Below are 72,089 nucleotides of genomic sequence, written 5' to 3'. Positions count from 1 at the left end.
AGAATATCTTAAAAGCTCCCGGCTTTGCCCCTGTAGTCCCTCTAGCTAACTCCTCTCTCCTACTAATTTTCTTCCCTGTGCTCATTTCACCATTTACAGCTCAAATGCTGTTTTTCTTCAATGTTACAACTGATTGTTTCCTCACTGCTTTTTGGACTAAATACTGCAGTATTCCAAAACGTCAGTATTAACATTTTATTACAGTGTACACATGGATGTTCTTCATGTTGCAGTCATCACTTTTGGGTTATCTGCTTGCAGTAGCCCTCAGTCAGCCTGATTAACAACGTCTTGGGTCCTGCATTGGTTGCTGTCCCTTCTTCCATGACATCCGGTCATCAGGGGTATAAAACATGCAGCCAGCGCCATTACCTCAGTCTTTCTTGCTGCAGGGTGCCTGAAGCAGAAGCAATTCACAAGTGCCAGTCGGCCGACTCCTGAAATTTTCATTTTCGAGTTTCAGAACCAAAGTCTTCAACTAAAGCTAAGTACCCTGTTGGGGAAACTTTTTCTTGCTCCTTATCGATGTCAGTAAAAGTTAATAATTGCATTACTTGTGGGAAGCAAATACCTCATAAGGATTTTCATTCGTACTGTATTCCTTGCCTGTGCCATGACCACGACATACCTTGCTGTCAGTTTTATGCTTTATTTAATCAGCTCACTATCTGTCGTCTGTATATTTTCGCCTCAAAATATTTCAGTTCTCAGTTTAATTATCCAGAAATGTCGTTGGTTAGCCATCCAACTACCTGGATTCTGAAAAAACACAAGGATAAAGACAGAGACAGGCCACTGAGGTCAAAAACTGCTGACGATGCTTCTCCTAAGCCAGTCGCCAGTTCGCCGGTACTCAGTGAGGTGCTTTCGCAGCCCCTGATACCCGCTACTTATGATTTGCAGGCCTCTACTGAGACCCATTCGGAGTCCGGAATGCCGCAATATGCTTCAACCATGGAACCTGCGGATGTCCCTACCTTGGATGGGTCCAGAGCCGCTGTGCAGGCACCGGCTTCTGAGGGTGTATTCAGGTCTACAGACTTGCATATTAAACCAATGCCTCCTTCTTTTAGGCCTAAATCTCGAACCATGCCTAAAAGACCAACGCTGAGGCCACATGCTCAGGCCTTTATGCCTAAAAAACAAATGATAAGAATGGCTGAAGATCTTATAACTTTAATCAGGGGAAGCCAGCCTCCCCTTCTAAGAGACCTAGTACTGAAGTTGTTTATGAATCTTCTGACCAGGATTCTGATTTTTCTGATTCTTCTAATGATCTGGATTTGCCCTTACCTGCTTATGAGTATTCTGATGCAGAGGGCTCTATCCCCTCTGCTTCCCTTCCAGAGGATTTTTCTTTTGGTGAAACCTTACATACTCTAAGTAAGCATTTCCACTGGGAAAGCCAGGATTTTTCTGATTCAAAAAAGAAGTTTAGGTATTCCTTACTCCTGCCTCAACATAGGCCTTTAGCTATTCCTCCAGTAATAGACATTGTTGATTATGCTTTTTTGGAATCTAGTTTGTCCCCTGATTCCTTGCCTACTGATCCCAGAAAACTTGACAGATATTACTGGGTTCCTGATTCACACAAGTTCCTTTTTAAAAATGCTACTGCGGATCCAGACTATTTCTCAGGGACCCAAGGGCATTAAGGCTTCTACTGCTAAAAATCCTACCCCTTCTGATAGAGACTCCAGGGTGCTGGATAGATCGGGTAAGAAGGTTTAAACTTCTACAACTTTGGCCATTAGGGCTTTAAAATGCCAGTTTCATATGTTAAAGTACCAACAACATGTTATTGGATTGCTTAAACAGAAAATGATGTTGATTCCTGACTGTGCGGAAAATAAAGAGTTACAGCATTTAATGCATTCTGCTGAGCAAGTTGGAAAACATACTTTGCAATGTGGATTTGATTCTTTAGAGGCCTCTTGCAGGGCTGCTGTTACTGGTTCTGTGCTCAGAAGGCATGCTTGGCTTAAGAAGCAATCTTTACCTGATCATGTTAAAGCTAAATTGTTGGACGCTCTCTTAAATCAGGACTGCCTGTTCATTAACAAGGCTGAGGAAGTTCTGAAAAAGATGGAAGATAAAACTAAATCTATGCAATCTATTAAAGATTTCTTACAAGTTCAGCCTCCTAGATTTAGTAGGCACTGGCCCTCTAAGAATTGGTCCTTTCCAGCCTCTTCAAAGTCTTCTCAAGCCAATCCCAGACATAGCAGAAACCCCAGGTTTCAGTCCCAGGGGACACACAAGACTAAGCAGTAGGAGGTTTCCACACCCAAATCAGGGAGTAATAAGACTCCCCCCTATGGAGAATAGTCTCAATGACTTGCTTTTAAAACTTCCAAGCACTTCCCAACTGAATGCTCTTTTAGGTGGAAAGATTGGTCTGCAGGCCAAAAACTGTGAACTCATTACCCAAGACAAATGGGTTTTAAATATAGTATCCCAAGGATACAGATTTCACTTCCACACCTTACCAACACCAAGTGGGTGGCCAGATCTACCCCCAAATCAGAGGCCCAAAATCAAGTACTGTCTCTCTTAAGCATGGGGGCTATTCAGTTGGTACCAGAAGAGGAAAAGGGACAAGGGTTCTATTTGAGAAAAGGCAATACATGGCATCCTATCCTGGACCTTTCTACTCTAAATACATTTCTGGTGATTCCAAAATTCAAGATGCTGACTATTTCACCAGCTGCTTCCTATGCTAGGCAAAGATGCATGGTTGGCAACACTAGACTTAAAAGAAGCATGCCTGTACATACCAATCAGGGAGTCTTGCAGAAAATACCTATGCTTCAAAGCAGGCTACATGCAGTTCTCTGCACTGCCCTTTGGCTTATCTACTACGCCCAGAGTATTCACAAAGTGCCTAGCTCCAGTCATTGCATTTTTCAGGCAAAAAAATATTCAAATATACCCATATCTGGACGATTGTCTAATTTGGGCAGAAAGCCAGGACATACATTTGAATCATCCGGTCTTTGTTCAAAGGTACTGACTTGTCTGGGGTACACCATAAATGAAAATAAATCACAACTGGTACCCTGTCAACAAATTATATTCCTGGGAGCAAGCTTGAATACAACTTCCCAGATGGCTTTCCTTACACCAGAGAACGGATTAATTTGACAACCTACTTCAAACAAGTGGCCACAAAAACCCAGTTATCTGCAAGGCAAATGCTGCAAGCCTTGGGGTTCATGGCCTCCTGCATTCTTCTAATTCCATATGCAAGGCTGCATATGAGGAAACTGCAATGGTATCTTAAAAGCCTATGGTGTCACTGTCAACATTCACAGGATCTAGAGGCAATGATTCCTATCATACCTTGCCTACGCCTAGAGTTCCTTTGGTGGGCGGAGGCCTGCCACCAAAACAGGGGACTACCATTCACTCTACCCCCTGCCACCCAAACATTAACAACAGACGCATCAGACTATGCATGGGAGGCACATCTGTCAGGGATGTTTATTCAGGGCAAATGGAACCCAAGTCAAATGCACCTGCATATCAATCAAAAAGAAATGTTAGCTTTACAGAATGCTCTGACAGCCTTCAAGGACCACATTCTTCCAGGACAATTAATGGTAAAGACGGACAACACCACTGTTATGTGGTACATAAACAAGCAGCGGGGTACACATTCTTACCCCCTCTGCAGACTAGCCATGGCATTGTGGAACACAGCCCTGAGTTATCAGGTACATTTACAAGCTCAATTCCTGCCAGGAAAATAAATACACTGGCAGACAAACTAAGCAGAAACCTCATGGACCCACATGAGTGGAAACTGGAACCAAGAATTTTCAACATGTTGACAAGAAAATGGGGGAGCCCAGATATAGACCTGTTTGACTCCCCACAAAACTATCAGTTGGACAAATTCTGCACAAGGACTCCCCACAAGCAAGCTTGGAAAGTGGATGCTCTGTCCTTCAGCTGGAAAAACCTATCAGTTTATGCCTTTCCTCCTCTGCCTCTGCTCTCCAAAGTACTACTAAAGATCAAACAAGACAAACCAAGGACAATTTTGATTGCACCAGACTGGCCACACCAACACTGGTACCACCTCTTGTGTAGTGTGTCACTGTGGTCCCCATGGCACCTGCCCCAGACTCCTACTCTATTGTCTCAGCAGGAGAGCAAAATTCTGCATCCTTAACTTCAAACACTGAATCTAGCAGCCTGGCTAATTACATAATTTCTCCTTTACCATCCCTCAGTAAACCAGTGATGGATATCATTTTAGAGGCAAGGAGGCTTAGTACCAGAAAGTCTTACACTGATTCTGTGCATGGAGCCAGTCTCAAGGGATGAGCACAACAGTGCCCAATTTACCTCAGATCTTACAATACTTAACTGAGATGCTTCATAATGGCCTGTCTTTCTCCTCCATCAAGATTCATGCCTCAGCCATCTCAGCTCATTATAACACAGAACCACCCCCTCTTCTCTCATCCACTGCTTAAGCAGTTCCTCAGGGGGGCCAAAAATCTATGACCACCCAGGAGAGCTCTAACTCCAGCCTGGGACCTCAACTTTGTATTGAAAAAGCTCACCCTTCCTCCTTTAGAGCCAGCTGCCACTGCGGACTTAAAATTCCTTTCTTGGAAAACAGCTTTCCTTTTAGCAATCACTTCAGCAAGAAGAGTATCTGAATTACAGGCCCTCATGGCAATGGAGCCTTTCGTCATCTTTCATGTGGACAGGGTGTCCCTCAGGACCAATCCCTCCTTCATGCCCAAGGTGATATCCAGTGTGGCCCTTAATCAGTCCAGACATTTGCCAACCTTCTTTCATAACCCACAGAACAAAGGGGAACAGATTCTTCACTCCTTAGACGTACTAGATTCTACTTGGACAGAAATAAACCCCAAAGGAAATCTGATCAACTGCTGGTGACATTTGCTAGAGGGGCAGAGGGGAAGGCTATTTCAAAGCAAACCATTTCCAAATGGATAGGCCATTGCATTCTTTTTTGCACCATGGAAAACCTATCCCACAGGGGATCAGACCCCACTCTACCAGGGCTGCATCTACCTCTACAGCCTTTCTCAGAGGTGTCCCTACGAGGAACATCCTAGAAGCTGCTACTTGGAGTTCTGTACATACTTTCACCAAGCATTACCATCTGCCAATTTTCTCTAAATCCAGAGCTGGTTTTGCCACTGCAGTCTTGCAGGGCCTTTTAGCTGGTCCTAATTCTATTTAAATCCCTCCTCCCATCCTTAGCTTTGGGAATCAACCCAAAAAGTGATGACTGCAACAATGAAACATGAAGAACATAGTACAGTTGTGTACACTTACCATAAATGCAGATAATCAAGTGTATTCACTGTTGCAGTCCTGGTTACCCTCCCTCCAGCCCCCACCTTCTTTTTCTTTTTTGGATATACCTCTACTCTACTTTACTATCTTCAAAAGCTTTTTGGTGTATTTGCTTTTTTGCTGGAGGTATAACCTTGTATATTTATAGATTTAATTGCTTCTCATTAAGGGGGCACCAGACATCTGAGGCAAGAAAAACTGATGTAATGGCGCTGGCTGCATGTTTGATACCCCTGATGACCGGATGTCATGGAAGAAGGGACAGCAACCAATGCAGGACCCAAGACGTTGTTAATCAGGCTGACTGAGGGCTACTGCAAGCAGATAACCCAAAAGTGATGACTGCAACAGTGAATACACTCGAACATCTACATTTATGGTAAGTGTACATAACTGTAGTTTTTAAGTTATGTCTGATCACTGCCTGTTTCAGTTTTTTCACTAAGTTATCTGGATCCCTGTAGTTTACTTTTCTAATTTGTAGCTATAATGAAAGAATATTATCTAGTCATTGTTTTCACATATAATTTATATGGTATAATTTTGATTCTTACTGATGTAATTTCTGTATTTTATTATCTGTCATGTTTTTTTCTGGAGGTTTTCTCCCCTGGTCTCCTCTAAAAATGGGCTTCCAGCCCAGTCGGACACTACCCGGTAAACAAATGTAAATAAATAATAAACAATAGATAGAATGTGATAGGAATGAAAGAGTGTGAAAGAAAAAGAGAGTGTTAGAAAGAGGAGTGTAAATGACAAAAGCAGAAAAATAAAGTACAGGTGATGTCAGTGTGATCACCATGATAGTCCCAATCAGAGCTTTATGTTATGTTCCAGAGTAGGTGGCTGTCCAGAAAAGGCAACGGAGTACCTGGCTGGCCTCCTAAGTCTTTCAAGAAAAAGAGTAAAATGCATTGTGTAACATGTAGATACACATGTGCAGAATGCATTGTGTAACGTAGATACACGTGCAGAATGCATTGTATAACATGTAGATACACATGTACAGAAGAAAAAAGTAGAAAAAGTTAAAATGGAAAATTTATATCAGCAAAATTTATAGGCAAAGGAACATGAATCCACAGGTGGACAGTTAGTTAATGTATGACACAGTTTTCTAAGATGACATCCACCAACCATCTATAACCCCCTTTTCCCATTTTTGCCATGGGGTTGGGGTATCAGTGACAGTCATCTAGAGCCATAGTTAACATCACTGGGTGCTAGCATGGGGCTATACAAATTAAATGCCAGTATAGGGCACGCCAAAGTTGAACTGAAGACAGTTAAAAGTTCAGCAGCTGTTCTGCTGTCAGTTATAGGTTCATAGGGTTATAGGTGTTTACTAGGCTAGCATCCACAAGGGACTTTTAAGCCTAATCATGTATCCTAAATCTCTGACAAGTTCTGATACCCTTCATAAGTGTAAGCAGGGGTTTTGGTGATGAAACATTTACAAGCAGGGGTCTTGTAACTGAACCATTTACAGGTTGCCTGTGTCCATTAGAGACATAGCCATCAAATCAGGGATGCATTTCCTGTTTCCCATCCAATTGTCTAAGTTGCACTTGAATTGGGTTAGGGAGGAACTCTGCTTTACATGGATGGGGATCCTGTTCCATAGATGGGTAGTCTCTGGGATAAATACCAATCTCTCCAGCAGGCCCTATTTATATAACCAGCAAGGTTTAAGTTTTTAGAACCTGTAATTCTGGTGCTGTTTGTTTTATGGATATGCAGGCGGTCCATAAGAGCGAGGTCTGACAATGCCCTGTATGTCAGGCATAGATCTCCCCTCAAAAGCCTGTAGGAGACAGAATACAGGGATAGGACCTTGAGGCGGTCTGCATAGGACATATTACTTACACCCTGTATTCTTTGTGTGAGGAACCTCTGTGGACATTCCAATTGTTGGCTATTCCTGGTTAGGTATATACCAAAGGGGCATTGTACTCAATGATAGGTCTGATGAATGCTGAATACAGTGGAACAATGATTTCCTGGGACTTTAATGTCATATCTTTGTTTATAAGTTGCACAACATACAATGATTTCCTCAGTACTGTAGACACGTGATGGTCAAAGGCTAGATTACTATATATGTGTGTCCCTAAGTCCCTGACTACTGGGTCAACTCCAAGGGGTGTGCTGTCAAAATGATAGTCACCAGGGGTGGATGACTTTCCAAAGGATATTATTATGTATTTCTTGGCATTTAGTTTAGGTCCATGGCTCTGACACCAGTTATTTGTCTGTATCAGCCCCTCCTGGAGAACATTTGTGTCAGTGTGAGATTTAATGACAGCTCCTAACTTGCAATCATCTACAAATTAGCCAGAGACCATTGACATTAGTCTTGACTTCAGAAAAGTAAATGCCAAAAAGGAGCAGTCTAAGGACTGATCCCTGAGGGGACTCCACTTGTGACTGGCCTCTTTGTAGAGGTGGACTCCCCAGTTCTAACTTCCTGTGTCCTGTCTGTGAGCCAGTTGGCAATTCACTGGGTGACATACGAGTTTGTACCTAACCTCTTGAGTTTGGTAACAATGCCCAAGTGGGGTAATGTGTTAAATGCTTTGGCCAGGTAAAAGTAGGCAGTGTGAACCATTTTTCCTCTCATCCATTGCTTTGATTACCTTCTCAAAGAAGTCCACCAGATTGAGTAGGTGTGATCTGCCCTTGACAAAACCAAACTGCGTTGGGTCCAGTGTCAGGAGATTTACTATTTCTCTATTGATCATTTCCATGATAATTCCATGGCTTTACATATAGGACTAGTATCTGTAGATAGCCCACCTTTGTGCAGAGGGATAACTGTTGCTGTCCTCCATTCATGAGAAATGAAGATTGTTTGGAGGCTACAGTTAAATAGTAATTCCAGAGGCCCTGATAGGTCATGTTTCATGCTATTTAGAAGGCATCCTGGGATATTGTCTAGGCCCATTGATGTAGTGTTCATGGTCTTAGAGAGTGTATTAAGGACCTGCTCCCTAGTGATAGTGGGGGGAGTTATATTTGATAATATTTCCTGAGGAAAGGTTGATGGGGAGAGAAGGGTAAAGTTGGAGGTGAGTTTATCAGCCAGGAGGTTTGCTACATCCTTTGGCTCAGTATAGGTGGCTCCATTTTCAATGAGCTCTGCACACAATTGTGTATTGCCTTTGAAGTTGGGAACATAGTTTGAAGACTGGTAGAGATGGGTGAAGGCTGTCAGCCTAGTCAGATAGAATTGTGCAGATAATTCTATCATTTGTAAATATGAATGTTGAACTTAAAACAATGTGGCAACATTGCCATCTGCTATAAAGAAAGCTAAGTTAAGCATTTCTTGTTGGTCCTTTGAAATTAAAATTATTTCATCACTGCCTTTGATGTTTTACAAGTTGGCTCCAGTCCGGCTAGATGAATGCTTCCTGCCTATTGTTTTAAGGCTAAAGTTAATGACCAGAATTTACATGTGGAATGTCTTTTATTGTAAAAAGTGTAAAAGAATACAAATGCAGTTTCTGTCAGCCTTGGAACACCAGGAAGGTATAAAAGATGATGTAATGTTTAGCAGAACTGGAGTTTCAATTTAAACAGTGAGAACCAGAGATTACTAAGCATTTTTGTCTGACTATCCAACTCAGCACTCTGCCTGTTGTCTTGTGTAAGTTATCTTAGGCTTGTGTTTTCTTTTAGAGAGGTAGAAATTAGAAGGTTTTAGACTGTGTTTTTCTGTAATGTCAGAACTGTACTACTGATTTATTTTAAGTATTTCTGTGTGATCTCTGAACTCTCTTGACTAGCACTGACTGTGTAGTAGGATGTATTGTCTTGTGGTTTTAATTATTTATTATTAAATATTGTAAAACCTTTTACCTGTGGCTATACTAGGACAAAGGGTTACTATACAGAGAGTGAACCCCTGAGGGAAGGCTAGAAGGTGAGAGAGTACAGCAGTTGGTAGTGCCTAGAGCTTACTGTCCGGTGCTTCTAGCCATAGCCCATGATATTCCCTTTGTAGGTCATATGGGCATAAAACATAAAAAGAGGCATATTATGCAGGACTTCTATTGTCCTGGAATTTCCAGAGAAGTCCATGCTACAGACATTTTCAGATCAGCTTAAGAGGGAGTGGGACAAATATTTGCCCCATCTGTTGTTTTCTTACAGAGAGGTTCCCCAGGAATCCACAGGTTTTTCTCCCTTTGAGTTGCTGTATGGGCATAGGGTGAGGGGACCTCAAGATTTAATTAGAGATGAGTGGGAAGGTGAGTGTGAGTCTCACAAGGAGTCTGTTGTGGCATTTTATTTATTTATTTATTTACATTTGTTGACCGGGAATGTCCGACTGGACGCAGGTCCATTTTCAGCGGAAGCCCGGGAAGAAGAGCTCCACAAATTAAAATATTAAAGACAGTTACAGATGAAGAATCCTAGCAATTAAAATATTACAAACATAGTTACAGATGAAGAACATAGTACATTCAGTAGATAACCAACATCTGTTCTATCCACAAAGTCATAGCAGATTTTACCAATTGTTACAATAAGAAGTTACTGTCATATAATAAGTAGATAGGCATGGAAGTATCAGAGCTTGCTGTAATCAAAGGTAGTTTGTGGGGTGGAAGACAGGTAGAGGGTAGATGGAGTGGGAGAAGTTAGAGGGGAGATTTACAAGGGCACAGCCAGCATGTTTTTAGGGGCACTTTAAGTAAAGCTTTGAAGGGGGTGCATGATTCTAGAGAGGTTATTGTGGGGGGGGGGGTGTTCCATAGTCATAGCAGATATTACCAATTGTTACAATAAGAAGTTACTGCCATATAATAAGTAGATAGGCATGGAAGTATCAGAGCTTGCTGTAATCAAAGGTAGTTTGTGGGGTGGAAGAGAGGTAGAGGGTAGATGGAGTGGGAGAAGTTAGAGGGGAGAGTCACAAGGGCATAGCCAGCATGTTTTTAGGGGCGCTTTAAGTAAAGCTTTGAAGTGGGTGCATGATGGTAGAGAGGTTATTGTACGTCAGGACAAGGCTCTGGGAACTCATGGGCTTGGCCCAGGAGAACCTGGCAGAAGCCCAACAACAGAAAAAGGTGTGGTATGACAGGTATGCTCGAGCTAGAGAGTATGCTGTAGGGCAACAGGTAATGGTTCTCATTCCTGTCAGACAAAACAAGCTGCAAGCAGCTTGTGAGGGACCCTGCAAGGGTGGTAAGAAAGGTAAGTGATGTCAACTACATGGTGGAACTGCTAGGCAGAAGGCAGGGGCACAAATTGTACCATGTTAACATGATAAAACCTTGCCATGATAGGGAGGCCCTTGTGCTGAGCATTTGCAGTGGATTTTAGGAAGAGTCTGAGGGAGATCTGGGGACTGATCTCCTCAGTGAGGCTCGGGCAGACACCTCAGTTGAAGGGGTAGTAATGTCCCATCAGCTATCTCTTACCCAGGTTCCAGAAATCTGAGCAGTGTTGCATGAATTTTGGGACATGTTCACTGTGAAACCAGGGTGTACCCACCTAGTGCAACACCAAGTGGATACATGACCCAAAGGCCTATTAAGCAGGTGCCTGAGAGAGTCAGACAGATGATGAGAGAGGAGGTACAGGAGATGTTGGAACTAGCCTTCTCAACAACTGAAAACTGGATGCACCAAAGCCACCTCTCTTTCAATGCAAATAAATCAAATATTCTACTATTCCCTCCCACAAAGACCCTCTCCTACGATAAAAATAAATTCAAAGTCTATAGTCAAACCAACTCACCTATAGAAGTGGTCCCCTCTGCCAAACTACTTGACATTACTGTAGATGAACACCTCAAGTTTGATATTTATATTCAACAAAATATTAAGAAAACCCACAAAAAGCTAGGTATGCTGTATAGGAATAATCGCTTTCTCTCCAACTATAACAGGCAAACTCTGGCCTTGACTTATCTTCTTCCTTCCTTATTATATGGAACCCCTCTCCTAACCAACCTGTCCTCCTCTATCACCTCTAAACTAGACAACTGCTACAACAAAATCTCTAAACGTGCCTCTAAATCTAAAAATATCACCCATCACTGTCTAACCCTACAATCCCTGAATTGTTTGAACTCCCAAACTACCTAGACTATCTCCAACTCACTACTGCATATAGACTCATATTTCACCCAACAAAATGTCCAACTCTAACTAACATCCTTCCCCCCTTATACACCCAACAGAGCTCTCAGATCTGAAAATCAGAACTTAATTACTATCCATAAACCTAAACATCCTGCTGGCCAACTTCTCCTATCCTTCTCACTAGGCAAAAAATTGAACTCCCTTCCCTCCACACTAAGAACCATACAAAACTCAGAAAACCTCAAAACCCAACTATTCAAATACATGTCCACTAAATGGAAATATACCTGCCTTCACCCAACCTAATCCAAGGGGGTTCTCGCTCTGGTTCCCAAGCTCTACAACTCTCATAGTTATCTTCCTATGAGCCTGTCTAAGCTCTCAAAAATTTCTATAACTTCTCTCTAAGCTATGAACAACTCCTACATCTACTCTCACACAGTTCAACCTTGTAAATAGCATTCTACTGTTGATCTGTGTATGTAAAGCATATTTACATTTTCTTAAAAGGTTTGTATGTAAACTGTTTCCACACCTAACACATATCTGTTTTCTCTCAAATTAAACTGTATGATCACTACCTTCAAGCTTAATGAATTTGTTAACTATGCATGATACTGAATCCATTTATGAATAACTATTGTACATAATATTTTATTTAATATTAACTATCAGTTGTATCTAAATTGTATAATGCATCTTGGAGCTTTTCTCCACGGGCCTCCACTGAAAATGGGTCAATTTGGCCCATTGGACTTCCCCAGTAATCAGACTGCAAATAAATAAATAAATAAATAAATAAATAAATAAATAAGGGTGATTCAAGAGTCCAACAGTCCCTGGGCCTCCCCAGTGGTGCTGGTGCCAAAGAAGGATGGCAGCACCAGGTTCTGTGTGGACTACAGAAAATTAAATAGTCATACAGAATCGGATGTTTACCCCATGCCTAGGACTGATGAGGCCCTACAGCAGCTGGGTGGGGCTAAGTATCTTACAACCACTGATCTTACCAAGGGCTACCAGCAGGTGCCCTTGACTCCCAGTGTTAGAGAGAAGTCAGCCTTTGTGACTCCTTTTGGCTTCTATGAGTTCTCAAAGATGAACTTTGGGATGAAAAATGCCCCAGTGACTTTCCAGAGGCTGGTAGATCATATTCTAGCAGGAGAATTTGCCCTTGCTTACCTGGATGATATTGCCATCTACAGCCATTCCTGGCAAGAGCACCTTCAGCATGTCAGTGAGGTGCTGCACTGACTACAGAGGGCAGGGTTGACCAGTAAGCCGAACAAATGTCAGGTGGGTATGGCGGAGGTCTCCTACCTTGGACATAGAGTGGGGAATGGTAAGACAAGGCCAGAACCTGCCAAAGTGGAAGCCATTCAGCCATGGCCTGCACCTTATAGGTTCATAGGTTCATACTAGGCTATCTGCCCTAGGGCATTTATAAGCCTAGCCAGAGTTGTGTGGCTTTCACCACCCCTTAGGTTGAAGAATACTATACCCATTAGTTTTCTGTGCCTCTGTCCAGCAGTGATACAGAGATGATCCCCGGGGTAAACCTACGATCTCCCATCCACTGGTCAAGATTCCTCTTGAACAGAGCCAGCGAGGTGCTCTGTCTCACATGGACTGGGATTCTGTTCCACAGCATAGGGAGTCTCTGGGTGATGAATTTATCCCTCCAGCATGTCCTATTTATATCTGTGTTGAGGTTTAAGTCTCTTGCTCTTGTGGCTCTGGTGGATTTGGATTTTTTGAGGTGGAGCATGTCCATTAATTCCGGGTTGGACATGGCCTTGTATGTCAGGCACAGGTCACCTCTGAGCAGACGGTATGCGACTGAATAGAGCTGGAGTTTCTTCAGTCGGGCAGCATATGGCATATTTTTGAGCCCCTTTATCCTTTTGGTGAGGAACTTTTGGGGTCTTTCCAATTGCTGCAGGTGTCGGGTAAGATACATTCCGAATGGGGCATTGTAATCAATCATTGGTCTGATAAGTGAAGAGTACAGGGGAACAATGACCTCCCTTGATCTGGATGTGAATCCCTTCATAATCAGGTGGGCAATGTAGAAGGTCCTCCTAACCACTTTGGCAATGTGAGTGTCAAAAGAAAGGTTACTGTCAACTTGGGTCCCCAGGTCCCTGATAACCTCTTCTGTGCTTAATGGATTGCCACCTATGTGGTAACTTGGGGTTACCTTGTTTTTACCAAAGGGTATGACTATACATTTTTGGCGTTTAGCTTAAGGCCATGGCTCTGGCACCAGTTATCCATTTCTATGAGACCTCTCTGAAGGATATCTGTGTCTGATGGATTTTCAACTATGGCGCCCAGTTTGCAGTCATCTGCAAACTTTGTCAGCCACAATCCTCCTATGTTTGCCTGCACTTCTGAAAAGTAGATGTCGAACAAGAGGGGGCCCAGGACTGAGCCCTGTGGGACACCGCTTGTGGCCAGCTTGGAGTCTGACATGGCACCAGCAACTCTAACCCTGTGGGTTCTGTCCTTGAGCCAGTTTGCAACCCATCTTGTGACATATGGGTTTACATTTAAGCTGGTGAGCTTTTCTATGATACCCGAGTGGGGTATTGTGTTGAAAGCTTTTGCAAGGTCAAGGTAGGCTGTGTGAACTGCCTTACCCTCATCAATGGCCTTGGTGACTGTTTCAAAAAAAGTCGACCAAGTTCAAGAGGCATGATCTGCCCTTGACAAAGCCGGATTGGGTAGGATCCAATGTCTGTAGGTCCCCTATGTCTTTATTTATGAGTTCCATTATGATCCTCTCCATAGCTTTGCAGACCAGGCTTGTTAAGCTTATGGGGTGGTAATTACCAGGGTCCATAGAAGCACCGCCTTTGTGGAGTGGGACCACAGTTGCCGTCGCCACTCTTTGGGCACGTATCCTGTGGTAAGGCTAAGATTAAACAGCAGCCTTATGTGTGGGTTTAGTTCCTCATTGAGTTCGTAGCACACAGCCGGGACACCATCCGGTCCCATTGATGCTGTGTTTTAGCTTTAGAGAGAGCAGCTTTCACCTGGGCATTTGAGATGATTGGGAGGCTACACTCTGCTGGGATAGATATTTCTCCTTTTGGGAATTTTCACTGAACCTGTCTGCCAGTATGTTTGCAATGTCTGTGGGTTCAGTGATTTTCGTATCATTTTGGACTAATTCTGAGCATATCTGGGAGTTTCCACCCAGATTTCTAACATAGCTAAAGAAGGCCTTATGATTGTCTTTTGAGTCCTTGGCGATTTTTCTCTCAAAGTTGGCCTTGGATGATTTTATGAGTGATCGTAGTTTTTTACTAGTATTGATCAGAGATGTCTTCCCTTTTAGGGATTTTGCTCTATCTTGTAGTAGCTTTCTCCTCTTGTTGTAAAGTTTGTTTATGGCTGGGGTCCACTAGATTGGGCGCTTGCCTTTGGTGGAAAGGGTCTTGATTTTATTTGGGATTGCTTGATCCATGCAATCCTGGAGGTGCTCGTAGAAAGCATTTGTAAGGGATTCAGCAGCGTGGGTTGTGGTTTCCAATGGCTCAGGGGCCTTGAAGGATACCACACCAGTCTTAAGGAGTGTGAAGTTGGCTTTTGAGAAGTTCTTCACTGTGGTCTTTTTTGTTGGGGGTGGGATGTGGATCTCCAGTGAGATTAGTTTATGGTCTGATCTCACCAATGAGGAATATACTTCCGGTGTGGAGCATTTTGTCCCCATGTTTGTGATGATCAGGTCTAGTATATTTTCACCTCTTGTGGGAATGGTGACAAGTTGTTCCATAGCATTTGAGTTTATGAACTCCAGGAAACTTTGGGCTAGGGTATTGGGGCTTGAGTAATGTTCCCAGTCTATGTTTGGGTAGTTGAAGTCACCCAATATGATGGTGTTTGGAGAGACATTTATACTCTCCAGTGTCTTCAGGAAGGCTGTGTGGGGTTCCTGAGTTTGAGAGGGTGGCCTGTAACATGCTACAAATTGTAGAGCAGTTTTGCCTATGGTTAATTGCACCTGAATGGTCTCTGATGCTTCGTGAGTTGCCACCAGCCTGGAGGTGTGGGTATCCTTGATGAATATGGATACACCCTCTCCTTTTGTGGTACGGTCCGGGTTTTGGGGCCAGAAAGCATGATATGAGGTAAAACCTGATAGTGCCGGGGTGCTCTCAGGAGCCTTGAACCAGGTTTCAGTCACAGCACAGACATCGATGTTCTCCATACTGAGGAGGGCTTCGAGGGCGTGCATCTTGAGATTTAGACTTCTGGCATTGAGCAGCATTACCCTTAGTTTTTTTCCATTATTGTTTTCTAGGGCGGTGGGTTTAGAATTTGAGCCTTGTCGAAAAAGGCACTATGGGGTGGCAAGAGCCTTTGCCAATATCCGGAAACCCAGGGTGACAGGTGCAAGCCGTCCCTTGGACAGCGTGGCTTGTCAAGCATGTCATTCCAGGCAGACAGACATTGGATCCCCTTAGAATGACACCAGAAATTAAGCCAATTATTAAAACTGATCATTTTGTCTCTGTATTGTGGCATCATTCTTGGTGAAGGTAGGATACTGCTCAGGGTCAGGGTCATACCAGCCTGGGCTACATAATCTGAGAGCTCCTTTATGTCTCTTTTCATGTAGTCCAGGGAGGTACGTCTCAGGTCATTCACACCAGCATGGACAATGACTGAGTCATACTTGTACTTGCTGTGGAGTGACCTGAGTGCTTGTGTTATGTGGCGGATTCTAGCACCCGACAGGCAGCTTACTGTGACCCTCTCCTTGTTCAGTCTGGTGAGTGGGACGTCAGTGTGTCTGACTATGGAGTCACCTCTGCTGTTTTGGTAGATTTTTGATCAGTGCCTCCGAGTATGTCTTTGTGTGTTTATGTGTTTGATTTGTAGTTGTGATAGTTCTACGTGAGACTGGGTTTATGGTGTGTGTGGTTACCTTCTCCTCCTGTCTGGTTTTGCCAGTCCTGCGTTGAGAGAGCTCAGCCTCCAGTTTGGCTATATGGTTGCATCTCTCGCATGTATTTGTGTTTTGTGGGAGGAGGAGAGGGTTGTCTGTGTACATGAGGCAATTGTAACATTGCCTCAATATTCCCAGATTCACCAGCTGAGCAGGAGAGGACGCTAGCAACTGACCCTTTGACATGCTAGAAGAAATGAAAAAGTTTGCTGTGTAACTGAGTCAGAAAGGACCTATAGGGAAGTGGGTACTCAAGGGGGTTTTAAGCTAGTGAAGTACTTTGTATAATATAGAAGTGCTTTACCTGACTAAAAAATGCTTTAGGAACAAGTGCTGAGCTTTACTGATAGAGAATAGACTGTTTAGATTACAAGTAGAGCAGTTCTAAGGGAAAAAATGAAGACCAGACTTTACGGAGCCAGAAATAGTTTAACCTTGTTTAACCGGCGCTGCCCGATGGTGCTCTAGTGGCAACTCCGCGCTAAATGCAGAAAAGGCAATAAGTCAGTAGTGCAGGCTAGCACACTTTAGTGGGCAGCCAAACAATTAAATTAAACAGCAAACAAACACTTTTCGACTTGAATTAGTCTAATTTCGACTAAAATGTACCTTTAAGTGCAGATAATAAAAATGCAGTAAATAACTATGAAAACAGTTAAAGCTTGCTCTAGGTAAGCAGTAGAAAGTAAAACAAATATAAAAAACAGCAGGATACTTAATCAGGAAAGCAGTCGCTTTTTTTCAGTTCTCTGTAGCCAGGAAGACTCAACAGGACCACGTGGAGCTGTGTCTGAGCAATATGGCTTCAAAAAAATGCCAGAGGCAGATTTTAACCAGGGAACTTCAAAAGAGCTAGAAATGGTCCAGAATGACCAATTAATACTACTAAATAGCAGGTGAGGGCATTTTTAGGGACAGCAGGGTACTACAGAAAGTTTGTCCCCAGTTATAGTACCATAGTTGCTCCCCTCACAGACCTAACAAGGAAGAACAGACCAGATAAGGTAGTGTAGACCCCAGCATGTGAGCAGGCATTCCAGAAGCTTAAAGAAGCTTTGGGAGGACCCCCTGTATTAGCCTTTCCAGATTACAGCAAATAATTTGTTGTGCAGGTGGATGCTTAGAACCATGGGGTGGGAGCTGTACTTAGCTAGATTTCTTCAATGGGGGAAGAGAACAGTACAGTTTTGTACCTACCATAAATGTAGATGTCCGATAGATATGCAACTGCAGTCATAACATATGGGTTGTCCTGCCTCAGGCAGCCCTCGGTCGGCCGGATTCCAAAGTCTGGGTCCGGCGTCGGCCGGAGTCACCTCCTCTCCGACGTCACAACGGCTGGAGTATAAAGGCATCGGCCGACGCCATCTTCTTCAGTGTTTCTTGCCCCAGATGCCAGGTGCCCTCCAAGGAAGGCTAAATTTGGTGAATGGATAAACAATTCCAGACATGCACAACAGTAATAAACAGATACACCATAAAAAGTACCCCCAGCTAATAGGAACAGGGGGAGTGGACCCTAAAAGAAAGTTGCAGAGGGGTAGGAGGGAGGGAAAATCCGACTGCAGTTGCATATCTATCGGACATCTACATTTATGGTAGGTACAAAACTGTACTATGTCCTTCAAGAATGCAACTGCAGTCATAACATATGGGTTGAATACCATAGCCAAGCTGGGGGTGGTTGGAACTAATAAAGGGATGGTGTAGCTATAATGCCCTGCAGGACTGCCGAAGCAAAGCCTGCTCGGGATCTGGAGTATAAAGGCAGGTTGTAGTGCTTGGTAAATGTATGCACGGAGCTCCATGTAGCAGCCTCTAGAATGTCCTTTGTAGCCACTCCTCTTAGGAAAGCTGTGGATGTGGCTATAGCTCTGGTGGAGTGTGGCCTAATATTGGCTGGCACACCTTTTCCATGAAAGGAATAGCAGAATCTGATGCAGTGTCCAATCCATTTTGAAATTGTTTGTTTGGAGAGTGCTTTTCCTTGAACTCCAGCAGCATAGGCTATGAACAGTTGGTCAGACTTTCTGGTGGTCTTTGTTCTTTCCAAGTAGTAGCGTAGTTGTCTGTGTATGTCCAAAGTATGCAGCAGCTTTTCCCCCTTGTTTTGAGGATTGGGGAAGAATGTAGGCAGGTGAATGGCTTGATTTAGAGACACCCTGGAAATTACTTTTGGCATGAAAGAAGGATTGGTCCTTAGGGAGACTCTGTCCTGATGAAAAATGAGAAAGGGAGGTACTGCCATGAGTGCCTGTATCTCCGAGACTCTTCTTGCTGATGTTACTGCCAATAGGAAAACCATTTTCCAGGAAAGAAATTGCATTTCTGCAGATGCTGCTGGTTCAAAGGGGGGGAAGAGTTAATTTTTCCAAGACGAAATTGAGGTCCCATGCAGGCACTGGTGGTTTTCTGGGAGGTTTGATATTCTTTATCCCTCTTAGAAACTGTCTTAGCAAGGGATGTGAGAACACAGGTGGATCACAATTGTATTTTGCTGAGATTGCTGAAGCGTGGATCTTTATGGAAGAATATGAGAGACCAGTATGAAACAATTCTGCCAAGTATTTTAATATCCGAGGTATGCTCAGTACTGTTGCATCCTGACCCCTGTTGGCATTCCAGATGATGAATCTCTTCCACTTGGCTGAATAGGTCTTTCTGGTGGAAGGTCTGCATGCTTCCAGTAGAATCTCTTGAACTTCTTTGGAAAGATAAATATCGGAAGAAGTTATGGTAACCTCCAGGCTGTCAGATGCAATGTTTGCAGGTTTTGATGAACAGTCCTGTAATTGTGCTGGGTTAGAAGCAGAGGCCATAGAGGCAGAGGCCACGGCTTGGTCCGAGTTATGCTCAACAGCAATGGGTACCAGTGCTGCCTTGGCCAGTCTGGAGCTTTCAAAATGCCTGTTGGTCATTCTGCTTTGATCTTCAGTATCACCTTGGTCAGCAGTGGTAGAGGAGGGAATGCATAAATTGTTAGGGAATTCCAGCTGAAGGAGAGAGCATCCGTTTTCCAGGCTAGAGGATGGTGAGTTCTTGTGCAAAACTTTTCCAGGTGATGGTTCAGGTGAGAAGCAAAGAGATCTATGTCCAGTCTTCCCCATGCCCTTGTTATTTGTGAGAAAATGTGGGGATGCAGCATCCATTCGTGTGGATCCCAGAAATTTCTGCTCAGCTTGTCCACCAGATCATTGTCCTTGCCTGGCACAAACTGGGATTGTAAGTGGATCTTCAGGCTCAGGGACTTTTCCCAAAGAATCATTGCTAATCTGCAGAGGGTTTAAGAATGAGTGCCTCCCTGCTTGTTTATATACCACATAACCGTGGTGTTGTCTGTCCTTATTAGCAAATGTCCTTGTTGAAGTGATTTTTCGAAAGTCTCGATTGCACGTATCACTGCCAACATCTCTTTGATTTATGTGCAGATGCCTTTCCCTTGGGTTCCATTGCCCTTGGATACATCTGTCCTCCATGTGCGCCCCCCATCCATGATCTGAGGCATCTGTTGTAATGGTTTGACCTGCTTGAGGTTTGTTGAAAGACATGCCTTGGTTTAACTGACTTGCTTGAGCACACCACAAGAATTCTCTTTGCAGACATGGAATTAGTGGGATTACGTCCTCTAGGCTTTGGCTGTGTTGTGACCATAAGCTTTTTAAGTACCATTGCAGCTTTCTCATATGAAGTCTTGCCAAAGGTATCAGAAGAATGCAGGATGCCATGAACCCCAGGGCCTGCAGGATTTTCCTTGCAGTCAGCTGGGAGAGCTTTGCTAGGCCTTTGAAGTAGTCTGGTAACTGCTCTTGTTTTTCTTCTGTGAGGAAGGCCATTTGTGTGTTTGTAACCAGTTTGGCTCCCAGGAAAATAATCTGTTGGGATGGCAGTAGTCTTGATTTTTGAATGTTGACTGTGTATCCCAAGGCCTGTAGTAATTGAATGACATAGTCCAAGTTTGTTATCAAGGTTTGTTTGTTGTCTGCTTGTATCAGGCAGTCGTCCAGGTAGGGGTATATTTGAATCACCTGGAGTCTGCAGTGTGCCACTACTGATGCCAGGCATTTCATGAACACTCTGGGTGCAGTAGATAAGCCAAACGGCAATGCTGAGAATTGATAATGCTCTGTCCCTGCAAGAAATCTGAGGTATCTTCTGCAACTGTGTCTGATTGGGACATGCAGGTATGCCTCCTTGAGGTCCAGAGTGACCAGCCAAGACCCCTTGCCCAGCATGGGAAGGAGTTGCTGTAACGTCAGGATTTTGAACTTTGGCACAATGAGAAAAGTATTTAGAGTAGACAAGTCCAGTATAGGCCTCCATTTGTTTTCTTTTCTTGGAACAAGGAACAGTCTTGAGTAAAATCTCTGGCCTTGTTCCTGAGGAGGGACCTTTTCTATTGTTTTTATGCTTAGCAGCTTTGAAACTTGAATGAGTGCCTCTGCCCTTTGATGATGTGGCAGGTTTGGCATGCCTTGTCTTATTGGTAAAGTATGGAAGTGGAATCTGTATCCTTTGTCTATTAAATCCAGAATCCAGTTGTTCTTGGTTAAGATATGCCAGTTGTTTGAGAATAAGGATAATTTTCCGCCTAAAGGTGCTTCTCTTTGAGCTTTGGTAGGTGGCATGAAAGTCAAGTCATTGTGATTGTCCTTGTGGTGCAGCTGGACTGGCTGCGCCACTTCTTTGATTTGGTGGTTACCATTGGCGGCCTCTGTAGGAGCCTCGGTTTTGCCCTCTACCTCGAGCACGCCTGTTTTTTCCCCTTTGAAACTTGTCAGTGTCTGGAAAGGACCAATTCTTTGAAGGCCAATTCCTGCTGAATCTGGGTGGCTGAACCTGGAGGAAATCTTTGACTGTCTGAACTGATTTTGCCTTTTCCTCAATGGACTTCAACACATCTTGTGCATTAGCACCAAAAAGCTTTTGTTTTTCCAGAGGTGCATCAAGTAACTTTACTTTAACATGGTCTGGCAGTGGCTGTTCTTTTAACCAAGCATGTCTACATATAACAGCCCCTGTCATAGCTGCCCTACATGAAGCCTCCAATGCATCATAACCACACTGTAGAAAATGATTGCTAACCTGCTGAGTGTTATGGACCAGATCCTGCAATGCCTTTCTATCAATAGACTCAGGAGAGGCTAGCTTTTTCTGTAAATCATCCAGTAAATAATCCTGGTACTGAAACATATGAAAAAGACAGTTAAGTGACCTCATGGCAAGGGTGGTAGAGGTATAAACTTTTTTACCCCATCTCTCCAGGGACCTTGCTTCCCTATCCGCTGGCAGTGTATTCTTGGCTGAGGAAGTAGCCACTCCTTTGGGGCCCTGTGAAATAGTTTCAAGATCCACAGAGTGGGCCTTAAAAAGATGCTTGTGAGTGTCAGGGACCCTGTAATATCTGTCTGGCTTGACAGGAGTAGGAGGGAGAGAATCAGGGTTAGCACTGGAGTCGGAGAAGACATCATCCAGGACATCCATAACTGGAGGGATAGCTAAAGGCCTGTGCTGGGGTAACTTGAGGAAGGTACGTAGCCTTTTCCTAGAATCAGAAAATTCCTGACCCTGCCACTTAAAATGCTCCCTCATAGAGTGGAGGACTTCACCGAATGAAAAATCCTCTGGAGGAGAGGCAGAGGGAATTGACTCCTCAGCATCAGAGTCCTCATAGGCCTGTAAGGATTCTTCTTGAGTATCTGAATGCTCAGAATCCCCAGAAGCTTCATCTGAAGAGAGGTTGTCAGCCTGCTCAGTTCTAGGTCTTTTCTCTGCAGGCGGCTGAGAACCTCTGTCAGGGTGAAGCTGAGATCCCCTGATAAGAGAGATGAGGTCTGCAGCAAGAGACATGATCTGCTTATCAGAAGAAGGGGCCTGGGCAGTAGGTTTAGGATGGGCCTTGGCCTGGCTGGCGGCCTTGGCACGTGCAAAGGCCTTGATGGACATGGATACAGGAGGCCTAGCTGCCCCACGTGCAGGAGTAACCTTGTCCACGGGTATGGTGTCGGGTAGATCCAGAACTTCGGTTTCTGGAGGAAAATCAATAACCGGCACCGGTGTAGTCTCCGGGACCGAAGGACGTGTTACCGCTGTGTCGTTGGCCTGGAGCGGTTGAATTACCGCTTCCGTAGGGACCGAAGCACTTCGGAGGGCTTAGGAGAAATATTGGTAGAGGACGCGGGCGGCGGATGTAGGTCCCAGTCCTTACGCTTTTTGGAAATTTGTGTTGTCAGTTGATCCGACGGCATGATATAAGCAAAGGATTCGCCGAAAAAGTCTTCGGCAAATTCTGCCCGGCGCCTGAGAGTGCGCTTATTAAAGCAAGCACAGGCAGCACAGGCAGCACAGGCCGAGACGTCGTGGTCTGGGCCCAGGCAAGGGAGGCAGTAAGAATGGAAGTCCTTATGAGGTATTTGTTTACCACAAGACAAACAATTATTAACTTTCTCAATTTGTTCTGACATCGGCTGAGGCAAGAAAAAATGTTCCCCAATGGGGTACTTAGCTTTTAGATGACTTTGGTAACTGAAACACAGGAGCTGACCGACCGGCACTTGCAAACTGCTTCTGCTTCAGGCACTGCACGGCAAGAAAGACTGAAGAAGATGGCGTCGGCCGATGCCTTTATACTCCAGCCGTTGTGACGTCAGAGAGGAGGCGACTCTGGCCGATGCCGGACCCAGACTTTGGAATCCGACCGACCGAGGGCTGCCTGAGGCAGGACAACCCATATGTTATGACTGCAATTGCATTCTTGAAGGACATCTAGTGGTTTATCTCAGTCATAGGCTCCAACCCAGAGAGGACTGCTATGCAGCTGTAGAAAAGGAATGTCTAGCCATAGTGTGGGCATTGCAGAAACTTCAAGCTTATCTATGGAAGGAAATTCACTGTTATGACAAATCACAACCCTCTAACATGGTTAAACAGAGCCAGTCAGCAAAATGCCAACTTGCTAAGATGGAGCCTGGGGTTGCAAGCGTATGATATGTGAGTGCAGCACCGCAGTGAGAGTAGCAATGCCAATGCATATGGGCACTCAAGACAGGGAATGGGGTAAGTATACTCAGATAGACCTAACCCTCTCAAGCGGCGTTTCTCAAGTGTCACTTGAAAAACTAGCTTGAGTTTTCTGGGAGGGGGGGGGTGCGAAGACTGGTAGAGTTGGGTGAAGGCTACCAGCCTAGCCAGATAGAATTGTGCAGATAATTCTATCATTTGTAAATATGAATGTTGAACTTAAAACAATGTGGCAACATTGCCATCTGCTGTAAAGAAAGCTAAGCTAAGCATTTCTTGTGGGTCCTTTGAAATTAAAATTATTTCATCACTGCCTTTGTTGTTTTACAAGTCGGCTCCAGTCCGGCTAGATGAAGACTTCCTGACTATTGTTTTAAGGCTAAAGTTAATGACCAGAATTTACATGTGGAATGTCCTTTATTGCTCTAAGTGTAAAAGAATGCAAATGTAGTTTCTTTCAGCCTGGGGACACCAGGAAGGTATAAAAGATGATGTAATGTTTAGCAGAACTTAAGTTTCAATTTAAACAGTGAGAACCAGATTATTAAGCATTTTTGTCTGACTATCCAACTCAGCACTCTACCTGTTGTCTTATGTAAGTTATCTTAGGCTTGTGTTTTCTTTTAGAGAGGTAGAAATTAGAAAGTTTAGACTGTGTTTTTCTGTGATGTCAGAGCTGTACTACTGATTTAGTTTAAGTATTTCTGTGTGATATCTGAACTCTCTTGACTAGCACTGACTGTGTAGTAGGATATAGTGTCTTGCGGTTTTAATTATTTAACAGTAAATATTTTAAAATCATTTACCTGTGGCTGGTTTGTGTAGAGTTAAATTAAGCTCTAGAGTACATTGCATATTTTTAGAGTTTATTGTACAAAGCCACTCTAATAAGCCTTGACTGTAGTCACACTTACTAATTGGATAATAATATTGCACAGTAATAATTGGACACACTTTTAAGGGCCTTTGAGTAGTTGATAATTATTAGCTGGGTGGTGGCATGGTATTACCATATAGTATGGGTAAAAGGGGCACAGCTGGAGAACCTGTGCCAGCCTTCCCCAGAAGTGTCTGTGTGGTTGTGTAAACTCTTATCTCAAAGTGTGTGTGGTTGTCAGCTACTTGGGCAGGGACACGAAGCACTGATTGGACAGAGAGGGTGCTGGAGCCCAGCTAGGCTGAGATCTGTACCCTATAGCTGTGCCAGTGGGGATTCTTATTGGGGACATGGGGAACAAGGGAGCGACCAGCTCCAGACTGATTGATCTCTGTGTGCTCTTAAGGGAAATTACTGTGTGCATTTGTTATCCTTTCCTCATATATGAGACGTCCTTTCTGTTGTTAGTGGTGAGGTTTGAGGCTCCTTGATTGCTGGGCCAGGGCACGGGCATCACATTTGTAGTGGCAGTGGTGGGATATCCATCTCACATATTAATTGGCAGAGGTGGGATATCCACATCACATATTAATTAGCTGGCAAATACTAATTGGCTTGTAGTGGTGTGGGTAGAGTGAATCCTGTAGATTATGTACAGTGAGCTTTGAAAGTATTTTTGTACTCTAAAATAGCCACGCAGTGACTACTCAGAGTTCAGATCACAATTGTTTTATTTCTTTTGTTAGCTTCGTTAGTCAGGGTGAACTGGCAGCATGTCAGCAGATAAGTATGGACAGCTGACAAGGAGCCAGCTGGCAGAGATGTGCCAGGCTAGGGGACTGGTGCATGGAAACCTGACAGACAGGTCAGGCAGACCTGATTGCAGCCTTGGTTACAGCTGCATCAGAAAACAGCAACCAGGAGGACAATCAGACTGGCAGTGAAGATATAATTCCCTCAGAGAATGGACAGCTCAGCCTTTCTGCAGTGGACTTAAAAATGCAGCTGGAGGTAAAGAGACTTGAGTTGGAGGCCAGGTATGTGGAATTAGAAGCAAATGAGAGACTGCGACATTGGCAGGCTGAGGAGAATGAGAATCTGTTACATCTGCAAGCTGAGGAACAAGAGAGACAGAGGCAGCATGAGAAGGAGATGCTGACTCTTTGCCAGAGTCATTGAGGTTATGGGAAGGGAGTAATTGGACCCCAAACGCACAAAAGGTCAATAAATCTCTTCCGCAGTTTAAAGGGGGATCATTTTGATAGTTTCATTAATATGTTTGAGAGGTTATGTAAACAGTATGAAGTTGACCAAGGGCTCTGGGTATGGTTCCTGACCCCCTTACTCCATGGTAGAACTGTAACTGTTCTGTATAAAATGTCTGATGTTGCATGCTTTGATTACACTGTCTGTTAGAACTGTTTAAGCTAACACCTGAAATGTATAGGAAAATGTTTCGTGAGCATAGACGCAAGGCAGATGAAAGTGTGTGTGAATATGTTGCTGAATTGAGCACTTATTTACATAGTTGGGTGACTGGATGTTAGGTCACCACTTTTGAAGGGCTGGCAGATGTTTTGTAGAGGGAACAAGCCCTTAGCACTTTGCCTGAGGACATGAGGATCTGGTTAGCTGATAGACAATGTGCTACTTCAGATGAGTTGGGGAAGAAGGGAGACCTATACCTGGCAATCGGGGCAGCCCTGGACAGGAAGGGGACCCCACATACTGCTCATGGGTCTCAAGGAACCCATGGTGAGCAGCACAGACTGCCCCAACAGAATCTGCCAGTAGCAGGGGAAGCCAATAGCCCAGGTATACATCCAGCAGCTAGGTCAAATGTTTTGAATGCAACCAGTGGGGCCATGTGGCATGTAGGTGTCTACAGAGGCAAGTGGAGAACCAAAGGAGAGGGAGCCAGTAAGTGGGAAAGACAAAATACCAATAGTAGGTTGTCTTGAGACAACAGGGGTACTAAACTACCATCCTGCAGATGTCATGATAAGGAAGGATTTGGATGAGGCAGTACCATGTGCTTATGCAGTTACACGCAGTGAGGCTAGGAGACAAGCATGTGGGTCTGGTAGCCTGGGGGAGACCCAGATAGACTGCATACTGGCAGCCACGACTGGTGAGGTGGTTACTTTAGGGAGTGAGCTATGCTGTAGCAGTGAGACTGAAGGTGAGCCGCAGCTGCTTGTGGGTACTGATGTTCCCAAGGACAGAGTGACTGCAAAGGTAGAGGTGAGTAGTAGTACCCAGGCTGACAGTGAGGCAACAATGTCAGAGGATGCCAGACTTCCTGTGGAAGGGGAGCTGGAAAGGGTTGCAAGGAGAGAGTTGAGACAGGCTCGGCTCTCAGACCTTACATTGCAAGGCCCGAGGCAGGTAGCTAGGGAGGCACCTGATTCTCAAGGAAAGGGGGAATCTGTATACTGGGACAAAGGGTTACTATACAGAGAGTGAACCCCTGACGGAGGGCTAGAAGGTGAGAGAGTGCAGCAGTTGGTAGTGCCTAGAGCCTACTTTCTGGCACTTCTAGCCATAGCCCATGATATTCCCTTTGTAGGTCATATGGGCATAAAACAAAAAGAGGCATATTATGCAGGACTTCTATTGCCCTGGAATTTCCAGAGATGTAACAGGGTACTGCAGGACCTGTGAGCAGTGCCAAAAGGTAGGCAAGGCAGAAGACAAGGTTAGAGCTCCTTTGATGTCTTTGCCTGTGATTGAGAAGCCATTTCAGAGGGTAGCTATGGATATTGTAGGTCTCTGAGTACCCCATGTTTCACAGGGAAAAAGTATATCCTAGTGGCTTCGGATTATGGTACATGATACCATGAGGCAGTGGCTTTGTCCTCCATTGAGGCAGAGAAGGTGGCAAATGCTTTGTTAGAGATTTTCAGCAGGGTAGGTTTCCCAAAAGAAATACTGACTGACCGAGGTGGCAATTTCATGTCAGACCTGCTGGATTGTCTGTGGAAGTCCTATGGGGTGAAGCACATGAAGACCACCCCGTACCATCCCCAGACTAATGGTCTTGTTGAGAGGTTAAACTCTGCAATCAAGTCCATGCTACAAGCATTTTCAGATCAGCTTGAGAGGGAGTGGGACAAATATTTGCCCCATCTGTTGTTTGCTTACAGAGAGGTTACCCAGGAATCCACAGGTTTTTCACCCTTTGAGTTGCTGTATGGGCATAGGGTGAGGGGACCCCAAGATTTAATTCAAGATGAGTGGGAAGGTGAGTGCGAGTCTCACAAGGAGTCTGTTGTGGCATATTATTTATTTATTTATTTACATTTGTTGACCGGGAATGTCCGACTGAACACAGGTCCATTTTCAGCGGAGGCCCTGGAAGAAAAGCTCCACAAATTAAAATATTACAGACAGTTACAGATGAAGAATCCTAGCAATTAAAATATTACAAACATAGTTACAGATGAAGAACATAGTACATTCAGTAAATAACTGACATCTATTCTATCCACAAAGTCATAGCAGATATTACCAATTGTTGCAATAAGAAGTTACTGCCATATAATAAGTAGATAGGCATGGAAGTATCAGAGCTTGCTGTAATCAAAGGTAGTTTGTGGGGTGGAAGAGAGGTAGAAAGTAGATGGAGTGGGAGAAGTTAGAGGGGGGAGTTACAAGGGCATAACCAGCATGTTTTTAGGTGCGCTTTAAGTAAAGCTTTGAAGTTGGTGCATAATGGTAGAGAGGTTATTGTACGTCAGGACAAGGCTAAGGAGAACCTGGCAGAAGCCCAACAACAGAAAAAGGTGTGGTATGACAGGAATGCTCAAGCTACGGAGTATGCTGTAGGGCAACAGGTAATGATTCTCATTCCTGTCAGATACAACAAGCTGCAAGCAGCTTGGGAGAGATCCTGCAAGGGTTGTAAGAAAGGTAAGTGATGTCAAGTACATGGTGGAACTGCTACGCAGAAGGCAGGGGCACAAATTGTACCATGTTAACATGATGAAACTTTGCCATGATAGGGAGGCCCTTGTGCTGAGCATTTGTAGTGGATTGCAGGAAGAGTCTGAGGGAGATCTGGGGAATGATCTCCTCAGTCAGGCTCGGGCAGACACCTCAGTTGAAGGGGTAGCAATGTCCCAGCAGCTATCTCTTACCCAGGTTCCAGAAATACGAGCAGTGTTGCAGGAATTTGGGGACATGTTCACTGTGAAACCAGGGAGTACCCACCTAGTGCAACACCAAGTGGATACAGGACCCCAAAGACCTATTAAGCAGGCCCCTTATAGGGTGTCTGAGAGAGTCAGACAGACCATGAGGGGGGAGGTACAGGAGATGTTGGAACTAGCATTCTCAACAACTGAAAACTGGATGCACCAAAACCACCTCTCTCTCAATGCAAATAAATCAAATATTCTACTATTCCCTCCCACAAAGACCCTCTCCTACGATAAAAACAACTTCAAAGTCTATAGTCAAACCAACTCACCTATGGAAGTGGTCCCCTCTGCCAAACTACTTGACATTACTGTAGATGAACACCTCAAGTTTGATATTCATAGTCAACAAAATGTTAAGAAAACCCACCAAAAGCTAGGTATGCTGTATAGGAATAATCGCTTTCTCTCCAACTCTAACAGACAAACTCTGGCCTCAACTTATCTTCTTCCTTCCTTATTATATGGAGCCCCTCTCCTAACCAACCTGCCCTCCTCTATCACCTCTAAACTAGACAACTGCTACAACAAAATCTCTAAATGTGCCTCTAAATCTAAAAATACCACCCATCACTGCCTAACCCTACAATCCCTGAATTGGCTTGAACTCCCAAACTACCTAGACTATCTCCAACTCACTACTGCACACAGACTCATATTTCACCCAACAAAATGTCCCGCTCTAACTAACATCCTTCCCCCTTATACACCCAACAGAGCTCTCAGATCCGAAAATTAGAACTTAATTACTATCCATAAACCTAAACGTCCTGCTGGCCAACTTCTCCTATCCTTCTCACTAGGCAAAAAATTGAACTCCCTTCCCTCCACACTAAGAACCATACAAAACTCAGAAAACCTCAAAACCCAACTATTCAAATACGTGTCCACTAAATGGAAATGTACCTGCCCTCACCCAACCTAATTAAAGGGGGTTCTCTCTCCAGTTCCTAAGCTCTACAGCTCTCATAGTTATCTTCCTATGAGCCTATCTAAGCTCTCAACAATTTCTTTAGCTTCTCTCTAAGCTATCAACAACTCCTACAGCTACCCTCACACAGTTCAACCTTGTAAATATTGTAAATAGCATTCTACTGTTGGTGTGTGTATGTAAAGCGTATTTACATTTTCTTAAAGGTTTGTATGTAAACTGTTTCCACACCTAACACATATCTGTTTTCTCTCAAATGAAACTCTATGATCCCTATCTTTAATGAATTTGTTAATTATGCATGATACTGAATGCATTTATGAGTAACTATTGTGCAGAATATTATCTTTAATATTAACTATCAGTTGTATCTAAATTGTATAATGCATCTTGGAGCTTTTCTCCCCGGGCCTCCACTGAAAATGGGTCAATTCAGCCCATTGGACTTCCCCGGTAATCAGACTGCAAATAAATAAATAAATAAATAAATAAATAGGGGTGATTCAAGAGTCCAACAGTCCCTGGGCCTCCCCAGTGGTGCTGGTGCCAAAGAAGGACGGCAGCACCAGGTTCTGTGTGGACTACAGAAAATTAAATAGTCATAAAGAATCGGATGTTTACCCCATGCCTAGGACTGATGAGGCCTTACAGCACCTGGGTGAGGCTAAGTATCTTACAACCATTGATCTTACCAAGGGCTACTGGCAAGTGTCTTTGACTCCCAGTGCTAGAGAGACATCAGTCTTTGTGACTTCTTTTGGCTTGTATAAGTTCTCAAAGATGAACTTTGGGATGAGAAATGCCCCAGTGACTTTCCAGAGGCTGGTAGATCATATCCTAGCAGGAGCAGGATGATTTGCTCTTGCTTACCTGGATGATATTGCCATCTACAGCCATTCCTGGCAAGAGCACTTTCAGCATGTCAGTGAGGTGCTGCGCAGACTACAGAGGGCAGGGTTGACCATTAAGCCGAACAAATGTCAGGTGGGTATGGCGGAGGTCTCCTACCTTGGACATAGAGTGGGGATTGTTAAGATAAGGCCAGAACCTGCCAAAGTGGAAGCCATTCAGCCATGGCCTGCACCTTTACTAAAAAGCAGGTGAGGGCATTTTTAGGGACAGCAGGGTACTACAGAAAGTTTGTCCCCAGTTATAGTACCATAGCTGCTCCCCTCACAGACCTAACAAGGAGGAACAGACCAGATTAGGTAGTGTGGACCTCAGCATGTGAGCAGGCATTCCAGAAGCTTAAAGAAGTTTTGGGAGGACCCCCTGCGTTAGCCAGTCCAGATTACAGTAAATAATTTGTTGTGCAGGTGGATGCTTAGAACCATGGGGTGGGAGCTGTACTTAGCTAGATTTCTTCAGTGGGGGAAGAGCACCCAGTGGGTTATCTCAGTTGTAGGCTCCAACCCAGGGAAGAATGCTATGCAGCTGTAGAAAAGGAATTCTATCCATAGTGTGGGCATTGCAGAAACTTCAAGCTTATCTGTATGGAAGGAAATTCATTGTTATGACAGATCACAACCCTCTAACATGGTTAAACAGTGCTAGTCAGCAAAATGCCAAGTTGCTAAGATGGAGCCTGGGGTTGCAAGCATATGAAATGTCAGTGCAGCACCGCAGTGAGAGTAGTAATGCCAATGCATATGGGTTCTCAAGACAAGGAATGGGGTAAATATACTCGGATAGACTTAACCCTCTCAAGCGGCGTTTCTCAAGTGTCACTTGAAAAACTAGCTTGAGTTCTCGGGGGGGGGGGGGATGTGAAGACTGGTAGAGATGGGTGAAGGCTGCCAGCCTAGCCAGATAGAATTGTGCAGATAATTCTATCATTTGTAAATATGAATGTTGAACTTAAAACAATGTGGCAACATTGCCATCTGCTGTAAAGAAAACTAAGCCAATCATTTCTTGTTGGTCCTTTGAAATTAAAATTATTTCATCACTGCCTTTGATGTTTTACAAGTCGGCTCCAGTCCGGCTAGATGCAGACTTCCTGCCTATTGTTTTAAGGCTAAAGTTAACGACCAGAATTTACATATGGAATGTCCTTTATTGCTCTAAGTGTAAAAGAATGCAAATGCAGTTTCTGTCAGTCTTGGAACACCAGGAAGGTGTAAAAGATGATGTAATGTTTAGCAGAACTGGAGTTTCAATTTAAACAGTGAGAACCAGATTATTAAGCATTTTTCTCTGACTATCCAAGTCGGCACTCTACATGTTGTCTTGTGTAAGTTATCTTAGGCTTGTGTTTTCTTTTAGAGAGGTAGAAATTAGAAAGTTTAGACTAAGTGTTTTTCTGTGATGTCAGAACTGTACTACTGATTTATTTTAAGTATTTCTGTGTGATCTCTGAACTCTCTTGACTAGCACTGACTGTGTAGTATAATGTATTGTCTTGTGGTTTTAATTATTTGCTATTAAATATTTTAAAACCTTTTAACTGTGGCTGGTTTGTGTAGAGATAAGTTAAGCTCTAGAGTACATTGCATATTTATAGAGTTTATTGTACAAAGCGGCTCTAATAAGCCTTGACTGTAGTCACACTTACAAATTGGATAATAATATTGCACAGTAATAATTGGACACTCTTTTAAGGGCCTTTGAGTAGCTGATAATTATTAGCTGGGTGGTGGCAGGGTACTACCGTATAGTCTGGGTAAAAGGGTCACAGCTGAAGAACCTGTGCCAGCCTTCCCCAGAAGTGTCTGTGTGGTTGTGTAAACTCTTATCTCAAAGTGTGTGTGTGTCAGCTACTTAGGCAGGGACACGAAGCACTGGTTGGACAGAGACGGTGCTGGAGATTTTAGCTTGCCCAGCTAAGCTGAGATCTGGACCCTATGGCTGTGCCAGTGGGGTGTCTTATTGGGGACCTGGGGAGCAAGGGAGTGACCAGCCCCAGACTGACTGTGATCTCTGTGTACTCTTAAGGGAAATTGCACTTTACTGTGTGTATTTGTTATCCTTTTCTGATATATAAGATGTGTGGTGATCTCTGGTGTTAGTGGTGAGGATTGAGGTTCCTTGATTGCTGGGCCAGGGCACGGGCGTCACACATAGCTAAAGAATTCTTTCTGATTGTCCTCTTGGTAGACTTTATTTGTCCTCTGAGTTTTTAGTTTAGCTTGATGAGAATGTTTTTATCCTGCTGGGTGCTGCACCTCCTAATTTTTGCCATGATTTTCTTCCTTCTGTTATACAGCCTATTGATTTTGTGATTCCACCAGGGTTGCTTGTTTTTTGAGTTAGTTCTGTACTTCTTCCTGGTGGGTACAGCTGCCTCTGTGCAGCTATTAATATGCTTGTACAGGGTTTCTGTGAACAGTTTGGCATAGGTAGCAGTGTTTACAGGGTTTACGGGGGCTTGAAATTTTGCCAGATTATCACTTAATAGCAAGAGGTTAGCTTTAGAGCAGTTCCTGAATATTCCAGGTTAAGGTTTTATTTTTACTTCAAAGGAGACCATTTTGTGGTCTGACCTTATCAGGGAAGACACTAGAGTAGGGGGTATGCAGCACTCTGCCATGTTAGTGAGGACCAGATCCAGTATGAGTGTGTGATAATTAAAGTCATCCATGAATATGGTATTGGGTTGGATTGTTAATGTTTCTAATAAGTTTAAATACATGGGATGGGTTTCCTAGGTCATAGAGGGTACCTATAGCTTGCAAGTAAGTGGTATGAGATTTTGCCTATGGTGATTTGAAGATGGAGCAGCTCAAGTGCATTGTCCTGTTTGACCAGCCTTGAAGTATATTTATTTTTGATGTAAGTAGAGACACCTCCACCTTTAGTACCTGCCTGTGAAGTAGCTGTTCTAAATGTGTGGAAGGCATTATAAGCTTGCACTGTTGGTGTGCTTTCTGTGGCTTTAAACCATATCTCAGTGACCGCACAGAAATCAACATTCTCTAGGGTAAAGAGAACTTCTAGGGACTGGAGCTTTTTATTTATACTGCTAGCCTTGAGCAGTAATACCTTTAGATTTTCTTGGTTTTGATTTGGTATGTTGGAAGTACCTTCAGTTTGGCATTGCCTAAAAAAGGTACTATGGGGGAAGACAGTGTTTTAGCTTATATTCGAAAGCCTAGAGGGGAGAGGCGTAGACCATCCCTGGCAAAGCAGCGTGGTCTATTGACCATCTCCTTCTATGCTGACAAATATTGCACCCCCTTAGAATGACACCAGAAACTAAGCCAATTATTAAAGTCATGTTTATGTTATGTGTTTCCCAGTCCACACTTGACATTACAATTCTTAATATAAACTTTCAAATCTAAGTTTATATGTTCCCTTAAATCTTGACATGGTACAACACATTTCCTTAGCAACAAGTATGAAAATAAATATTCTGCTCAGCACAACACTGTACGGAAGTAGCTGTGCAGCAGATGTTATCTAAGAGGATTCAAATACTGTGCTGAATCCTTTTCTAGCTATGGAAACCACATCTGCAAAGCTCAGATTTCTGATTATCTGCAGTCACTGCTGGTGTACTTATCATTTTTGTGATGAGCACCCGCTGGGTTAAATATGTGTTAAACTCAGGTTGCGTATTATTTTCTAACATTATACTATATAAACTATTCCCAATTGTTTTTTTTAGCAAATATAGAGCTTGGAAATGCTCATCTCGCTATATATGTACCACATACTGTATCACGAAATGCAATACATGTAGCTATAAATACAAATGAGGAACAAGTAATCAGTTTCTTCTTTTGCCAAGCACTGAGCTTCACAAATGTTGGCAGTGTAGTATTAAAACAAGTACTAAAACATTTCTGTCCCTGTTCCCATTTCTCTGTAGCATAAGCATCATATCTATTTGTCAAAGCACTCTGAGGAACTGACCTATTAAGAACCTGGTTCCTGCGGTCAAACATAAAGGGTTTGAGTTCTCCTACTTTGATGTGACTACTTTGTGACTGACCAAGTCACTTTACCAAGCAGTGCTTTTGGGTTGTCCCTGAAAATGGGCACTTTTGTCCAGTGTGCTTAGGAGATTAACAAATATGTAAAGTAAAAAAATAAAAATGCAAAGCTGTAGAAGTCCTGTCCTAAGAATATTTGAATTAAAACTGCAGAAACCTTTCCACAGTTGACTTTTTTCACTCTCTGGTTTTATTGGAGGGAGTGCAGGCTCATACCAGTACCTTAATCTTCAACCAGGTAGAGTGCGATGTGTAAGGTTGGTTTGGCCTTCTTTGTTCCTACAGAAGGAGTGAATCAATTATATTTGAGCAACAGAGGCTTGTATCAGTGACATAACAGTCTATCATCACTTAAAGATTTATATGTTAAGTACGTAACAAAGCTGTGCTCTGTATAATGAAGCTGAAGACGTATGAAATCCATGTCCTGTAATGTCTCACAAAGGAAAGTGAAAGGCTTTGGGGTCACATGGGGGATCCCATTTAGGAATGCATTGTCCGGTATCTTCAGCACGGTATTTAATACCAAGTCAATTTATTAACATATACTGATTCCAAAGTTATTTACTTACTTATCATTTTATTATTCAAGTAAATATACTGATTCATGTGAATTTTCTAGCCACAATTAAGACCACAAATGCACGATTAAATGCAGATAACAGTATGTGCTTGTAATACAATTAATGTGCTACAGGGCAGTCAAAATATGTTAAGTTGATTTACTTGTGAAACAGTTCCATTTTACGATATAAGTAGTTTAATGATATTGGCTGTTTCACTTGCATATGAGATGTTATTTTGTGAAACAGTTCCATTTTACGATATAAGTAGTTAATGATATTGGCTGTTTCACTTGCATATGAGATTTTCTTCTTATGCTTCAGTTATCATGTGAGGGATCTTTGCCACAGGCTGAGTCTGACATCTGGCTAACATTCAGAGCTGAACAAACATCCCCTCTCATAATGGGCTGATATCATCTTCATTAGACATCTACTGTACATGCTCGTGTTATTAGGGAGCCTCAGTTTGTGGCGTCTTCTTTATTTTGTTTTGCTATATATTTATGTCAAATAACTGCAGTCATGGTCCAGGGTTTCAGACATTTCAGACTAAGAAAAAATGTATCCCACCGAGGAGCAATTTGGTCTATATTATTGTGTTTGTTTGTATAAAGTTGTTTGGTTGCATGTCTGTCTTTATAAATATTCTGACATGCTTAGTTTTGTGTGGTATAGTTATCCCAGAAAAAAAAAACGAATACGTGTGTATGCAAGAGGTTAATACCCCTGAAGGATTTCAACACATGGTCTTATACAGTTTAGGAGCAGAGCACAACAGCTATAGTTCTTCAGTTGTTAGGGATTTAGTCTAATAACCTTTAGGAGAAAAGAATTGACCTTCCACTCTTACCAAGACAAAAAGTAGCTCACGTTTCATATCAAACCAAGTGCCTTGTCTTCTGATTGATAGCAGTAAGGAAGCATAACCATCCAGTCTGAAAAGAAGAAAAGTATTATAGCATAAGAAAACCACAGGGAGAAGAGGCGGGAGAGCTGTGAATAAGCCAGTTTGTCAGGTCACCCTAGGTCCAATGGTATCAGCTCCACAGAGATGTCATTGCAGCATCTATCCTGATGCCTGCTGTACTAAGGACTTCAGTGCTGCTGCTTTGGAGGCCACTGGCATTAGCTTTCCAGGATGAAACTATAGTTTTAGCATCGGAAATGCACCCTTTCCCAGTGCCCCAAGCCAGAACATTGCTTAATTATTGCTTAAGGGGAGGGAGTACTGAGGCCATGTTAATGAATAAAGACATCTCATCTCTAATTCAGAACCAAGGGACTTCTCCCTACAGGCTTGCAAGTTGTCTGCAGTTGTCCACTCTAACAAGATGTCTATGCCAGAATAAAAGACACTCACTATACTAAAACAGCTGTCTGTTGGTGGGTATGTCCTCAATTCTCCTATCTAGCCTCCCCCCAAGACTAGTTAGGGCTAGCACAGGAATTTTTTTTTTCATTTTTTCTGAAGTCTGTCACCAGAGTACAGACCTGGAACATCCTGTTGTATCCAGAGCCCATAACTCCAAAAGAAAAAAAAGCCCCTTCTCTAGAGAGGGACTTTATTTATTATGACTCTGAAGACTGGTTGCCATACAGGTGAACAGGGCACTTAGTTACCTGGGTCTTTTCCAGATTAAATTTAATTTGGGGGCATTGCCTTCTTCGTGATAAGTAATTCAAATGGCAATTTTAAGATAAATCAACTTCCCAGAAAATATATTTGGATCTTATAGGATTTGATCTCCAAAACCTATGGCCATTTCTTCAGTCTTCAGTCTGTTTTAGATATTTTTGAGGTGGGTTTACCTACACTTTGTTGATTTGCGTTTTGTCAATATCCTTTTTTAAGAAACTTTATTGTTGTGGTAAGTTTTATCACAATACGTGGAACAGTTTGAGGTGGTGGAGCTCTTTAGAAGGGTTTTGCCCTTTTCCTCACTGCTGCACATCTGTTGAGTTGGTATATTTAATTTAAGGGTTGGGGGGCCAAGTATCACACACGGGGAGTGCAGGTGAGTTTGTCTTCTACCTATGTAAAATAAAAACTGATTTTTTTTTTGTGTTCTTTTATAGTTTTCAATTGACATTTTTTTAATATATGTTTCAGAAACCCATCAACTGAAATAATGTCTCTTGATGAAACATAGGCAAAACTGTGAGACAGCATTCTTGAAGCCAGACTAACTAATCCCCCCCCCCACTCTTAAAAAAAAACCTCACATATTTTGCAGAGTGCAGGGCGACTGTAAGTTTTTATATAGGAGTCCTTTTCCAGATCCAGATACAGTGTCTGTGGATACTGATAATATGGCCAAGCTTGCCCACGCGACTAGGAAAACAGACTTTATATAGCTTTGGAAAGAATATATACAATGAAGCAACCCTAACTGTTAAACTGTTCAAATGTCAAACTTATATGATCATGTTAACATAACCTCTCAAATGTCCAGATTTTTGCTGAATATCCAGCTTTTTGCCTCAGATTTTTGGACTGCTCCTCATAAAATTTGTGGTTTTCTAGCAAATCACTGTGATGATCTGAAGATTAAAGTCACTAAATAATTGCATACATTTGAGTTTCAGACTTCATATCATTCAGAAAATGCATAGAAACACAAATCCTGTTATTCTAGCCACTTTTTAAGTTTGTAAGAGTAATATTTAAAATCTGTTGCTATTTTTGGGCCTTTGTCCCCCTGTTATGTCAGGCTTTGTCCAGATGTCTTGCACTAAGAGGTTGAGAGGTAAGATCAAATACCAGGGAAATACAACTCTGACTCTGCTGTTTGTTTCTTCACTTGTACGGTGACAGCAACAGCTGCATGGGTTGACTTATCAACAACGTCTGAACCTAATGCAGCACTTTTTAATGTAACTTAATCTCTGTACTAAATCTGTGGTATTTCATGCAGCTGATAACCATTCAACTGAGTAAGGTGAAAAGGTAACGTACATGTTGATATGAAAAGATTTTTCCCACATTTATTTTATTTTATTTTGTTTATTGTACTCCTTCTGGAAATCAGGAATATGATACCTTATTAACCAGATGTCAACAGATGTTAAGTTAAAAAACAATCCCAGGAAGCTTGTGTGGAAGGAAAAAGATGACGTTCTGAAAACTAAAATTTGACCAAGGTCCAAACTGCTAAGCTGGTGAGCAAGCAACGTGATTATATGTGTAACATTTAGGGCTGTTGATAGTGGGTCTGTTATACATTCCCAGCTGAGGCTGCATTTCTTGCCTATGGATGTGAATGTGCCGTTAAACAATGACTTGCTGTGTGTATCTGCATCTCATGTGGTACTCAAGAAACTTGAGGAGAAGGAAGGAAACAATGGAATTTGCAAAATAAATGGTTCTTCCCCCTATTCCCAAGTACATCAGAAACTCCTCCTACCAAACAATGGCCCTAGTAATGGGGGCAAAGGAAAAGGACTGCATGCTAAAGGAAGATGGCTTTCCGAAAAGACAATAACAGCAGAAAGATAGTGGCCCGAAGACTCCCAGGGCTAACCTCCCAACAAGAAACAGCTGTGACTACCCCTCTCTTTTCCCTCCATATCTTCCATCAAACCCTGCCCCAGACCTTAAACCTCAATGGATGGAAGGCTGTCTGCCTTTCTTTTATTAAAATTAGATTAACAAAGAAAAAGTGGGTGCTGGAAGTCATCTTCAGGGATTTCGAGGTACAGTTTTCAGCCATACCAAAGATGCAAGGTATTGTTTCTATTCCAGGGACTAGGAACATTTAGTGGGACCTCTTATGCAATATATGCTGTGGAAGGGAGCCATAGATACCCAACAGACAAGAGGAGAAGGGGTTTTACTCAAGCCCAATTCTGATACCAAAGAATATAGACCACAGCGACCAAATTTTGAATTTTCAAAACTCAGCAAGTTATTCTAATTCTGCATACACCCTTGTCCTACCTGGTTATCTAACTCTTGGCCTCAAGGATGCTTTCCTTCATATATTTAAACACTAAAAGTGCAGGTGATATCTGACGTTCAAAATTGGGAATGGCCATTTCCAGTTTACCTCCTTTTCCTTTATCCTGGCTAATCCACCTGCAAGTTTTATGAAATACATGGTTGCATAATTGTTGTTTGCAGGACCAAGGGCATTCATATATATCCCTTTCTGGATCACTGTTTATTCCAAGCACAATTCCAGAGGAAGGTGCAGAACGCCTTGGTACAATATAATCTAAATCTCCCCTCAGGAGAAAGAAAGCTCTCTGACCTCATTCTTACAATGGAAATTGAATTCTTGAGAATGATATAGGTTAAATGTTTTTTTTTTTTTATTTTTATTTCATTTATTTATTTTATTTAGCCTTTGATTGCCAAGATTACATAACTCTCAACCTCTTGGAGCAAGAAATCTGGACAAAGCCATAAATAATGGGGGTAAAAAGGCCCAAAAATAGGAACAATATTTAAATATTGCTCTTATAAGATGATGGAATAACAGGTTTTAAATTAGCATGAATTTTCTGAAGAGTATGAAGTCTGAATCTGAAATGCATGATATTATTTTCTGACTTCAACCTGAATGTTTTGCCAGGAAACCACAATTTTATGAGAAACAGACCATAAATATGAGGCAAGCATCTGGACATTCCTGCAAAAATCTGTATAGTTGAGAGGTATGCCAGGATAGTGTGACTAGAATAACTAACATACTCCTTTTTAGCGAAGGCTTGGAAAGAAAATCTACACATCTAATTTATACATATAAACAAAACCATACAATATACATATATACATAACATGACAAACCAAAATATATAAGTATGGCATAGCATACTTCTCATAAGTATTAGGCTCCCGACTGGTCCTTCCTGATCAAGTGAAAAATCAGTTCCCTTCCCTAATCTGATCAGTAAAAAAGCAGTTCCCTATACTAATCTGGTATGTCCAAGGGTCAGTTTCAAGGTTACTCTCCAGTCCAGCTGGTGAATCTGGGAATTTTGAGGCAATGTTACAATTGCCTTATGTACACAGACAACCCTCTCCTCCTTCCAACAAACTCTAATACATGTGAGAGATGCAGTTACACAGCCAAACTGGAGGCAGAGCTCTCTCAATCCAAGACTGGCACAGTCAGTCAGGAGGAAAAGGTAACCACCCGCACCACAAATCCAGTCTCACACAGACCTATTGCATCTGCATACCCAACACATAAACACACAAAAACATACTCGGAGGCTCTAAATAAAAATCTGCCTAAACAGCAAAGACCTCCTAAGCAGATATCCAAGCAACAGCCACCCCTCAACAATACCCACGAATCACATATCTCACAAAATCAGTGTGCCTCACAGTCACTGCCCTTAAGGCCAAACAACACACCAAATACACTTGTTATAGGGGACTCTATTGTCCGGCACACTGACGTCCCACTCACCAGACTGAAAGTTGCCTGTTGGGTGCCAGGATCCGCCACATAACGCAAGCACTCAGGTCACTCCAAAACAAGTACAAGTATGACTCCATCATTGTACATGCTGGTGTGAATGACCTGAGACGTACCTCCCTGGACTACATGAAAAGAGACATAGAGGAGCCCTCTGACAATGTAGCCCAGGCTGGTATGACCCTGACCTTGAGTAGCATCTTGCCCTCAACAAGAATGATGCCACAGTATAAAGACAAAATGATCAGTTTCAACAATTGGCTAAAGTATTGGTGTCATTCAAAGGGGATCCAGTGTCTGTCAGCCTGGAATGACATGCTCGACAAGCCACGTTGCTTCGCTAGGGACGGCTTGCACCTGTCACAATTAGGCTTTCGTATACTGGCCAAGGCTCTTGCCACCCCCATAGTGCCTTTTTTAGGCAAGGCTCAAAGAACAAACCCACCTCCATAGACAACCCAAGGATAAAAAAACTAAAGGTAATGCTACTCAATGCCAGAAGTCTAAACCTCAAGATGCACGCACTCGAGGCTCTCCTCAGTATGGAGAAAATCGATGTCTGTGCAGTAACAGAAACCTGGTTCAAGGCTCCTGAGAGCACCCCAGCACTACCAGGTTATAACTCATACCATGCGTTTCGGCCCCAGAACTCGGACCGAAACACAAAACGAGGGGGAGTATCTATATTCTTCAAAGATACCTACACCTCCAGGTTAGTGGCATTGCACGAAGCATCGGAAACCATCCATGTGCAACTAACAGCGGGCAAAACTGCCTTTCAGTTTGTAGCCTGCTACAGAACACCCTCCCTATTACAGGAACCCCACTTGGCATTCCTGAGAACACTGGAGAATATGAAGGTCTCTCCAAACACTATGTTATTGAGTGACTTCAACTACCCAAACATTGACTAGGAAAAATACTCAAGCCCAAACACCCTCGCCCAACGGTTCCTTGAATTTATAAACTCTAACACGATGGAACAACTGATCATCACTCCCACAAGAGGGAACAACAAATTGGACCTGGTCATCACCAACATGGAGACTCTATGTTCCACACCAGAGGTAAACCCCTCACTGGTAAGATCAGACCATAAACAAATTTCCCTGGACATCCATATCCCGTCCCCACACCCAGCTGAGGAAATCACTGTAAAGAATTTCTCAAAAGCCAACTTTGCACTTCTCAAGACTGAGGTGGAATCCTTCAAAGCCCCCGGGCCAGAGGATAATACAGCCCAATCCGCAAAATCCTTTACAAATGCATTCTATGAGCACCTGCAGGAATGCATGGATCGTGCTATCCCAAATAAAACCAAGACTCACTCCTCCAAAAACAGGAGACCGGTCTGGTGGACCCCGGTCATAAATAAGCTATACAACAGAAGGAGGAAGCTACTACTTGACAGAGCAAAATCCCAAAAGGAAAGGCATCTCTGATCAGTATTCGCAAGAAACTTTGATCCCTCATAAAATCATCAAAGCCCAGTTTCGAAAGAAAAATTGCCCTAGACACTAAAGATAATCACAAGGCCTTCTTTAGTTATGTCAGGAATATGGGCGGAAACTCCCAGATATGCTCTGAATTGTTGCATAACGGTACAAAATATACCGAACCTACAGACATAGCCAACATCCTGGCAGACAGATTCAGCACAAACTTCACCCCCCCTTCCCCCCCAAAGGAGCAAATGCCTATCCCAACTGAATGTAACCTCCCTGACATCACAGATGCACAGGTGAAAGCTGCCCTCTCCAAAGCAAAAAACACAGCATCTATGGGACCAAACAGTGTCCCAGGCTGTGTCTTACACGAGCTCCAAGAAGAACTGAACCCTCACATTAAGTCACTGTTCAAACTTAGCCTTACTACAGGATATGTACCCAAAGAATGGCGTACAGCTACAGTGGTCACACTCCACAAAGGTGGTGCCACAACGGACCCCGGGAACTATCGACCCATAAGCCTGACTAGTCTGGTCTGTAAAGCTATGGAGCGTATTATCATGGAACTCATAAACAAAGACATTGGGAGCCTTCAGACACTGGACCCTACCCAATTCGGCTTTAAGGGCAGATCTTGCCTCTTAAACCTAGTTGATTTCTTTGAAACAGTTACCAAAGCTATAGATGAGGGCAAGGTAGTCCACACAGCCTACCTGGACCTCGCAAATGCCTTCGACACAATACCCCACTCGGGCATCATAAATAGGCTTACCAGCTTAAATATCAAACCCTATATCACAAGATGGGTTGCAAACTGGCTCAGAGATAGAACCCACATGGTCAGAATCGCAGGTGCCATGTCCGAATCCAAACCAGTTACAAGTGGCATCCCACAGGGCTCAGTTCTGGGACCGCTCTTGTTTGGTATATACTTCTCTGAGGTTCAGGCTAACACAGGGGGATTATGGCTGACAAAGTTCGCAGATGACTGCAAACTGGGGGCCATAATCGAATCTCCAGCTGACACAAGCATCCTCCAAAAGGGTCTCACAGAGACGGATGCTTGGTGCCAGAGCCACATCTTCAAGCTAAATGCTAAAAAGTGCATAGTCATCCCCTTTGGGAAAAACAAGGTGCCCACAAATTACCACATAGGTGGTAATCCATTAAGTACGGAAGAAGTAATTAGAGATTTGGGGACCAACGTAGATAGTAATTCTCCTTTGATAATCACATTGCCAAAGTGGTTAGAAAGAACTTTTATATAGCCCACCTTATCACGAAAGGATTCACATCTAGATCAAGAGAGGTCACTGTGCCCCTCTACTCGTCACTCATCAGGCCCATAATAGAATACAATGCCCCTTTTGGGATGTATCTTACCCGACACCTGCAGCAACTGGAGAGACCCCAAAAGTACCTTACCAAGAGGATCAAGGGCTACAAACAGATGTCCTATGCAGCTCGACTAAAGAAACTCCAGCTCTACTCAGTTGCTTACCGCCTACTCAGAGATGATCTATGCCTGACGTAGAAAGCCATGTCAAACCCAGAATTAATGGACATGCTCCACCTCAAAAAATCCAAGTCCCTTAGAGCTACACGCTCCAGGGACTTAAACCTCAGCACAAAAATAAATAGGACATGCTGGAGGGACAGATTCATTTCCCAGAGGCTCCCCTCACTCTGGAATAGAATCCCAATTCATGTTAGACATAGCCCCTCGCTGATTCTCTTCAAGCGAAATCTGGACGCGTGGATGGGAAATCGCAAATTCATCCCTGGGATCTCTTCTGTGTCCCTGCTAGACAGAGGCACAGTAAACTAATCTTAAAAGGGTACCTTCTGTGACCTACTTTACAGAGGCACAGTAGGCTAATCTAATAGGGAGGCGGAAGCCAAATACACTCTGGCTAGGCTTATAAATGCCCTAGGGCAGATAGCCTAGTATCTACCTATGAACCTATGTTGAATGTAATGTATAAAAAAGAAGTTTAATAGTGCCAGTATTATCAAAGCAAGAGAGGTGGTGGTAAGTTAACTGACTGTCAATGACACTATAAGGTTTATAGAGAGCAAAGGTCGGACTGTGAAATTACAGAGAAAGGTTGGAGTGTAGAAGATTTACGATAACAAAGCCAGTCTCCATCTTCTCCTTTGGCAAGACTTGCATGAGGAAGTTGCAATGCTTCCAGAGCAATACTTGGGAGCAGTACAGACAATCAGTAGGTTGTTGCATCGCAATCCTACCCTAAGTGGGGCAGGACCTGGAATGGTGGTCTATCCAAGTGCAGAACAACAAAGGGATGCCTATTAGACAACTGATCCTAAACCAGACCTTAAACACAAGCAGCCCTTTCATAGGCGAGAGAGCTCACATGGTGAACTTCAAAGTTTAGGCCTCCTGGATTCCTGTGGAGGGAAATGGGCACATAAACATAAAGAAAATGACCCCAGTAATTCTGGCGGACAGGGTACCCTAGTCTTTACACATGCACAGAGTCCTGTTAATAGGTACAGATGGCACAGCATGTGTACACTACTACCCAATCTGCAAACTGGAAGTGCAAGCTTGACAAAAAGGCCTGAAATATCATATGTTTCTAAGGGCTATCTGCATTTTAACCTACGATCCTCTTGGAAGACCAATGAAGCAGGACTTCAGCATGTTGAGGAAGGCAATTTGTCATCTTTCTGGCCAGATCTTTGTGAGCATGTAGCAGACAGATAATTACTTCAAGGGGGCAACTTAAATTCAAGCCTTCTCATGTGTGAAGATCAAGAAGATAGAAAAGGATTCTGTTATTGTAAATCTTCTACAGTTCCCCCATAGTGCTTTTTTTAGGCAATGCCAAACTGAAATGACTTCTGACATAACAAATCAAAACCAAGAAAATCTAAAGGTATTACTGCTCAATACTAGGAGCCTAAACAAAAAACTTCACTCCCTAGAAGCTCTCTTTGCCCTAGAGAATGCTGATGTCTACTGAGACTGAGACGTGGCTTAAAGCCATGGAGAGCACACCAATAGTGGAAGGTTATAATGCATTCCACACATTTAGAACAGCTACCTCACAGGCAGGGACTAAAAGTGGAGGTGTTTCTGTTTACGTCAGAATTAAATATACTTTAAGGTTGGTTAAACAGGAGAATGCACTTGAGCTGCTCCATGTTCAAATCACCAAAGGCAAAATCCAGTACCACTTCCTTGCAAGCTAAAGGTCACCCTCTATGACCCAGGAACCCCATACCATGTATTTAAACTTATTAGTAACACTAACCATCCAATCCAATATCATATTCATGGGTGACTTTAATTACCCCACTATTAACTGGGAATCCTATATGCCATCAAACGCACATGTACAAAGTTTCTTGGCTTTTGTAAACACAAACTCCCTTGACTAGATAGGCAGTACACCAACCAGTGGTGCAACCATACTGGATCTGGTCCTTAATAATATGGGAGAGTGCTGCAAACCCCCTACTGTAATGCCTTCACTGGTAAGGTCAGATCACAAAATGGTCTCCTTTGAAGTAAAGGTAAAATCTGGACCCTCAGCTCAACCGGGAATATTCAGGAACTATTCTAAGGGCTAAACTCCTGATATTAAGTAAGAACCTGGCAACATTTCAAGCCCCTATAAACCTTGATAACACTTCTGACTATGCATAACTGTTCACAGAAACCTTGTACAAGTATGTTAATAGTTGCACAGAGGTAACTGTACCCACCAGGAAGAAGTACAGAACCAATTCAAAAAACAAGCCACCCTGGTGGAATCACAAAATCAATCCGACGTTTAACAGGAGGAAGGAAATCATGGCAAAAATTAGGAGGCACAGCACCCAGCAGGATAAAAGCACTCTCATCAAACTAAACAAACAACTTGGATGACAAATCAAGTCTACCAAAGCCAAATTTGATGTAAATTTGGCCTCCCAGGCCAAGGAAAACTACAAAGCATTCTTTAGCTATGTCCACATCCTCAAAGGCAACACACAATTGTGTGCAGAGCTCATTGTAAATGGAGCCACCTATACTAAGCCAGAAGATATAGCAAACCTCCTGGCTGATAAATTCAGCTCCAACTTTACTCTTCTATCCCCTCAAACTTCCCTCAGGAAATATCATCAAATATAACTCCCCCTACTATCACTAGGGATCAGGTCCTTAATGCTCTCTCTAAGACCAAGAACGCTGCATCAGTGGGCCCAGACAATATCCCAGGATGCCTTCTGAATAGCATGAAACATGACCCATTAGGGCCTCTGAAGTTACTATTTAACTGTAGCCTCCAAACAGGCTTCGTGCCTCATGAATGAAGAAAGGCAACAGTCATCCCTCTGCAAAACGTGGACCATCTACAGACCCTGGAAACTACAGACCCATAAGTCTAACTAGTCTTAGATATAAAGCCATGGAAATAATTATCATGGAGATGATCAACAGAGATATAGTAAACATGCAGCCACTGCACCCAACTCTGTTTGGTTTCTTCAAGGGCAGATCATGCCTACTCAGCCTGTGGATTAGTATATATACCCTGAGACAAAACAGTTTTGGACTTAGTATATATATACCCTGAGACACAACACTTTTGGACTTAGTATATATATATATATACCCTGAGACACAACAGATTTGGACTTAGTATATATACCATGAGACACAACAATTTTGGACTTAGTATATTTAACCTGAAACACACTTAACCTGAAACACACAATCTTGGCATAGTATGTATACCCTGAGACACAACAGTCTTGGACTTAGTATATATTCCTGAGACACAACAATCTTGGCTTAGTATATATACCCTGAGACACACAATCTTGGCTAAGTATATATACCCTGAGACACACAATCTTGGCTTAGTATATATACCCTGGGAAACACAATCTTGGCTTAGTATACATACCCTGAGACACACAAAGTGGCTTAGTATATATACCCTGAGACATAAAATCTTTGACTTAGTATATATATATATATATATATATATATATATATATATATATATATATATATATATATATATATAATATATATATATATATATATATATATATATATATATCCTAAGACACAACAATCTTGGCTTAGTGTATACCCTGAGACCAACAATCCTGGCTTAGTATATATACCCTGAGACATACAATCTTGGCTTAGCATTTATTTATTTTTAGTTATTTATTTATTTAAATTTGTTGACTGGGAGTGTCCGACTGGACATGGGTCCATTTTCAGCGGAGGCCCGGGGAGAAAAGCTCCACAGTAAAATAAACAGACAGTAGTTACATTGGATTACATAGTGATTAACAATTTAACATAGAAATTACTTACAACATATTTACAGATGAAGAACATAGTACATCAGTAGGCAACTAGAATCTTTATCTGTGAAGTACATAACAGGCATTAACAAATGTAACAATGAGAAGTTCCTGCTGTATAATAAGTACTAGGCTTATGAGCATCTGAGCTTGCTATCATCAAGGTAGTTAGTGGAAGTGAAAGAAAGGTAGTAGTTGGATGGGGTGGATGATATTAGAGTGGGAGTTGCAAGGGCATAGCCAGCATGTTTTTAGGTGCGCTTTTAATAAAGTTTTGAAGTTGGTGCATGATGGTACTGAGGTAATTGTGGGTGGGAGTGAGTTCCATAATTTGGCTATGGCGCAAGAGAATAGTGCTTCACCAGCAGAGTTATTGGCTTTAGTGATCTGCAAGTGATTTTTGTTGCTGGATCTTAGTGGTCTGGTGGTGCGATAGGGTTGGAGTAGATTCTGGAGGGATGGGACATTTAATGGATGGTTTACTAGTTTGTGGGCGAGTGAGAGTTGATACCACTGAAGGAGGTGAGGGAGTTCAAGCCAGCCCAGTTCAGCATATATACCCTGAGACACAATAGTTTTGGACATAGTATATATACCCTGAGACACAATAGTTTTGGACTTAGTATATATACCCTGAGACACAACAGTCTTGGACATAGTATATATACCCTGAGACACAGCAATCTAGGCTTAGTATTTATACCCTGAGACACAACAATCTTGGCTTAGTATATATACCCTGAGACACACAATCTTGGACTTAGTATATATACCCTGAGACACATAATCTTGGCTTTAGTATATATACCCAGAGACAAAATAGTTTTGGACTTAGTATATATACATTGAGACACAACATTCTTGGACTTAGTATATATACCCTGAGGCATAAAATCATGGCTTAGTATATATACCCTGAGACATACAAACTTGGCTTAGTATATATACCCAGAGACACACAATCTTGATTTAGTATATATAGCCTGAGACACACAATCTTGGCTTAGTATATATATATACCCTGAGACACAACAGCATTGGACTTAGTATAAATACCCTGAGACACACAATTTTGGCTTAGTATATATACTCTGAGACATAACTGTTTTGGACTGAGTATATATATATATATATATATATATATATATATATATATATATATATATGTATATATACCCTGAGACAAAACAGTTTTGGACTTAGTATATATACCGTGAGACACAACAGTTTTGGACTTAGTATATATACCCTGAGTGAGACACATAATCTTGGCTTAGTATATCTACCCTGAGACACAACAGTTTTGGACTTAGTATATATACCATGAGACACAAGAGTCTTGGACGTAGTATATATACCCCTGAGACATACAATCTTGGCTTAGTATATATATACCCTGAGACACACAATCTTGGCTTAGTATATATATCTTGAGACACAACAGTTTTGGACATAGTATATATATATCCTGAGACGCACAATCTTAGCTTAGTAGATATACCCTGAGAACCAACAGTCTTGGCTTATTATATATACCCTAAGACACAATAGTTTTAGACTTGGTATATATACCCTGAGACACAATCTTGGCTTAGTATACATACCCTGGGACACAACAGTATTGGACTTATTATATATACCCTGAGCACACAATTTTGGCTTAGTATATATAGCCTGAGACACACAATCTTGGCTTAGTATATATACCCCGAGACACAACAGTATTGGATTTAGTATATATACCCAGAGACACACAATTTTGGCTTAGTATATATACTCTGAGACATAACATTCCTGGACTGAGTATATATACCCTGAGACACAACAGTTTTGGACTTAGTATATATACCCTGACACACACATTCTTGGCTTAGTATATCTACCCTGAGACACACAATCTTGGCTTAGTATATATACCCAGAGACACACAATCTTGGTTTAGTATATATAGCCTGAGACACACAATCTTGGCTTAGTATATATACCCTGAGACACAACAGTATTGGACTTAGTATATATACTCTGAGACATAACAGTCTTGGCCTGAGTATGTATACCCTGAGACACAACAGTTTTGGACTTAGTATATATACCCTGAGACAAACATTCTTCGCTTAGTATATCTACCCTGAGACACAACAGTCTTGGCTTATTATATATACCCTGAGGCACAAAAGGTTTAGACTTAGTGCATATACCCTGAGACACACAATCTTGGCTTAGTATATATACCCTGAGACACACAATCATGGTTTAGTATATATACCCAGAGAGACACAATTTTGGTTTAGTTTATATAGCCTGAGACACACAATCTTGGCTTAGTATATATACCCTGAGACACAACAGCATTGGACTTAGCCTATCGACTTCTTTGAAACAGTTACCAAAGCAATAGATGAAGGGAAGGTAGTCCACACAGCCCACCTGGACCTCACAAAGGCCTTTGACACAATACCCCACTTGGGCATCAAAAATAAGCTCACCAGCTTAAATATCAACCCCTATGTCACAAGATGAGTTGCAAACTGGCTCAGGGATAGAACCCACATGGTCAGAATAGCAGGCACCATGTCAGACTCCAAACCAGTTACAAGTGGTGTCCCACAAGGCTCAGTCCTGGGACCTCTCTTGTTCGGTGTGTATTTCTCCGAGGTACAGGCTAACACGGGTGGACTATGGCTGACCAAGTTCGCAAATGACTGCAAACTGGGTGCTATAATCGACTCTCCAACTGACACAAGCATCCTCCAAAAGGGTCTCACAGAGACGGATAACTGGTGCCAGAGCCATGGCCTAAAGCTCAATGACAAAAAGTGCATAGTCATCCCCTTTGGAAAAAAACAAAGTGCCCACAAATTACCACATAGGAGGTAATCCATTAAGTACGGAAGAAGTAATTAGGGACTTGGGGACCCAACTAGACAGTAATCTCTACTTTGACAATCACGTTTCCCAAAGTGGTTAGAAAGACCTTCTATATAGCCCACCTTATCATGAAATGGTTCACATCTAGATCGAGAGGTCATTGTGCCCCTCTACTCCTCACTTATCAGGCCCATAATTGAGTACAATGCCCCGTTTGGAATGTACCTTACCCGACAACTTCAGCAACTGGAAAGACCCCAAAAGTACCTCACCAAGAGGATCAAGGGGCTCAAACAGATGCCCTATGCAGTTCGGCTAAAGAAACTCCAACTCTACTCAGTTGCGTACCGCCTACTCAGAGGCGATCTGTGTCTGACATAAAAAGCCATGTCCAGCCCAGAATTAATGGACATGCTTCACCTGATGAAATCTAAATCCCTTAGAGCTACACGTTCAAGGGACCTGAACCTCAGCACAGAAATAAATAGAACATGCTGGTGGGACAGATTCATATCCCGGATGCTCCACTCACTCTGGAACAAAATCCCAATCCATTTCAGGCAGAGTCCCTCACTGACCCTCTTCAAGAGAAATCTTGACGAATGGATGGGAGATCATAAGTTTAACCCTGGGATCTCTTCTGTGTCACTGCTTGACAGAGGTGCAGTAAACAAACCTTAAAAGTGCTACCTTCTGTGACCTACTATACAAAGGCACAGTCAACTAATCTAAAAGGGTGGCTCTAAATAAAAATCTGCCTAAGCAGCAGAGATCTCCAAAGCAGACACCCAAGCAACCGCTACCCCAAAACAAAACACATGCAACACATAGCTCACAAAGCCAGTGTGCCGAACAGTCACAGCCCTTAAGGCTAAACAACACATCTGATATACTTGTAATAGGTGACTCTATTGTCAGGCACACTGATGTCCCGCTCACCAGGCTGAACAAGGAGAAGGTCACGGTGAGCTGCCTGTTGGGCGCTAGGATCCGCCACATAACACAAGCACTCAGGTCACTCCAAGGCAAGTACAAATATGACTTAGTCATTGTCCATGCTGGTGTGAATGACCTGAGACGCTCCTCCCTGGACTACATGGAAAGAGACATAGAGGAGCTCTCTGAGCATGTAGCCCAGGCTGGTATGACCCTGACCTTGAGTACCATCTTACCCTCACCAAGAATGATGCCACAATATGAAGACAAGATGATCAATTTCAACAATTGGCTTAAGTATTGGTGTCATTCAAAGGGGATCCAATGCCTGTCAGCCTGGGATGACATGCTCGACAAGCCACAATGCTTCGCTAGGGACGGCTTGCACCTGTCACGCCTGGGCTTTTGGATATTGGCAAAGGCTCTTGCTACCCCCATAGTGCCTTTTTAGGCAAGAGTCAAAAGACAAACCCACCTCCATAGGTATCACAAGGGATAAGAAACTAAGAGTAATGCTACTCAATGCCAGAAGTCTAAACCTCAAGATGCATGCACTCAAAACTCTCCTTAGCATGGAGAACATTGAAATCTGTGAGGTAACAGAAACCTGGTTCAAGGCTCCCGAGAGCACCCCAGCACTACCAGGTTATACCGCATACCATGCTTTTCGGCCCCAAAACTTGGACCGTACCACAAAAGGAGGGGGAGTATCAATATTCGTCAAAGATACCCACACCTCCAGGTTGGTGGCACAGCACAAAGCATCAGAGACTATCCATGTGCAACTAACAGTGGGTAAAACTGCCTTCCAGTTTATAGCCTGCTACAGACCACCCTCCGAAACCCACGAACCCCAACTCAGCCTTCCTGATGAACACTGGAAAATATGAAGGTCTCTCCAAACACCATTATATTGGGCGACTTCAACTACCCAAACATAGACTGGGAGCATTACTCTAGCTCCAACACCCTAGCCCAAAGGTTCCTAGAATTTATAAACTCAAATGCTATGGAACAAGTTGTTCCATAGCATTTAAGTTTATAAATGCTATGGAACAAGTTGTTCCATAGCATTTATGAACTCAAATGCTATGGAATAACTTGTTACCACTCCCACAAGAGTGGAAAACATACTGGACCTAATCATCACCAACATCTTGGCTCTATGCTCCAGACCAGAAGTGTATCCCTCACTGGTAAGATCAGACCATAAACTAATCTCACTGGATATTCACATCCCGACTCCACCCCCTGCCCTGAAAACCACAGTGAAAAACTTCTCTAAAGCAAATTTCACACTCCTCAAAACCGAGGTGGAATCCTTCAAAGCCCCCGGGCCTGTGGAAAATATGGCCCAGACCGCAGAATTCTTTATAAACGCATTCTATGAACACCTTCAGGAATGTATGGATCATGCAATCCCAAATAAAACCAAGACCCAATCCTCCAAAGGCAGACATCCTGTCTGGTGGACCCCAGCCATAAATAAACTATACAATAGAAGGAGAACGCTACTACATGATAGAGCAAAATCCCAAAAAGGGAAGGCATCTCTGATCAGTATTAGCAAAAAACTACGGGCACTCATGAAATCGTCTAAGACCAGCTACGAGAGAAAAATTGCACAGAACACTAAGTATAATCACAAGGCTTTCTTTAGTTATGTTAGGAAGCTGGGTGGGAATTCCCAGATATGCTCAGAATTAGTCCAAAATGACAAAAAATACACCGAACACACAGACCTTGCCAACATCCTAGCTGACAGGTTCAGCGCAAACCCCCCCCTCCTCACCAAAAGGGCAAATATTTATCCCAGCAGAGTGCTGCCCCCCTGACATCTCAGATGCTCGGGTAAGAGCTGCCCTCTCCAAAGCAAAAAACACAGCATCAATGGGACCAGACAGTGTCCCAGGCTTCGTCCTACATGAACTCCAAGAAGAGTTAAACCCAAACATAAAACTACTGTTCAATCTCAGCCTTACTACAGGATATGTACCCAAAGAGTGGCGTACAGCAACAGTGGTCCCTCTCCACAAAGGTGGTGCCTCAACGGATCCTGGAAACTATCGCCCCATAAGCCTGACTAGCTTGGTCTGCAAAGCTATGGAAAGGATCATCATGGACCTCATAAATAAAGATATTGGGGACCTACAGACACTGGATCCTACCCAGTTCAGCTTTGTTAAGGGCAGATCCTGCCTCTTAATCCTGGTTGATTTCTTTGAAGCAGTCACCAAGGCCATTGACGAGGGAAAGGTGGTCCACACAGCCTACCTGGACCTCACAAAAGCCTTCGATACAATACCCCACACGGGCATTATAGATAAGCTCACCAGCTTAAATATAAACCCCTATGTCACTAGATGGGTTGCAACTGGCTCAAGGACAGAACCCACATGGTTAGAATTGCTGAAGCCATGTCAGACTCAAAACCAGTTACAAGTGGCGTCCCACAAGGCTCAGTCCTGGGACCTCTCTTGTTCGGTATATATTTCTCGGAGGTACTGGCCAACACGAAAGGACTGTGGCTGACTAAGTTCACAGATGACTGCAAACTGGTGACATAATCAACGCTCCAGCCGACACAAGCATCCTCCAAAAGGGCATCATAGAAACAGACAACTGGTGCCAGAGCCATGGCCTCAAGCTAAACGCCAAAAAGTGTATAGTCATCCCCTTTGGCAAAAACAAAGTGCCCACAAATTACCACATAGGTGGTACTCCATTCAGTACAGAAGAAGTAATTAGGGACCTGGGGACCCAAGTTGATAGCGATCTCTCATTTGACAACCACGTGGCCAAAGTGGTTAGAAAAACATTTTATATAGCCCACCTAATCATGAAGGGATTCACATCTAGATCAGGGGAGGTCATCGTGCCTCTTTACTCATCCCTCATCAGGCCCATAATTGAGTACAATGCCCCTTTCAGGATGTACCTTACCAGACACCTGCAGCAACTGGAAAGACCCCAAAAGTACCTCACCAAGAGGATCATAGGGCTCAAACAGATGCCATATGCTGCCCGGTTAAAGAAACTCCAGCTCTACTCAGTGGCATACCGCCTGCTCACAGGCAATCTGTGCCTGACGTATAAAGCCATGTCCAACCCAGAATTAATGGACATGCTACACCTCAGAAAATCCAAATCCCATCGAGCTACGCGCTCGTGAGACTTGAACCTCAGTACTGAAATAAATAGGACATGCTGGAGGGACAGATTCATAACCCAGAGGCTCCCTCACTCTGGAATAAAATCCCAGTCCAGGTTAGGCAGAGTCCCTCATTGACTCTCTTCAAGAGGAATCTTGATGAGTGGATGGGAGATCATAGGTTTACCCCAGGTATCACTTCTGTGTCACTGTTAGACAGAGGTACAGTATACTAACCTCGAAAAAGGGCATAGCAAAATTAATTTAAAATGGGTGGCGAAAGCCAAACCCACTCTGGCTAGGCTTATAAATGCCCTAGGGCAGATAGCCTAGTATGAACCGATGAACCTATGAACCTATGAACGTATACTCTAGCTAGGCTTATAAATGCCCTAGGGCAGATAGCCTAGTATCAACCTATGAATCTATATATACCATGAGGCACACAATTTTGGCTTAGTATATATACTCTGAGACATAACAGTCTTGGACTGAGTATATATACCCTGAGACACAACAGTTTTGGACTTTGTATATATACCCTGAGACACAACAGTTTTGGACTCAGTATATATACCCTGGGACACACAATCTTGGTTTAGTATATATACCCTGAGAAACAAAATATACCCTGAGAGGCACACTCTTGGCTAAGTATATATACCCTGAGACACACAATCTTGGCTTAGTATATATACCCAGAAACACTCAATCTTTGCTTAGTATATATACCTTGAGACACAACAATTTTGGACTTAGCCAAGATTGTGATGTCTCAGTATATATACTAAGTATATATACCCTGAGACACACAATCTTGGCTGAGTATATATACCCTGAGACACACAATTTTGGCTTAGTATATATACCCAGAGACAGACAATCTTGGCTTAGTATATATACCCGGAGACAAAATAGTTTTGGTTTTAGTATATATACCCTGAGACACAACAGTTTTGGCTTAGTATATATACCCTGAGACACAACAGTTTTGGACGTAGTATATATACCCTGAGACAGAACATTCTTGGACTAAGTATATATACCCTGAGACATAAAATCTTTGCTTAGTATATATATCTAGAGACACACAATCTTGGCTTAGTATATATACCCTGAGACACACAATCTTGGAATTAGTATATATACCCTGAGACACACAATAGACTGTGGTGGTGGTGCTGCGGTAGCATTGTCGCCTCACAGTAAAACTCATATCTCGGCTAGAGAGTCTTCAGTGTGGAGACGTGCGTGAATGGGCATTCCTTCTTTGAAGGTTGTGCATCAGGGCCAGCAACTCGGCATGTAAAAATCTACTGCCAATCATTAGTGGACCGGAGGTCTGCTGTGGCGACCCCTAACCAGGAAAAGCCAAAAGACACACTCTTGAGACACACAATCATGGCTTATTATATATACCATGAGTCACAAAAGTCTTGTACCAGAATTACGCATTCTAAAGACTTAAACTTGCCTGTGATATAAATAGGACCTACTGGAGAGATACTTGTGTATCGCAGACACTACCCAATCTATGGAACAGGCACCCCATCCTTGTGAAGCAGAGTTCCTCCCTAACCCAATTCAAGTGCAACTTAGACAATTGGATGGGAAACCGGAAATTCATCCCTGGTTTGGCACCTATGTCTATAATGCAAACAGGTAACCTGTAAATGCTTCATCTCCCAGATGCATGCTTACATGTATCAAGGGTATCAGAACTTGTCAGAGATATGGGATGCATGGCTAGGGTTAAAAAGGCCCTTGTGGTCATTAGCCTAGTATACAACTATGAAACTATGAACGTATGAGAAAGAAAGGACAAGAGCTCCCTATTATAATCTTAAGTCCCAGAGTTATGAAAAAAACAACTGGAAGAATACAGGAGAATAGTAAATGTTGACAACTGTTGCTCTACTTTAAATTTCTTTTTATCAAGGGGCAGTAAGCCCCACTGCTGACCTGAATGTGGGGGCTTTACACCCACCACTCTTTAAAAAGATCTCTGTACCTAAGAGTAAAGAGACTACCCTGCAACACAACAGTCTTGCACTTAGTATATATATATATATATATATATATATATATATATATATATATATATATATATATATATATATATATATATATATATATACACATATATATATATATATATATATATATATATATATATATATATATATATATATATATATACCCAGAGACACAACAGTCATGAACTAAGTATATATACCCTGAGACACACAATCTTCACTTAGTACATATACCCTGAGACAAAAAAGTTTTGGACTTAGTATATATACCCTGAGACCAAACAGTTTTGGGCTTAGTATATATACCATGAGACACAACAATCTTGGCTTAGCATATATATACCCTGAGACACAACAGTTTTGAACTAAGTATATATACCCTGAGACACACATTCTCGGACTTAGTATATATACCCTGAGAAAAAACAGTTTTGGACATAGTATATATACTCTGAGACACAACAGTGTTGGACTTAGTATGTATACCCTGAGACACACAATCTTGGCATAGTATATATACTCTGAGACATAACAGTTTTGGACATAGTATATATACCCTGAGACACACAATCTTGGCATAGTGTATACCCTGAGACACAACAATCCTGGCTTAGTATATATACCCTGAGACATACAATCCTGGCATAGCATATATACCCTAAGACACAATAGTTTTGGACTTAGTATATATACCCTAAAACACAATAATTTTGGACTAAGTTTATATACCTTGAGACACAACAGTCTTTGACATAGTATATAAACCATGAGACACAGCAATCTTGGCTTAGTATTAATACCCTGAAACACAACAATCTTGGCTTAGTATTTATACCCTGAAACACACAATCTTGACTTAGTATATATACCCTGAGACACACAATCTTGGGTTAGTATATATACCCTGAGACACACAATCTTGGCTTAGTATATATACCCTGAGACAAAACAGTTTTGGACTTCGTATATATACCCTGAGACACAACAGTTTTGAACTTAGTATATGTATCCTGTGGCACACAATCTTGGCTTAGTATATATACCCTGAGACACACAATCTTGGCTTAGTATATATACCCAGAGACACACAATTTTGGTTTAGAATATATACCCTGAGAAACACAATCTTGGCTTAGTATATACACCCTGAGACACACAAAGTGGCTTAGTATATATACCCTGAGACACAACAGTATTGGACTTAGTATATATACCCTGAGACATCACAATCTTAGCTAAGTATATATACCCTGAGACACACAGTCTTGGCTTGGTATATATATCCTGAGTCACAAAATCTTGGCTTAGTACATATACCCTGAGACACACAATCTTGGCTTAGTATATATACTATGAGATACACAATCTTGGACTTAGTATATATATGCAAAGACACAACAGTTTTGGACTTCGTATATATCCCTGCGACACAACAATCTTTGCTTAGTATATATACCCTGAGAAATCTTGATATATCTATACACACCCTGAGACACACAAAATTGGTATAGTAAATATACACTGAGACAAAAAATCTTGGACTTAGTATATATACCCTGAGACACAATAATCATGGCTGAGTAAATATACCCTGAGACACTGCAATCTTAGCTTAGTTTATATACCCTGAGACACACAATCTTGGACTTAGTATATATATCCTGAGACACAGAATCTTGGCTTAGTATATATACCCTGAGACACACAAAGTGGCTTAGTATATATACCCTGAGAAACAAATTCTTTGACTTAGTATGTATATACCCTGAGACACAATCTTGGCTTAGTGTATATTCTGAGACACAACAATCCTGGCTTTGTATATATACTCTGAGACATACAATCTTGGCATAGCATATATACCCTGAGATACAATAATTTTGGACTGAGTATATATACCCTGAACACAACAGTCTTGGACATAGTATATATACCCTGAGACACAGCAATCTTGGCTTAGTATTAATACTGTGGGACACAACAATCTTGGATTAGTATATATATATACCCTGAGAGACACAATCTTAGACTTAGTATATATACCATGAGATGCACAATCGTGGCTTAGTATATATACCCTGAGACACACAATCTTGGCTTAGTATATATACCCCGAGACACACAAACTCGGCTTAGTATATATACCCGGAGACAAAATAGTTTTGGACTTAGTATATATACCCTGAGACACAACATTCTTGGACTTAGTATATATACCCTGAGACCCAACAATCTTGGCTTAGTATATATACCTTGAGACATAAAATCGTGGCTTAGTATACATACATTGAGACACACAATCTTGGACTTAGTATATATACCCGGAGACACACAATCTTGGCTTAGTGTATATACAATGAAACACAACAGTATTGCACTTAGTATATATACCCTGAGACACAACAGTTTTGGACTTAGCATATATACCCTGAGACACAACAGTCTTGGTTATCATATATACCCTTAAACACAACAGTCTTGCACTTAGTATATATACCCTGAGACACACAATCTTACCTTGGCATATGTACCCTGAGACACAACAGTCTCAGACTTAATATATATACCCTTAGACACAACAGTTTTGAACTTGGTATATATACCCTGAGACACATAATATTGGTTTAGTATATATACCATGAGACACAACAGTCTTGGACGTAGTATATATACTCTGAGACACAACAGTTTTGGACTTTGTGTATATACCCTGAGACACAACAGCCTTGGCTTTGCATATTTATCCTGAAACACAACCGTCTTGCACTTAGTATATATACCCTGAGACACACAATCTTGGCTTAGTATATGTACCCTGAGACACAACAGTCTTGGACTTAATATATATCCCCTGAGACACAACAGTCTTGGACTTAGTATATATACCCTGAGACACAACAGTTATGGACTTAGTATATATACCCTGAGACAGAACAGTCTTGCACTTAGTATATATACTCTGCGACACACAATTTTGCCTAAGTATATATACTATGAGACACACAATCTTGGCTTAGTATATATATCTCTATAAATATATATATATATATATATATATATATATATATATATATATATATATATATATATATATATATATATATATATATGTATAAATAAATATAAATATATAAATACAAAAATAAATATATATATATATATATATATATATATATATACACCCTGAGACACAATAGTTTTAGACTTAGTATATATATACCCTGAGACACAACAGTTTTAAACTTAGCATATATACCCTGAGAAGCACAATCTTGGCTTGGTATATATACCCTGAAAACCAACAGTCCTGGCTTATTATATATACCCTGAAATACAATAGTTTTAGACTTAGTATATATACCCTGAGACACAATCTTGGCTTAGTATATATACCCTGAGGCTCACAACCTTGGCATAGTATATCTACCCTGAGACACAACAGTTTTGGACTTAGTATATATACCCTGAGACACAACAGTTTTGGACTTAGTATATAAACCCAGAAACACACAATCTTGGCTTAGTATATATACACTGAGAAACACAATCTTGGCTTAGTAAATATACCCTGAGACACAACAGTCTTCAACTTAGTATATATACTCTGAGACACACAATTTTGCCTTAGTATATATACTATCAGACACGCAATCTTGGCTTAGTATATATATATATGTATATATATATATATATATATATATATATATATATATATATGTATACATATATACCCTGAGACACAATAGTTTTGGACATAGTATATATACCGTGAGACGAGACACAACAGTTTAGTACATAGAATATATACTATGAGACACACAATCTTGGCTTAGTGTATATACTCTGAGACACACAATCTTTACTTAGTATATATACTCTGAGACATATCAGTTTTGGACTTGGTATATATACCCTGAGACACAACAATTTTAGTCTAAGTATATGTACCGTGAGACACAACAGTTTTGGATTAAGTAGATATACCCTAAGACACATAATCTTGGCATAGTATATATACCGTGAGACACAACAGTTTTGAACTTAGTAAATATACCATGAGAAACACAATCATTGATTAGTATATATACCCTGAGAACCAACAGTTTTGGCTTATTATAAACTCCCCTTAGACACAATAGTTTTAGACTTAGAATATATACCCTGAGACACAATCTTGGCTTAGTGTATATACCCTGAGACAAACAATCTTGGCTTAGTATATGTATATATCCTAAGAAACAAAATCTTGGCTTAGTGTATATATCCTGACACACACGATCTTGGCTTAGTATATATACCATAAGATACACAATCTTGGAATTAGTATATATACCCAAAGACACAACAGTTTTGGACTTAGTATATATCCCTGAGACACAACAATCTTGGCTTAGTATAAATACGCTGAGATGCACAAAATTGGCTTAGTATATATACACTGAGACACAAAATCTTGGACTTAGTATATATACACTCAGACACACAATCCTGGACTTAGTATATATACCCTGAGACTCAAAATCTTTGCTTAGTATATATATCTGAGACATATAATCTTGGCTTAGTATATATACCCTGAGACACATAATCTTGGCTTAGTATATATACCCTGAGACACGCAATCTTGGCTTAGTATATATACCCAGAGAAACAATAGCTTTGGACTTAGTATATATACCCTGAGACACAAAAGTTTTGGCTTAGTATATATACCCTGAGACACAACAGTCTTGCACTTAGTATATATCCCCTTTGACGCACAATCTTGGCTTAGTATATATATCCTGAGACACAAAATCTTGGCTTAGTATATATACCACGAGACACACAATCTTGGCTTAGTATATATACCAACACACACAATCTTGGCTTGGTATATATACCCTGATACACACAATCTTGGCTTCGAATATATATATATATATATATATATATATATATATATATATATATATATATATATATATCTACCCTGAGACACAACAGTCTTGGACATAGTAAATATACCCTGAGACACACAATCTTGGCTTAGTATATATACCACAAGACACACAATCTTAGCTTAGTATATATACCAACACACACAATCTTGGACTTAGTATATATACCCAAAGACACAACAGTTTTGGACTTAGCATATACCCCTAAGACACAACAACCTTTGCTTTGTATATATACCCTAACACACAATCTTATACCCTGAGACACACAAAATTGGCTTAGTATATATGCATTGAGAAACAAAATCTTGGACTTACTATATATACCCTGAGACACAACAATCATGGTTTAGTATATATACCTTGAGACACAGTAACCTTGGCTTAGTATATATACCCTGAGACTCACAATGTTGGCTTAGTATATATACGCTGAGACACAATAGTTTTGGATTTAGTTTATATACCCTCAGACACACAATCTTTGCTTAGTATATATACCCTGAGACACAGAATCTTGGCTTAGTAAATATACCCTGAGACACAACAATCTTAGCTTAGTATATATACCCTGAGACACACAATCTTGGCTTAGTATATGTACACTGAGAAACACAATCTTGGCTTAGTATATATACCCTGACACACACAAAACTGGCTTAGTATATATACCCTGAGACACAGCAATCTTGGCTTAGTATATATACCCTAAGACATACAATCTTGGCTTAGTATATATACCCTGAGACAAACAATCTTGGGTATTTATACCCTGAGACGCACAATTTCGGCTGAGTATATATACCCAGAGACAGACAATCTTGGCTTTGTATATATACCCTGAGACACACAATCTTGGCTTAGTATACTTACTCAAAGACACAACTGTTTTGAACTTAGTATATATACCCTGAGACACAACAGTCTTGCACTTAGTATATTTACCCTGAGGCACACAATCTTGGCTTAGTATATCAACCCTGAGACACAACAGTTTTGGACTTAGTATATATACCCTGAGACACACAATCTTGGCTTAGTATATATACCATGAGACATGCAATCTTGGCTTAGTATATATACCCTGAGAGACACAATATTGGCTTATTATATATACCCTATGACACACAATCTTGGACTTCGTATATATATATATATATATATATATATATATATATATATATATATATATACCCTGTGACACACGATCTTGGCTTAGTATATATACCCAGAGAATCACAATCTTGGTTTAGTATATATACCCTAAGACACAACAGTCTTGGACTTAGTATGTATACCCTGAGACACAACAGTTCTGGACTTAGTATATATACCCTGAGACACAACAGTTTTCAATTTAGTATATATATAACCTGAGACATACAATCTTGGCTTAGTATATATACGCTGAGACACAACAGTTTTGGACTCAGTATATCTACCCTGAGACACAATAGTTTTGAACTTAGTATATATACCCTGAGACACACAATCTTGTACTTAGTATATATATATATACCCTGACACACAATCTTGGACTTAGTATATATACCCTGAGAAACACAATGTTGGCTTAGTACATATACCCTAAGAATCTACAGTTTTGGACTTGGTATATATACCCTGAGACACACAAAAGTGGCTTAGTATATATACCCTGAGGCACAAAATCTTTGACTTGGTATATATACCTTGAGACACAACAATCCTGGTTTAGTATATATATACCCTGAAACATACAATCTTGGCTTAGCATATATACCCTGTGACACATTACTTTTGGACTTAGTATATGTATCCTGAGACACAACATTCTTGGACATAGTATATATACCCTGAGACACAGCAATCTTGGCTTAGTATTTATACCCTGAGACACAACAATCTTGGCTTAGTATATATACCTTGAGACACACAATCTTGGCTTAGTATATATACCCAGAGACAAAATTGTTTTGGACTTAGTATATATACCCTGAGACACAACAGTTTTGGCTTAGTATATATACCCTGAGACACAAAAGTCTTGTACCAGAATTACGCATTCTAAAGACTTAAACCTGCCTGTGATATAAATAGGACCTACTGGAGAGATAATTATCTATAACAGAGAATACCCCATCTGTGGAATAGGCTCCCCATCCATGTGAAGCAGAGTTCCACCCTAACCCAATTCAATTGCAACTTGGACAATTGGATGGGAAACTGGAAATTTATCCCTGGTTTGGCACCTATGTCTCTAATACCCCCCTGTCATCCCTAAAGGGCCCATTTTATACCAGAAGAATGCAAAGTTCCTGCAATCATGGCTGCACAGGTAAGAAACACACTATCCAAAGCCAAGAACACAGCATCCATGGGACCTGATGACATCCCAGGCTGTGTTTTACATGAACTACAGAATGAACTGGCACCCCACCTAAGTACCATGTTCAATCATAGCCTCAGCTCAGGCTATGTGCCCACTGAATGGTGCATAGTAACAGTTTTCCCACTCCACAAAGGGGGAGCCACCACAGACCCCGGAAAATACCGCTGCATTAGCCTAACGAGCCTGGTCTGCAAGGCTATGGAGCGTATCATCATGGAACTTATAAACAATGACATTGGTAATCTCCAAACTCAGGACCCCACCCAGTTTGGGTTTGTAAAAGGCAGATCATGTCTCCTAAACCTGATAGACTTCTTTTGAAGCAGTCACCAAAGCCGTAGATGAGGATAAGGTGGTTCACACAGCCTATCTAGATCTCGCCAAGGCTTTTGACACCATCCCCCACTATGGAATTATAGATAAACTCACTAAACTAGGTATAAATCCCTGTCACAAGATGGGTTGCCAACTGGCTCACTGACAGAACCCACACTGTGAAAGTAGCCAACTCCAAATCCAGCTTCAGACCAGTGACAAGTGGAGTACCACAGGGTTCAGTCCTTCGTCATCTCCTGTTTGGTATCTACTTCTCTGAAGTACAGGCCAACACAGAAGGTCTTTGGATAACGAAGTTTGCAGATGACTGCAAACTAGGAGTCATAATCAAAACTCCAAAAGATGTGGACATCCTACAAAAGGGCCTTGCTGAGACAGATGCCTGGTGTCAAAGCCATGGCCTCAAGCTCAATGCCAAAAAGTGCATTGTCATTCCTTTTGGTAAAAACTCAGTACCTATGAACTACCACATAGGTGGTAGTCTACTTAACACTGAAAGTGTGATAAGAGACCTTGGGACACAGGTGGACAGTAGTGTCTCCTTTGATAATCACATCGCCACAGTAGTCAGGAAATCCTTCTATGTGGCACACCTCATCACAAAAGGTTTCTCATCCAGGAAAAAAGAGGTCATTGTTCCCCTCTACTCATCACTCATTAGACCCATTATAGAGTACAATGCCCCTTTTGGTATGTACCTCACAAGACATCTACAACAACTGGAAAGGCCATGGAAATACCTCACAAAGAGGATTACCGGCCTCAAAGAGATGCCCTATGCAGACCGTTTCAAAAAACTGCAGCTTTACTCTGTTGCATATCGCCTACTCAGAGGCGATCTCTGCCTAGCACACAAAGCTATGTCAAACCCAGAGCTTTTAGACATGCTCCACCTAAAGAAATCCCAATCCCTACAAACTACATGCTCTAGGGACCTAAACATAGTCACCACAATAAAGAGAACATGCTGAAGGGATAGATTCCTGTCCCAGAGACTTCCCATACTCTGGAACAAACTACCTATCTATATCAAACAAAGCTCCTCATAGCACTGTTCAAGAAAAATCTTGATGATTGGATGGGAGATAGGAAATTCACCCCAGGGATCACTTCTGTAGCTCTGCTCAACAGTGGCACAGGAAAATAATTTTCTTGGGTGGCGAAAGCTAGGGTACCTTTGGCTAGGCTTATATAGGCCCTAGGGCCAATAGCCTAATACCTACCTATGAACCTATATAGAGGCAAATAATGCAGATGCTTTTATGATTGTTTATTTTTAGTATGCCAATTACAAGTTCAGCATTATTGAAAGAAGAGATGGGGTTAAAGTAAGGAGTAAAGGACAAGAGGTTGCAGTAGATTAAAGCAACACCACCACCTCTTCTGTTAGGGCAGTCAGATCAGAGTGAATGGAATCCTGGAGGTAGGAATTCAGAATCATTAATGTGAGGTTTTAGCCAGGTTTCAGAGATGGCTGCTATGTCAGGAGAGTTGTGATTGAGACAGGCATGGAAGAGCGTTAATTTATTTTTTAAGCTTTGGGTGTTGAAAGTGAGGAACTTGAGGTTTTTATTAGAGGATTTGTTGTTGGTGCATGGATGATTTGTAGGAGAGATGTTTGGACCTGGATTGGGATGAATATCGCCAGCTAAGTAAAGGTAAGTGGGATGGGGGATAAGTTTATTAGTTTTGTGTTCTGATAGAAGAGGCTGGAAGCGATTTGATTTATGTTTGTAGTTATTATTTGAGATTGGAAAAGGTTTTACTTTTAAGAAAAGGATAGAGTGGGAGGGAACTAAAGAAGCTGAGATGTGGAAGTGGGATGTAAGGTGGTGCTGGGGATTAAAGGGAGGAGAGAGTAAATGGAAATCAGTATAGGAGGTGATTTGGTATAGAGAAAATAGAAGGAAGGGGAAGGATGAGAAGAGAAATACTTTGGGAGGAAGGGTGAGCATTGTAGTTGGAGTCAGAAGTGATAGAAAAGAGGGTGATGTGATATTAGGTTTGTGGGGGGAGTGGTAGTGAGAAGTAGTTAGGGTAGAGGAAGGTGAGGGGGAAAGATGTATCAGGATTGGTTGGTGGAGAAGGAGGGACTGGTAGGAGGGGGATAAATGTAGAACCACTGGGGGTGGGTGGAAATTGAGGGCAGGGTAGGGGAGCGGAGTAAGCCCGCAGGGCGAATGGAGCAGAAAGAGCCAAGAAGGCAGGAAGGCCCAAAAAACAATCAGTGACCTGAGGCTGGAGAAAGTGAACTACTGCAGAGGTGCAGGTATATGGTTACAAACTTTGTTTTACAGTTAATAACATAGGACTTTGGTTAGTGAAAAACTCTAAAAGAATGCACATAAGTGTGGGGGAGGTAAATTACTGATTCCTTAGTGTAGGGCAGAGACAATTTTTAGGCAGAGTAAGTTAGTGGAGCAGGGAGAAGGGCTAATTGCTGGTCTTTTTACCAGGAGTATGCTGTCACCTAGTGGAAAAAGGAGGGAGCTGCACTCAGAGGAAAAGAGGTTCCACAGAGAAGTTAGGTTTACAGAGATTATATAGAGGTATTGTGGAGAGTAGACTGTAAACCAAGGTTGGGGGGCCAGTGCAATGACCAGTGGTTGGCTACTTTCAAGTGCACTGAGGTAGAATGCTGCTCAAGTTAGGTAGATGCTAGAAAAAACATATGTAAGACAGATTACATACACTGAGTCTCCTTAGCAAGGGGAGATAGGGACCCAGAAAAATTAATATAGATCAAGCAGATTGTCCATGGACATCTTCTCTTTGAAAGGAGGGATACTCTGTCTGGCAGAGAAGAAGGGTGAATCACAATGGGGAGTGGCTGAAAAGGAGAGTGAGAAAAAACAAAAAGTTAAAAATGGGGGTAGGGGGAAAACAGGAAGAAGGAGAGTACAGGAAGAAGTGAATGCAGAGTAGAGGATGGTGTTATACAGTGTGGAGTGGGAAGAAGAGAGAACGGGAGAAGGGACAGAAGTGTAGTCTGAGGGAGAGATAATAATGTAGCAGAGAGGTAGGAAAAATGAAAGGTGGAAACAGTTGTGCAGACACAACAATATTGGCTTAGTATATATACCCTGAGACACAACAGTCTTGGCTTAGTATATATATATATATATCCTGAGACACAATAGTTTTGGACTTACTATATATATACATTGAGACACACAATCTTGGACTTAGTATATATATACCCTGAGACACACAATCTTGGCTTAGTATATAAACCCTGAGCCACACAGTCTTGGCTTAGTATATATACCCTGAGACACACAATCTTGGCAAGGTATATATACCATGAGAAACAATAGTTTTGGACTTAGTATATACACCTTGCAACATAACAATATTGGCTTAGTATATATACACTGAGACACAATAGTATTGGACTTAGTATATATAACCTGAGACATAATAGTTTTTGACTTATTATATATTCCCTGAGACATAACAGTCTTGGATATAGTATATATATCCTGAGACAAGCAATCTTGACTTAGTATATATACACTGAGACACAACAGTCTTGGCGTAGTATATATAACCTGAGACACACACTCTTGGACTTAGTATATATGCCCTGAGACCCACACTCTTGGCTTAGTATACATGCCCTGAGACACACAATCTTGGCTTAGTATATATACCCTGAGACACACAATCTTGGCTTAGTATATACCCTGAGACACAACAGTTTTAGCTTATTATATATACCCTGAGACACAACAGTCTTGCACTTAGTATATATACCCTAAGACACAACAGTCTTGAACTAAGTATATATACCCTGAGACACAACAGCCTTGGACTAAGTATAAATACCGTGAGACACAACAGTTTTGGACTTAGTATATATACCCTGAGACATATAGTCTTGAACAAAGTATATATACCCTGAGAAACACAATCTTGGCTTAGTATATATACCCTGAGACACAACAGTTTTGGACTTAGTATAAATAACCTGAGACACAACGGTTTTGGACTTAGTATATATACCCTGAGACACACAAACTTGGCTTAGTATATATACCCTGAGACACACAATCTTGGCTTAGTATATATACTCTGAGACATAACAGTTTTGGACTTAGAATATATACCCTGAGACACATAGTCTTGGCTTAGTATATATACCCTGAGACACACAATCTTGGCTTAGTATATATGCCCTGAGACACAACTGTCTTGCACTACAATCTTGCCTTAGTATATATACTCTGAGACACACAATCTTAGCTTAGTATATATACCCTGAGACACAACAGTTTTGGACTTAGTATATATACCCTTAGACACAACAGTTTTGGACTTAGTTTATATACCCTGAGACACAATCTTGGCTTAGTTTATATACCCTGAGACACACAATCTTGGCTTAGTATATGTACAATGAGATACACAATCTAAGACTTAGTATATATACCCTAAGACACAAGAGTTTTGGACTTAGTATATATCCCTGAGACACAAAAATCTTTGATTAGCATATATAAAACCTAAGACACAAAATCTTGGCTTAGTATATATACCCTGAGAAACACAATCTTGGCTTAGTATATATACCCTGAAACACACAAAACTGGCTTAGTATATATAACCTAAGACACAACACTTTTGGACTTAGTATATATACCCTGAGACACAATAGTTTTGCACTTAGTATATATACCCTGAGACACAATAGTTTTGGACTTAGTATATATACCCTGAGACACACAATCTTGGACTTAGTATATACACCCTGAAACACACAATCTTGGCTTATTATATATACCCTGAGGCACAAAAGTCGTGTACTTAGTATATATACCCTGAGACACACAATCTTGGACTTAATATATATACCCTGAGAAACACAATCTTGGCTTAGTATATATACCCTGAGAAGCAATAGTTTTGGACTTAGCATATATACCCGGACACACACAATCTTGGACTTAGTATATATACCCTGAGACACAATAGTTTTGGACGTAGTATATATACCCTGAGGCACACAATCTTTGCTTAGTATATATACCCTTAGACACAACAGTTTTGGACTTAGTATATTTACCCTGAGACACAAAATCTTGGATTAGTATATACACCCTGAGACACACAATCTTGGACTTAGTATATATACCCTGAGAGAAAATAGTTTTGGACTTAGTATATATACCCTGAGACACAACAGTTTTGGCTTAGTATATATACCCTGAGACACAAACGTCTTGCACTTAGTATATATACCTTGAGACACACAGTCTTGGCTTAGTATATATACCCTGAGACAGAACATTCTTGGACTTAGGATATATACCCTAAAACATAACAGTCTTGGATAATTATATATACCCTGAGACACACAATCAAGGCTTAGTATATATACCCTGTGACATAAAATCTCGGCTTAGTATATATACCCTGAAACACATAATCTTGGCTTAGTATATATACCCTGAGACACAACATTTTTAGAATTAGTATATATACCCTGAGACACACAGTCTTGGACTTAGTATATGTACCCTGAGACACACAATCTTGGCTTAGTATATATACCCTCAGACACAAAAGTCTTGTACTTGGCATATATACCCTGAGACTCACAATCTTCGCTTAGTATATATACCCTGAGACAAAACAGTCTTGGTTTAGTATATATATCCTGAAACACAATAGTCTTCCACTTAGTATATATACTCTGAGACACACGGTTTTGGCTTAGTATATAAACCTAGACACACAACAGTCTTGGACTTAGTATATATACCTTGAGACACAACAGTTTTAGACTTAGTATATATACCCTTAGACACACAATCTTGTCTTAGTATATATATACCCTGAGACACTACAGTTTTGGACTTAGCATATATACCCTGAGACACGTAATCTTGGGTTTGCATATATTCCCTGAAACACAACAGTCCTTGACTTAGTATATATACACTGGGACAAATTAGTTTTGGACTTATATATACCTTGAGACACACAATCTTGGCTTAGTATATATACCCTGAGACACAACAGTTTTGGACTTAGTATATATACCCTGAGACACAATAGTTTTGGACTAAGTATATATACCCTGAGACACACAATCTTAGACTTAGTATATACACCCTGAGACACACAATCTTGGCTTATTATATATATATATATATATATATATATATATATATATATATACACTGAGACACAAAAGTCTTGTACTTAGTATTTATACCCTGAGACACTCAATCTTGGCTTAGTATATATACCCTGAGACACACAATCTTGGATTAGTATATAAACCCTGAAACACACAATCTTGGCCTAGTATATATACCCTGAGACACACAATCTTGGCTTATTATACATACATTGAGACTCAAAAGTCTTGTACTTAGTATATATACCCTGAGGCACACAATCTTGGCTTAGTCTATATACCCTGAGATGCAACAGTCTTGCTCTTAGTATATATACCCTGAGACACACAATCATGGCTAATATATACACCCTGAGACATAATATTTTTAGGCTTAGTATTTATACCCTGAGACACTCAATCTTGGCTTATTATATATACCCTGAGACACAACAGTTTTGGATTTAGTATATATACCCAGAAACACACAATCTTGGACCTAGTATATATACCTTGAGACACAATAGTTTTGGACTTAGTATATATACACTGAGTCACATAATCTTGGCTTAGTATATATACTCTGACACACAACAGTTTTGGACTTAGTATATTTAGCCTGAGAGACAATAGTTATGTAATTAGTACATAGACTCTGAGACACACAATCTTGGATTAGTATATATACCCTGACACACACAATCTTGGCTTAGTATATATACCCTGAGACACACAATATTGGCTTATTATATATACATTGAGACTCAAAAGTCTTGTACTTAGTATATATACCCTGAGACACACAATCATGGCTAATATATACACCCTGAGACATTTAGACTTAGTATATATACTGTGAAACACACAATCTTGGACTTAGTATATATACCCTGAGACACAACAGTTTTAGCTTAGTATATATACCCTGAGACACAACAGTCTTGCACTTAATATATATACCCTGAGACATACAGTCTTGAACTAAGTATATATACCCTGAGAAACACAATCTTGGCTTAGTATATATACTTTGAGACCCAAAAGTCTTGGACGTAGTATAAATACCCTGAGACACAACAGGTTTGGACTTAGTATATATACCTGAGACACACAAATTAGGCTTAGTATATATACCCTGAGACACACAATCTTGGCTTAGTATAGATACCCTGAGACACAACAGTTTCGGACTTAGTATGTATAACCTGAAAAACACAGTATTGGCTTAGTTTATCTACCCTGAGACTCAACAGTTTTAGACTTAGTATATATACCCTGAGACACAACAGTTTTGGACTAAGTATATATACCCTGAGACACACAATTTTGGATTAGTATATATACCATGAGAACCAACAGTCTTGGCTTATATATACCCTGAGACGCAATAGTTTTAGTCTTAGTATATATACCCTGAGACATAATCTTGGCTTAGAATATATACCCTGAGACACACAATCTTGGCTTAGTATATATACAATGAGAGACACAATCTTGGCTTAGTATATATACCCTGAGACACACATTCTTGGCTTAGTATATATACCCTGAGAAACAAAATCTTGGCTTAGTATATATATATATATATATATATATATATATATATATATATATATATACCCTGATGCACACAATCTTAACTTAGTAGATATACCCTGAGACACATAATCTTGGCTTTGAATATATACCCAGAGGAACACAATCTTGGCTTAGTATATAAACCCTGAGTCAAACAATCTTGGCTTAGTATATATACCCCGATACACAACAGTATTTGACTTAGTATATATACCCTGAGACACAAATTCTTGACTTAGTATATATACCCTGAGACACACAATCTTGGCTTAGTATATATACCCTGAGACACACAATCTTGGCTTAGTATATGTACCATGAGATACACAATCTTGGACTTAGTATATATACCCTAAGACACAACAGTATTGGACTTAGTATAAAAATCTTTGATTAGTATATATAACCTGGGACACAAAATCTTGGCTTTGTATATATACCTTGAGAAACACAGTTTTGGCTTAGTATATATACCCTGAAACACACAAAACTGGCTTAGTATATATACCCTGAGACACAACAGTTTTACACTTAGTATATATACCCTTTGACTTACAATCTTGGCTTAGTATATATACCCAGAGAAACAACAGTTTAAGACTTAGTATATATAACC

This window comes from Protopterus annectens, chromosome 4.part0, assembly GCF_019279795.1.
Source record: "Protopterus annectens isolate FY-2018-M chromosome 4.part0, PAN1.0, whole genome shotgun sequence".
In the NCBI taxonomy this organism is placed as follows: domain Eukaryota; kingdom Metazoa; phylum Chordata; order Ceratodontiformes; family Protopteridae; genus Protopterus; species Protopterus annectens.
The sequence above is the reverse complement of the archived record's forward strand: the minus strand, read 5'-3'. Positions refer to the sequence as shown.